At 43.3% G+C, this 71572-nt stretch overlaps 4 protein-coding genes across 5 annotated transcripts; 1 reads left to right on the top strand and 3 right to left on the bottom strand.

The window, feature by feature from the left end:
* The first annotated feature begins 44791 nt into the window (after positions 1-44791).
* Positions 44792-45298, top strand: LOC147964397 (uncharacterized). The gene has a single exon (XM_087529961.1). It carries the CDS (start codon positions 44792-44794, stop codon positions 45296-45298), a length of 507 nt encoding a protein of 168 aa, XP_087386087.1.
* A 4350-nt stretch (positions 45299-49648) lies between these two features.
* On the bottom strand, positions 49649-53719 carry LOC125527258 (thiosulfate/3-mercaptopyruvate sulfurtransferase 1, mitochondrial-like). Its single transcript, XM_048691794.2, has 12 exons — positions 53542-53719; positions 53348-53431; positions 52986-53045; positions 52833-52895; positions 52317-52441; positions 51593-51755; positions 51450-51509; positions 51108-51166; positions 50544-50625; positions 50391-50454; positions 50093-50160; positions 49649-50007 (listed from the first exon to the last, which is right to left on the bottom strand). The coding sequence occupies exons 2-12, from the start codon at positions 53414-53416 to the stop codon at positions 49897-49899; spliced, it is 924 nt and encodes a 307-aa protein (XP_048547751.1). The 5' UTR covers positions 53417-53431; positions 53542-53719; the 3' UTR covers positions 49649-49896.
* Positions 53720-56742: 3023 nt separating this feature from the next.
* On the bottom strand, positions 56743-60811 carry LOC125516144 (thiosulfate/3-mercaptopyruvate sulfurtransferase 1, mitochondrial). 2 transcript variants are annotated; one of them, XM_048681622.2, is made up of 11 exons: positions 60540-60795; positions 60026-60085; positions 59877-59939; positions 59577-59701; positions 58842-59004; positions 58699-58758; positions 58374-58432; positions 57784-57865; positions 57544-57607; positions 57234-57301; positions 56743-57149 (listed from the first exon to the last, which is right to left on the bottom strand). In XM_048681622.2, exons 1-11 carry the CDS (start codon positions 60606-60608, stop codon positions 57039-57041), a joined length of 924 nt encoding a protein of 307 aa, XP_048537579.1. In that variant the 5' UTR covers positions 60609-60795; the 3' UTR covers positions 56743-57038. The 2 variants fall into 2 exon arrangements, with proteins under 2 accessions (XP_048537579.1, XP_087383057.1); XM_087526931.1 differs by having other exon boundaries at positions 59877-60085; positions 60540-60811.
* A 1880-nt stretch (positions 60812-62691) lies between these two features.
* Positions 62692-65864, bottom strand: HCS1 (holocarboxylase synthase 1). The gene is made up of 10 exons (XM_048681620.2): positions 65374-65864; positions 65195-65256; positions 64505-64653; positions 64251-64371; positions 64014-64169; positions 63787-63832; positions 63552-63618; positions 63402-63478; positions 63151-63239; positions 62692-63015 (listed from the first exon to the last, which is right to left on the bottom strand). Exons 1-9 carry the CDS (start codon positions 65766-65768, stop codon positions 63194-63196), a joined length of 1119 nt encoding a protein of 372 aa, XP_048537577.1. The 5' UTR covers positions 65769-65864; the 3' UTR covers positions 62692-63015; positions 63151-63193.
* Positions 65865-71572: the final 5708 nt, after the last annotated feature.

Below are 71572 nucleotides of genomic sequence, written 5' to 3'. Positions count from 1 at the left end.
AAGCAACAAAGGAAATCAATGGAATATGAAACAATACTAGAGGCTAACGCACGCCTCACCACGCCGTTCTTCACTCATCTGATTAACTCATTTTTCTCAAGTAGGTCAATGAAGTCGGTTGTATCGTTTTGGCTTTTTCCGTGTTGCTTGGGTTTTAGTTATGCTCTGCCAGTGTTTTTTTTCTCATTTTGTTGGCCTGCTGTTCGAGAAGGTATTTGTATGGAAAGGAGATTCGAGTTGTTCGATGTGTGGTTCTAGTTTTATTATACATTTCGGTCTAAGTAACAACCATTGATGGTTGTGTGAGCCTCTTTGGAGCTCCTATTCTAAGCTAAAGTTGAGAAATTACTACTATAAAACTGACATGGACTGGCCCATAAAGCTCTCACTCACTTAGCTCAGCTCCTAGCTCCGCTTGCTCCACTGCTAGCTCAGAAAAAATGGAGTATCATTTTTATTTGGAAAACTTTGCTAAATTTAGAAGACGTTCATTTTCTTAATTTGGATTTGAAAAAAATTGAATTAAAAAATACATAAATTTTGGCAAATTTTAATAATATTCAGTGATTTCAAACTATGTTTGCAAATTTGAAAAGAGGTTCACAAATTAAAAACCGTTCACAGAATTTAAGAATAATCATGAATTATAAATGTTCATGATTTTTAAAAATAATTCATAAATATATTAAATGTTCATAACTAAAATGTGAAAAAAGAAAGAAGAGGCATGGAAAATGAAAAAAAGGACAAAAAAACCAAAAAAACAAAAGGGAAACAGTAATAGACCAAAAGAAAATATATTAAAACTGATAGATAAAACACATACTAGAAAGAAAAACTAAACAACAAGCAATACCTTCTAGGCTTCTAGAACCTTCCAAATATCAGAAAAAGGAGCCGATGCGTTAGCACTATATAGCTTTGCATCACTCTTAACATGGAACACAGACACCCTTACAAGTGTAACCCATAGCCCATGACCCACTAGGAGGCTCCAAATCGAGGGAGCTTAGTATCTTAAAAAATATATAAAATGTCCATGAATTTCCAAAAATATTCATGGATTGTAAAAATTGTTCAGTTTTCTTCAAATAGTTCACAAATCTTATGAAATGTTCATGAATTAAAATGCAAAAAGTGAGAAATAGAAATAGAAAAAAGAAAAAGAAACATGAAAAATAGGGAAACCCCAAAAGAGAAAGTATTAAACCGTTAGATAGAACACATAAAATGAGAAACCAAAGAAAAACTAGGGAATACCTTCTTGAACCTTCTCAAAACTAAAAAACCAATCCACATAGGTGCGTGTCACTCTCAACCAGGAACATACACCCTTATAGTTGGGGCCAATAGCAACTCCCACAGCTCCCGATACTCTAGGAGGCTCCAATCAACAGAACTTGGTATCTTAATAGATTGGACTAGATGAGAAATATTTTGGGCTTCCCTTTAACCTGCCCAACCAGCTTTAGTGGTCTTTCTAATAACTCAATATAGACACAGGCACTCACAAACACATGCGGGTAATGTACCCTTATGAGTACACGAGAGACTGAGCCAGAATCACCACATGCAACTCGCAGTTGATGTGCATGCCGTACAACTCAAAGAATAGGAAAAGTCTGAATATATTCAAAAGAAACGAACATTCATGCTAAGTCTAGTACTTGAACCATGGTAGGTAGGTTCTACAATAGGAAACCTAACCAATTAAACTTTTTTTACATTTTTTCAAGGGAATGGTACCATATCAAGCACACACAGTAATATGTACATGCATTAATCATGACCACTAAAACTAAAGTAACATATATTTTCTTAGTGCGCAATAGAAATATGTAAATGGAAGACGGACGAGCACGCGTGCAAATCCAGTTTGTAAGCCAACCACCCGTATGTCTAGCATTTTTGTATGAGAAATGATACTTATAAAACATTGCATGTGTGGCATTAAATAGAACAAATTTTTCAATCAATCATTGGTGAAAGGAAAGAACCATATAAAACCTTCCTTTATGTTAAAGACAATACAAACCTGCCGTAGGTGAAAATTCCGCAAGTTTGGATAGTCTTTAACTTGGAAAAGAGGTGTATGTGAGTGTCTTCAAAGAGCGCTTCTGTCTAATTCATGTTAAGCCGGCAAGACTTGAAGGTTGTGATGAACATGAATTAGACAAAAATACACGTGAAGGCAACAACAATATACGAAGTACACATGAAGGCAATGATGTCTACTACACAACCTTCTTCTTGTAGACGATGTTGGGCCTTCAAGTGCAGAGGTTTGTAGGACAGTAGCAAATTCCCCCCAAGTGGATGACCTAAGGTTTATCAATCCGTGGGAGGCGTAGGATGAAGATGGTCTCTCTCAAGCAACCCTGCAACCAAATAACAAAGAGTCTCTTGTGTCCCCAACACACCCAATACAATGGTAAATTGTATAGGTGCACTAATTCGACGAAGAGATGGTGATACAAGTGCAATATGGATAGTAGATAATGGTTTTTGTAATCTGAAAAATATAAAAAGAGCAAGGTAACAAGTGGTAGAAGTGAGCACAAACGGTATTGCAATGCTAGGAAACAAGGCCTAGGGTTCATACTTTCACTAGTGCAAGTTCTCTCAACAATAATAACATAATTGGATCATATAACTATCCCTCAACATGCAACAAAGAGTCACTCCAAAGTCACTAATAGCGGAGAACAAACGAAGAGATTATGGTAGGGTACGAAACCACCTCAAAGTTAATCCTTTCTGATCGATCTATCATAGAGTTCGTACTAGAATAACACCTTAAGACACAAATCAACCAAAACCCTAATGTCACCTAGATACTCCAATGTCACCTCAAGTATCTGTGGGTATGATTATACGATATGCATCACACAATCTCAGATTCATCTATTCAACCAACACAAAGAACTTCAAAGAGTGCCCCAAAGTTTCTACCGGAGAGTCAAGACGAAAACGTGTGGCAACCCTAATGCATAAGTTCACGAGGTCACGGAACTCGCAAGTTGATCACCAAAACATACATCAAGTGGATCACGTGATATCCCATTGTCACCACAGATAAGCACATGCAAGACATACATCAAGTGTTCTCAAATCCTTAAAGACTCAATCCGATAAGATAACTTCAAAGGGAAAACTCAATTCATCACAAGAGAGTAGAGGGGGAGAAACATCATAAGATCCACATATAATAGCAAAGCTCGTGATACATCAAGATCGTGCCAACTCAAGAACATGAGAGAGAGAGAGAGAGATCAAACACATAGCTACTGGTACATACCCTCAGCCCCGAGGGTGAACTACTCCCTCCTCATCATGGAGAGAGCCGGGATGATGAAGATGGCCACCAGAGAGGGATTCCCCCCTCCGGCAGGGTGCCGGAACGGGTCTAGATTGGTTTTCAGTGGCTACAGAGGCTTCTGGCGGCGGAACACCCGATCTATTCTGCTCCCCGATATTTTTAGGGTATATGGACATATATAGGCGAAAGAAGTCGGTCAGGGGAGCCACGAGGGTGGGGGCGTGCCCAGGAGGGTGGGCGCGCCCCCTGCCTCGTGGCCGCCTCGTTGATTGCTTGACGTCCACTCCAAGTCTCCTGGATCACGTTTGTTCCAAAAATCACGTTCCGGAAGGTTTCATTCCGTTTGGACTCCGTTTGATGTTCCTTTTCTACGAAACACTGAAATAGGCAAAAAAGTAGCAATTTGGGCTGGGCCTCCGGTTAATAGGTTAGTCCCAAAAATAATATAAAGGTGTAAAATAAAGCCCATTAACATCCAAAACAGATAATATAATAGCATGGAACAATAAAAAATTATAGATACGTTGGAGACGTATCAGCATCCCCAAGCTTAATTCCTGCTCGTCCTCGAGTAGGTAAATGATAAAAACAGAATTTTTAATGTGGAATGCTTCCTAGAATATTCTTCAATGTATTTTTCTCTATTGTGGCATGAATGTTCAGATCCGAAAGATTCAAGATAAAAGTTTATTGTTGGCATAAAAATAGTAATACTCCAAGTATGCTAATCAAGCAATTATGTCTTATCAAAATACCATAGCCAAAGAAAACTTATCCCTACAAAGTCATATAGTTTGGCCATGCTTCATTTTCGTCACACAAAATGCTCTCATCATGCACAACCCCAATGACAAGCCAAGCAATTGTTTCATACTTAGCCTTTTCAAACTCTTTCAACTTTCACGCAATATATGAGTGCGAGCCATGGACATAGCACTATGGGTGGAATAGAATATGATGATTGAGGTTGTGTGAGAAGACAAAAAGGGAGAAAGTCTCACATTGACGCGGATAAGCAATGGGCTATGGAGATACCCACCGATTGATGTCAATGCAAGGAGAGCGATTGCCATGCAACGGATGCATTGGAGCTATAAATATATGAAAGCTCATCAATGAAACTAAGTGGGTGTGCATCCAACTCGCTTGCTCACGAAGACCTAGGGCATTTGAGGAAGCCCGTCATTGGAATATACAAGCCAAGTTCTATAATGAAAAATTCCCACTAGTATATGAAAGTGACAAAATTAGAGACTCTCTATCATGAAGATCATGGTGCTACTTTGAAGCACAAGTGTGGAAAAAAAGGATAGTAACATTGTCCCTTCTCTCTTTTTCTCTCATTTATATATATATATATATATATATTTGGGCCTTCTTTCTTTTTTCTTTCTTTTGGCCTCTTTTCTTTATCTTTTTTTCGTCTGGAGTCTCATCCCGACTTGTGGGGGAATCATAGTCTCCATCGTCCTTTCCTCACATGGGACAATGCTCTAATGATGATCATCACACTTTTATTTTCTTACAACTCAAGAATTACAACTCGATACTTAGAACAAACTATGATTGTATGTGAATGCCTCCGGGGGTGTACCGGGATTGCGATGAATCAAGAGTGACATGTATGAAAAAAATATGAACGGTGGCTTTGCCACAAATACGATGTCAACTACATGATCATGCAAAACAATATGACAATGATCATGCGTGTCATAATAAATGGAACGGTGGAAAGTTGCATGGCAATATATCTCAGAATGGCTATGGAAATGTCATAATAGGTAGGTATGGTGGCTGTTTTCAGGAAGATATAAGGAGGCTTATGTGTGATAGAGTGTATCATATCACGGGGTTTGGATGCACCGGCGAAGTTTGCACCAACTCTCAAGGTGAGAAAGGGCAATGCACGGTACCGAAGAGGCTAGCAATGATGGAAGGGTGAGAGTGTGTATAATCCATGGACTCAACATTAGTCATAAAGAACTCACATACTTATTGCAAAAATCTACAAGTCATCAAAACCAAGCACTACGCGCATGCTTCTAGGGGGATAGATTGGTAGGAAAAGATCATCGCTCGTCCCCGACCGCCACTCATAAGGAAAGCAATCAAAGAACACCCCATGCTTCAAATTTGTCACATAACATTCACCATACGTGCATGCTACGGGACTTGCCAACTTCAACACAAGTATTCATCAATTTCACAATTACTCAACTAGCTCACTTCTAATATTACCACCTTTATATCTCAAAACCATCTATCAAGCATCCAACTTCTCTTAGCATTTAAAATTTATAGCCAAAGTGAATTACCATGCTGTTCTAAAGGACTATCGAAATGATATAAGTGAAGCATGAGAGATCAATTATTTCTATAAAATAAAACCACCGCCGTGCTCTAAAAGATATAAGCGAAGCACTAGAGCAAAAACTATATAGCTCAAAAGATATAAGTGAAGCACATAGAGTATTCTAATAAATTCCAATTCATGTGTGTCTCTCCCAAAAGATGTGTACAACAAGAATGATTGTGGTAAACTAAAAAGCAAAGACTCAAATCATACAAGATGCTCCAAGCAAAACACATATCATGTGGCGAATAAAAATATAGCTGCAAGTAAAGTTACCGATAGACGAAGACGAAAGAGGGGATGCCTTCCGGGGCATCCCCAAGCTTAGGCTTTTTGGTGTCCTTGTATTTTACCTTGGGGTGCCATGGGCATCCCCAAGCTTAGGCTCTTTCCACTCCTTGTTCCATAATCCATCAAATCCTTACCCAAAACTTGAAAACTTCACAACACAAAACTTAAAAGAAAATCTTCGTGAGTTCCGTTAGTAAAAGAAAACAAACCACCACTTCAAGGTACTGTAATGAACTCATTATTGATTTATATTGGTGTTAAACCTACTGTATTCCAACTTATCTATGGTTTATAAACTTTTTTTACTAGCATTGCAACAAATATATTCTCAAACATGGCATTCTCATCAAACATAGCATCCCCAAGCTTGGGCCTTTTCATATCATAAGCATAATCACTCTCATCATTAATAGTATGGATAGCACCAATAGTATAACAATTATCATCATCACAATGAGTAATAGGAGCAACATCATTTGGGAGGGATACATTTTTACCTTTGCTTCTCCATCTTTTCTTTTTTCTTCTTCACATTATGTGTGGGTTAAATCCTCGTTTTGGAGCTCCTTATTGATGAGATTGGTTGAATAGAAGGCTCCTCCTCGTTACCTGATTCATCATAAGAAATAATAGGAGAATATTGGGAAGTCTCTTCCATTTCATTAGTATTCTCTTCATCCTCTATTTGTTTTCTTTTCTTTATGTAATTGGCAATATAAGGATTTTCAATGCAATTCACCGCACAATACATACAAATTTATTCTAGATCAATATCGAGGAATTTCTCAAGGTTATATTCTGGAATATGCTTAGTTATACGTTTCATTTCTTCATAACCAAAAAGAAAACTAAGTTCATTATGATGTGCAAGGGAAATCAAATCATCACAATTTTTGGACACGATACGATCATGAAACAATTTGCATCAGATATTTAAATGACCATGTTCATTGCAAGGTTCACAAGTATGGTGAAGAAATTTTAAATTTTCAACACAAACATTAAGCCTCTCTTGCAACCATTTAGTTTCTAAATACTTATGCCTCTTGCAAAATCTATCTTCCCTATTTGGTGTGTACTTGCAAACTCTATGCACTCCACAAAAGTTGACATGCTTATAAGAGACATTTTCATCATGACTGGTGCAATCATCATAGTACTATGGATATTCAAGGAGTTCATACTAACAACATTCCAATCATGCTCATCATTCAAAGATTTAGTGCCAAACATTTTATAGACTTCTTCTAGCACTTGAGCACAATTTTCCTTTCCACCATTCTCACGAAAGATATTAAAAAGATGAAGCGTATGAGGCAAACTCAATTCCATTTTTTTGTAATTTTCTTTTATAAACTAAACTAGTGATAAAACAATAAACTAAAAGATTCGATTGCAAGATCTAAAGATATACCTTCAAGAACTAACCTCCCCGGCAACGGCGCTAGAAAAGAGCTTGATGTCTACTACACAACCTTCTTCTTGTAGACATTGTTGAGCCTCCAAGTGCAGAGGTTTGTAGGACAGTAGCAAATTTCCCCCAAGTGGATGACCTAAGGTTTATCAATCCGTGGGAGGCGTAGGATGAAGATGGTCTCTCTCAAGCAACCCTGCAACTAAATAACAAAGAGTCTCTTGTGTCCCCAACACACCCAATACAATGGTAAATTGCATAGGTGCACTAGTTCGACGAAGAGATGGTGATACAAGTACAATATGGATAGTAGATAATGGTTTTTGTAATCTGAAAAATATAAAAACAGCAAGGTAACAAGTGGTAAAAGTGAGCACAAACGGTATTGCAATGCTAGGAAACAAGGCCTAGGGTTCATACTTTCACTAGTGCAAGTTCTCTCAACAATAATAACATAATTGGATCATATAACTATCCCTCAACATGCAACAAAGAGTCACTCCAAAGTCACTAATAGCGGAGAACAAACGAAGAGATTATGGTAGGGTATGAAACCACCTCAAAGTTATCCTTTCTGGTCGATCTATCATAGAGTTCGTACTAGAATAACACATTAAGACACAAATCTACCAAAACCCTAATGTCACCTAGATACTCGAATGTCACATCAAGTATCCGTGGGTATGATTATACGATATGCATCACACAATCTCAGATTCATCTATTCAACCAACACAAAGAACTTCAAAGAGTGCCCCAAAGTTTCTACCGGAGAGTCAAGACGAAAACATGTGCCAACCCTAATGCATAAGTTCACGAGGTCACGGAACTCACAAGTTGATCACCAAAACATAAATCAAGTGGATCACGTGATATCCCATTGTCACCATAGATAAGCACATGCAAGACATACATCAAGTGTTCTCAAATCCTTAAAGACTCAATTCGATAAGATAACTTCAAAGGGAAAACTCAATTCATCACAAGAGAGTAGAGGGGGAGAAACATCATAAGATCCAAATATAATAGCAAAGCTCGCGATACATCAAGATCGTGCCAACTCAAGAACATGAGAGAAAGAGAGAGATCAAACACAGAGCTACTGGTACATACCCTCAGCCCCGAGGGTGAACTACTCCCTCCTCATCATGGAGAGCGCCGGGATGATGAAGATGGCCACCGGAGAGGGATTCCCCCCTCCGACAGGGTGCCGGAATGGGTCTAGATTGGTTTTCAGTGGCTACGGAGGCTTCTGGCGACGGAACACCCGATCTATTCTGCTCCCCGATGGTTTTAGGGTATATGGACATATATAGGCGAAAGAAGTCGGTCAGGGAGCCACAAGGGGTCCACGAGGGTGGGAGACGCGCCCAGGGGTGGGCATGCCCCCCTGCCTCGTGGCCGCCTCGTTGATTGCTTGACGTCCACTCCAAGTCTCATGGATCACGTTTGTTTCAAAAATCACGTTCCCGAAGGTTTCATTCCGTTTGGACTCCGTTTGATATTCCTTTTCTACAAAACACTGAAATAGGCAAAAAAAACAGCAATTTGGGCTGGGCCTCCGGTTAATAGGTTAGTCCCAAAAATAATATAAAAGTGTAAAGTAAAGCCCATTAACATCCAAAACAGATAATATAATAGCATGGAACAATCAAAAATTATAGATACGTTGGAGACGTATCAGGCAACAACATAAGAAAGAAAGTGAGATGAGTTGTATAGAAGATCTAAAAATCATCATTGTTGTAAATTATCAATGTACACAATGTTTTCATGTCAGTTTATTAGGTTAGTTCCATTTTATGTATATTGTTGTGTTTGTTGTGTATAGATGCCTATGGTATTTATTTATATTTATTTTATGCACAAAATATGTCTACAATTCAAGCATTTCTCATGCCCCTATAATAGTAATAAATGTCATTGCACGAGGGTCCTGCCATGGATATTACCTTTGGCGTCTCCCACAGAAAATTACATGTGTAAATGACAATCATTGATGGGATGGATCAAATAAGCTTGCCTTGGGTAGATAGGTTCATTTTTTACTCGAAAGTGAGGGAGTTCCTGCCTACAACACACACACACACACACACAGAGAGATATTCAAATATTGTATGTACATGAAAAGGGGGGAAATCGACCAACGTACAAATTAAGCACCAACTAAACTCTGATCGTCTAAGCTTTTGGCAATCACAATTGAAACCCGTCTCTAAGGATGGGACAAGGACAATGCAGATCGAACGCCCGTAGAATCGTGCCCCAAGCTTGTCAAAGCTCTGGCTTGGAGCCACCCCTCTTGAAGTGCGTGGACGATGACTCTGGACCAACCATCATGCATGCCAAGCAAAATGAATGTTCATCCCCATCATCATACATCATCATAGACCTGTGATGCAGCTGTCGGTCTTTCCCACTCTTGTAGAACGTCTACACAGACATACGAAATGCATTAACCCGACAAAGCCCTAGAAGAAGATTACTCAAACCCCCAGTATCACTGCCGGTAGAGGACAAAGCACCATACGAAACCAAACTTTTGACACGTTGCTCAATAGATATTACTACCCAGATCCATGGCACCATGCTCTCACTAGTCCGCCACCAATGTTGAAGTGAACACCATCACACAGGGAGGAGGCCGAAGGTACTTATTCGAATGTTACGATGGCACACCACCTCAACATCGCCACTAAGACACGAGAACGAAGACCTACAACGCTCCACGAAACAAGACTACACATCGGAAAAACAACTAGCCCCCTCTCCATCTCCCCTCTTAGATACAAACCATAGAGGGGGGGAGGGGGGCACAGTGGCTTTACCGGGCAGAGGAGAAAACCCTATTCACCTTAGTTTTTTGCAAGACAGAAAAACAAGGAGGGGTGTTCTGCCAGCCAGCTAGAGCTTTTTAGGACTCTGTTAATTGCGTCTCTATATCTATACCATGTTTCTTTGTTTTTATAGAGGTAGATCTTCGTGTTTCTTCAAAATATTTAGTTATAGGGTACCCCTTACAAAGGTCGCTCCCACCTCCTCTCGTGATGATAAGTGTGCTACTTGTAAACCACATTGGGATTTTCCCCGAAGAGGAGGGGTGAAGCAGTATAGTAGAAATAAGTATTTCCCTCAGTGAGAACCAAGGTTATCGAACCAATAAGAGAACCACGCAAATTCCCGTCTTCAGCACCTGCACACAAAAAGGAAATACTTGCACCCAACACGGGCAAGAGGGTTGTCAATTCCCTTGAACTCATTTGTAACGCCCCGGATACAACTTTCCATATTCGTACTCCGACTCTTGCCTTTTCCGGAGATGCGATATGAGTTTCCCTTCGTGGTTGGGTTTTGTTTTTCGTTTTTGCATTTTTGCATTTTGTTCGTGTCATGCATTTCATATCATGTCATCATGTGCATCGCATTTGCATACATGTTCGTCTCATGCATCCGAGCATTTTCCCCGTTGTCCGTTTCTCAATCCGACACTCCTACGTCCTCCGGCGCCCCCTTTTGCCTCTTTTCGTGGGCGGGTGTTAAACATCCTCGGAATGGACCGAGATTTGCCAAGCGGCCTTGGTACACCACCGGTAGACCGCCTATCAAGTTTCGTGCCATTTGGAGTTTGTTTGATACTCCAACGGTTAACCGGGGAACCGTAAAGGCCTCGTGTGTGTTGCAGCCGAACACCCCTCCAAAATGGCCCATAAACCCATCCAAACCCCCTCCATCCTCTCGACCGTCGGATCACGATCGTGTGGCTGCAAACCGCACCTCATTTGGAGACTCCAAACCCCCCTACCTATATATATATATATGTGTGTGATCTCCTCCGAAATTTCGGGTCTAACCCTAGTCTTCTTCCACCTCCCGCCGCCGGACATGTCTATCCCGAGCTGGATGTGTCCGCGCCGCCGCGCCCGGCGAATCTTGTCGCGCCACGTGGACTCTCCTCCGCCCCGCGCCCGCCAGCCCTCCGGGCCGTCGCCGGCCCCCGCGGCCCGCGCCCTCCACGCGCCTCGCCCCGCCGCCCGGTCTCCAGCGCCGCAAGCTCCGTTGCGCGCGCGCCGCTGCCGCCTCGCCGACATCGTCCGCGGCCGCCGCCCCGCGCGCCGCCCCTGCTCCTCCCGCCGGCGACTGGAGCCGGTGCCCGCCGGACTTCCTCCGCCCCTTCCCGCCCTCGAACCACGCTGCTGCTCGCCGGATTCGCCATCGCCGGCCGCCTCGTCGTCGGATCCCGTCGAGTTGGATGAGATCCACCAGGAACCCGAAGCAAACATGCCCGCGCCTGGACTGCTCCATCCCGATCCCCTTCGTCCAACTTTTCGGAGGGTATATTTCGCCTAAGTCCTCGTAATGTCTGCATTCTGGTGCCATGTTTGACATGCCATAACTCCTCATCCGTAGATCCGTTTTGCATGCATGATATATGAAAATGTTCATCATGATGTGCTCTTCATTTTGTTCCATTGTGCCATGCTTGTTTGAGTCCATCTTGATGCCCAAGTCGTGGGTGCAAGAGTGCTACAAAATGTTAGGTGCCGATTCTTAGCAGAGTATGAGCTTTTGTCATTTTTGCTACAATTGTTGTGTGCTGCATATGGGCATGAGCTCTACATGTGTTTTGGGTTATGCCATGCCATCTTTACAGGGGTGTATGCCATGTATTTTTGTGATCAATGTGGTGACTAGCACAAGCATGCAAAGTAGCTCTCGTGATATTGCTGATTTCAGAGACTTAGAATTTTACTAAGTCTTTGCTCTGCTGTTATTTTTATGCCATGTATTCATGTTGCTACAGAGAGATCCATGCTTATTTTGAGTTGCTTCAGTAAGGATGTTTTGGACATATGGTTATGCTCTATCCATCCATGCCCCTGTTTGCATTTATGGAGTACCCTAGCATGACTCAATCTTGCTCTACTTTTGCTATAAAATGTTCCTGGCAGATTGTTTACGGTTAATCAATTTTGCCAATGTTGTTGTAGTTGATCCATGCATGCTATGAGCTTGTTCTTGCTTTGGTTAGCTTCATGATCATGTCTTCTTGCTGGTAGTATGCTTATCTTGTCATGCAATGCCTTGTGATGAGTGAATCGAGCTCGCAAAGAGGCCTTCATATTTCTGTTTATGCCATGCTCAGTTTTTGCTAAGTCTGAATCTATTAATGAAACTTGCTATGTTTACATGGGTGCCATCATATCTTCTGATCCTTTTTGGCTTATGGTTAGTAAGGGAGTTTTGTGCTATGCATTGAGTAGATTCATGCCATGCCTTGTATTGCTATGATCTGATCCTGTAGCATGTTGTTTGCTTGCTCTAAACATTGCTTCCTGATGTTAATTCCTGACATGTTATTATTTTCACTAAGTCTGTGATGCTGATATCTTTTGCATTTTTTGCCATGCTTGTTTGAACCTGCTATTGTGTGAATTAGCCGTAGCTCAGTGTTCATCTTTTGTCAAGCATCTTGAGTAGATCACTGTCATGTCATTTGTTGCTATGTTGGGGTGCAGTAGCTTAGTTTCTTGTTGCACTCTAGATGGCATCATGCTGTTAATCATAGAATTGTGCCATTATTGTTTTGCTTGCCATTTGCAAACCGTGCATCTGATTCCGGTGATCTTTATACCGATTTTGACCGAAATCATCTCATCTTTCCAGCGGCACACTTGGTTTGCCAAGTTGATGCCTTGATCAATCCTTCCCTTTCGGAGCATGCATATGCATTGCATATCACATCCCGCATAGCATGCCATGTTTTGCATCATGTTGCTTGCGCATTGCACCGTGATTGATTGTTGGTCTTTTGGTTGTGTGCTTGCCTTGGGTAGAGCCGGGAGACGAGTTCGTGATCGAGGAACCCGTTGAGTACACTTACGAGGTTCAAGCTTTCGTCAACTCGGAGAACTTTGCAGGCAAGATGACCATACCCTCGAAATCACTTCTATCTTTGCTTGCTAGTTGCTCGCTCTTTTGCTATGCCATGATACCTACCACTTGCTATATCTTGCCTCCCATATTGCCATGAAAAGCCTCTAACCCACCTTTCCTAGCAAACCGTTGTTTGGCTATGTTACCGCTTTGCTCAGCCCCTCTTATAGCGTTGCTAGTTGTAGGTGAAGATGGAGTCTGTTCCATGTTGGAACATGGTTGTTGTTGGGATATCATTATTATATCTTGTTTACTTTAATGCACCTATATACTTGGTAAAGGGTGGAAGGCTCGGCCTTATGCCTGGTGTTTTGTTCCACTCTTGCCGCCCTAGTTTCCGTCATACTGGTGTTATGTTCCTTGATTTTGCGTTCCTTACGCGGTTGGGGGAATGGGACCCCCTTGATAGTTCGCTTTGAATAAAACTCCTCCAGCAAGGTCCAAACTTGGTTTTACCATTTGCCACCTAAGCCTTTTTCCCTTGGGTTCTGCAGACTCAAGGGTCATCTTTATTTTAAACCCCTGGGCCAGTGCTCCTCTGAGTGTTGATCCAAACTGGGCGATGTCCGGCGCCCCCCTGGGCAACCAGGGTTTATGCCAACCCGACGTCTTGCCCATCCGTTGTGCCCTGAGAACAAGATACGTGCGACTCCTATCAGGATTTGTCGGCACATCGGGTGGCTTTGCTGGTCTTGTTTTACCATTGTCGAAATGTCTTGTAACCGGGATTCCGAGTCTGATTGGGTCGTCCTGGGAGAAGGAATATCCTTCGTTGACCGTGAGAGCTTGTGATGGGCTAAGTTGGGACACCCCTGCAGGGTTTTGAACTTTCGAAAGTCATGCCCGTGGTTATGGGCAGATGGGAATTTGTTAATGTCTGGTTGTAGAAAACTTGACACTTAAGTTAATTAAAATGCATCAACCGCATGTGTAGCTGTGATGGTCTCTTTTTGGCGGAGTCCAGGAAGAGAACACGGTCTCGTGTTATGCTTGAAAGTAAGTAGTTTCAGGATCACTTCTTGATCATTATAGCTTCTCGACCGAGCTTTTCTTCTCTTCTCGCTCTCATTTGCATAAGTTAGCCACCATATATGCTAGTGCTTGCTGCAGCTCCACCTCACTACCTTTTTCCTTCCTATAAGCTTAAATAGTCTTGATCGCGAGGGTGTGAAAATGCTGAGTCCCCGTGGCTCACAGATACTTCCAAAACAGTTGCAGGTGCTGATGATTCAAGTGCAGGTAACACAACTGAGCTCAAGTGGGAGCTCGATGAAGATCGTGTTCGCTGTGTTGTTTCGTTTCCAGTTGATCAGTAGTGGAGCCCAGTTGGGGCGATCGGGGATCTATCATTTGGGGTGGTCTTTCTTTATTTGGTTCCATAGTCTGACCTTGATTGTATTCTGGATGATGTAATGCTATATTTATGTATTGTGTGAAGTGGCGATTGTAAGCCAACTCTTTATCCCTTTCTTATTCAGTACATGGGATGTGTAAAGATTACCCCTCCTGGGACATGCCTACTATGTGGTTATGCCTCTAAGTCATGCTCCGACACGTGGGAGATATAGCCGCATCGTGGGTGTTACATTGTTACTTGCAAAGGTCAAATCTTGTAGTGGTAGATAGATAAATTGCAAAACAAAAATGAAGGGAATAAATTGCAGCAAAGTATTTTTGGTTTTAGTAATATGATTAAAGTAGACCCGGGGGCCATAGTTTTCACTAGAGGCTTCTCTCTCGAACACATAGCATTCGGTTGGTAAAAAATTTATTGTTGGGTAATTGATAGAAAAGCGCATAGTTATGATGTATTCATGGCAATGATCACATATATAGGCATCATGTCCATGACAAGTAGACCGACTCCTACCTGCATCTACCATAAGCTTGGGGGAGTTGATACGTCTCCAACGTATCTATAATTTTTGATTGCTCCATGCTATATTATCTACTGTTTTGGACTATATTGGGCTTTATTTTCCACTTTTATATTATTTTTGGGACTAACCTATTAACCGGAGGCCCAGCCCAGAATTGCTGTTTTTTGCCTACTTCAGTGTTTCGGATGAACAAAATATCAAACGGAGTCCAAACGGAATAAAATCTTCGGAAACGTGATTTTCTCGCCGAATATGATCCAGGAGACTTGGACCCTACTGCAAGGGATCAAAGAGGTGGTCACGAGGGTGGGGGGCGCCCCCCCCCTACCTCGTGGGCCCCTCGGTGCTCCACCGACGTACTCCTTCCTCCTATATATACACACGTACCCCCAAACGATAAGAACAGGAGCCAAAACCCTAATTTCACCGCCGCAACTTTCTGTATCCACGAGATCCCATCTTAGGGTCTGTTCCGGAGCTCCGCTGGAAGAGGGCCGTCATCACGGAGGGCTTCTACATCATCCTAGCCCCTCCGATGAAGTGTGAGTAGTTTACCTCAGACCTTCGGGTCCATAGTTAGTAGCTAGATGGCTTTTTCTCTCTCTTTGAATCTCAATACAAAGTTCTCCCCTCTCTCGTGGAGATCTATTCGATGTAATCTTCTTTTTGCGGTGTGTTTGTTGAGACTGATGAATTGTGGGTTTATGATCCAGTCTATCTATGAATAATATTCGAATCTTCTCTGAATTCTTTTATGCATGATTGGTTATCTTTGCAAGTCTCTTCGAATTATCCATTTGGTTTGGCCAACTAGATTGGTAGTTCTTGCCATGGGAGAAGTGCTTAGCTTTGGGTTCGATCTTGCGGTGTCCCTACCCAGTGACAGAAGGGGCAGCAAGGCACGTATTGTATCGTTGCCATCGAGGATAACAAGATGGGGTTTATTTCATATTACATTAATTTATCTCTCTACATCATGTCATCTTGCTTAAGGCGTTACTCTGTTTTTAACTTAATACTCTAGATGCATGCTGGATAGCGGTCGATGAGTGGAGTAATAGTAGTAGATGCAGAATCGTTTCGATCTACTTGTCACAGACGTGATGCCTATATACATGATCATGCCTAGATATTCTCATAATTATGCACAATTCTATCAATTGCTCAACAGTAATTTGTTCACCCACCATAGAATACTTATGCTCTTGAGAGAAGCCACTAGTGAAACCTATGGCCCCCGGGTCTATTCTCATCATATCAATCTCCATCACTTTTATATTGCTTTGCTATTTACTTTTCTTTTACTTTTTACTTTGCATCTTTACATCAAAAATACCAAAAATACCTTGGTTCTACTGGATTGAGCGTGGGACGAGGGACTTGAGCGTGGGCTCCTACTGGATTGATACCTTGGTTCTCAAAAACTGAGGGAAATACTTATGTGACTCTGTTGCATCATCCCTTCCTCTTCGGGGAAAACCAACGCAAGCTCAAGACGTAGCAAGAAGGATTTCTGGCGCCATTGCCGGGGAGTCTACGCAAAAAGTCAATATACCAAGTACCCATCACAATCCCTATCTCTCGCATCACATTATTTGCCATTTGCCTCTCGTTTTCCTCTCCCCCCAATTCACCCTTGCCGTTTTATTCGCCCTCTCTCTCTCTATCCTCCCTCTCTGTTTGCCTCTTTGTTTGCTTGTCGTCATGGCTAGTCCTCTTTCTGCTCCTATGTCCCCTGAGTTTGAAGTCCTTCACTTCAAACAGAAGCAAGGAGAAAATTTAAAGGATGCTTGGTTTAGAATGATGGAATCTTATCGTAAATGCACCCTAGAAGTAAATTTCAGAATTTTGCTTCGCAACTTTTATGTTGGGCTTAATTTGTCTCATAGACAACTTTTAGATTGTGTTGCCAAGGGCAATTTTATTGAAATTGATCCCAGTATCGCGCATGAAATTATAGAAGGTATAGTAGGAACTTTACCTCAACAAAAGGGGCTCCATCATACCCAAGAGAAAACGCAAGTTTTTGAAAAAAATTGCGAGGTAACTAAAATTTTACAGAAATCTCTTGAACCTCTTAAGAGTGTTAGCTTAAATCTTCACCGCATGAATATGTTGATTACTCTTTGCAATAAGCGGTTGGATTCTTTAGATCTCAAGATCTCTGAATATGAAGGGAAACGTAAGGAACCTCCCGGATTCGAGCATAACATCGCTAAAAGAATTAAGAATCAAGATGGCAATACCTAGATCTATTCTTGCTCGTTATGCCTAGCTAGGGGCGTTAAACGATAGCGCTTGTTGGGAGGCAACCCAATTTTATTTTTATTCCTTGCTTTTTGCTCCTGCTTAGTAATAAATAAATTATTTATCCTCTGTTTTGGTTGTGTTTTTTGTGTTTAATTAGTGTTTGTGCCAAGTAGAACCGTTGGGAAGACTTGGGGAAAGTCTTGTTGAACTTGCTGTAAAAAACAGAAACTTTAGCGCTCACGAGAACTGCTGTAATTTTTATTTTAAGAGCGCTATTTAGTTAATTCTTTTTGCAGATGATTAATAGATAAATTCCTCACGTCCAGAAATTTATTTTAGAATTTTTGGGGTTCCAGATCTTGTGCTAGCTACAGATTACTACAGACTGTTCTGTTTTTGACAGATTCTGTTTTTCGTGTGTTGTTTGCTTATTTTGATGAATCTATGGCTAGTAAAATAGTTTATAATCCATATAGAAGTTGGAATAAAGTAGGTTTAACACCAATATAAATAAATAATGAGTTCATTACAGTACCTTGAAGTGGTCTTTTGTTTTCTTTCGCTAACGGAGCTCACGAGTTTTCTATCTTGAGTTTTGTGTTGTGAAGTTTTCAAGTTTTGGGTGAATTCTTTTGATGGATCATGGAACAAGGAGTGGAAAGAGCCTAAGCTTGGGGATGCCCATGGCACCCCCAAGATAATCCAAGGACACCAAAAAGTCAAAGCTTGGGGATGCCCCCGGAAGGCATCCCCTCTTTCGTCCACTTCCATCGGTAATTTACTTGGAGCTATATTTTTATTCACCAACATGATATGTGTTTTGCTTGGAGTGTCTTGTATTATTTGCGTCTTTGTTTGTTAGTATTCCACAATCATCCTTTATGTACACACCTTTTGAGAGAGCCATACATGAATTAAAATTTAATAAGATGCTCTATGTGCTTCACTTATATCTTTTGAGCTAGATAATTTTGCTCTATGTGCTTCACTTATATCTTTTGAGCTAGATAAGTTTGCTCTATGTGCTTCACTTATATCTTTTGAGCTAGATAATTTTGCTCTATGTGCTTCACTTATATCTTTTGAGCTAGATAATTTTGCTCTATGTGCTTCACTTATATCTTTTGAGCTATATAATTTTGCTCTATGTGCTTCACTTAGATCTTTTAGAGCACAGTGGTGGATATGTTTTAAAGAAACTATTGATCTCTCATGCTTCACTTAAATTAATTTGAGAGTCTCTTAATAGCATGGTAATTTTCCTAATAGTAATATGCTTGGTATTCAAGATTTGTTAAACTTTCTTTTGAGTGTGTTGAATACTAAGAAAAGATTGAAGCATGATAATTGTTTTGAGATATGGAGGTGATAATATTAAAGTCATGCTAGTTGAGTAGTTGTGAATTTAAAGAATACTTGTGTTGAAGTTTGTAATTCCCGTAGCATGCACGTATGGTGAACCGTTATGTGATGAAGTCGGAGCATGATTTATTTATTGATTGTCTTTCTTATGAGTGGTGGTCGGGGACGAGCGATGGTCTTTTCCTACCAATCTATCCCCCTAGGAGCATGCGCGTAATACTTTGCTTTGATAACTTCTAAATTTTTGCAATTAGTATATGAGTTCTTTATGACTAATGTTGAGTCCATGGATTATACGCACTCCCACCCTTCCACCCTTACTAGCCTCTCTAAATACCGCGCAACTTTCACCGGTATCATACACCTACCATATACCTTCCTCAAAACAGCCACCATACCTACCTATTATGGCACTTCCATAGCCATTCCGAGATATATTGCCATGCAACTTTCCACCATCTAGTTCATCATGACACATCCATCATTGTCATATTTCTTAGCATGATCATGTAGTTGACATAGTATTTGTGGCAAAGCCACCGTTCATAATTCTTTCATACTTGTCACTCGTGATTCATTGCATATCCCGGTACACCGCCGGAGGCATTCATATAGAGTCATACTTTGTTTTAGTATCAAGTTGTAATCATTGAGTTGTAAATAAATAGAAGTGTGATGATCATCATTCAATAGAGCATTGTCCCAAAAAAAGCAAGGCCAAAGAAAAAAAAGAAGGCCCAAAAAAAAGGGGGCAATGCTACTATCCTTTTTTCCACACTTGTGCTTCAAAGTAGCACCATGATATAGCAAGTCTCATATATTGTGCTTCAAAGTAGCACCATGTTCTTCATATAGAGAGTCTCATATGTTGTCACTTTCATATACTAGTGGGAATTTTACGTTATAGAACTTGGCTTGTATATTCCAATGATGGGCTTCCTCAAATTGCCTTAGGTATTCGTGAGCAAGCAAGTTGGATGCACACCCACTAGTTTCTTTTGTTGAGATTTCATACATTTATAGCTCTAGTGCATCTGTTGCATGGCAATCCCTACTCACTCACATTGATATCTATTGATGGGCATCTCCATAGCCCGTTGATACGCCTAGTTTATGTGAGACTATCTTCTCCTTTTTTTGTCTTCTCCACAACCACCATTCTATTCCACCTATAGTGCTATATCCATGGCTCACGCTCATGTATTGCGTGAAAATTGAAAAAGTTAGTATGAAACAATTGCTTGGCTTGTCATTGGGGTTGTGCATGATTTAAATACTTTGTGTGGGGAAGATGGAGCATAGCCAGACTATATGATTTTGTAGGGATAACTTTCTTTGGCCATGTTATTTTGAGAAGACATAATTGCTTTGTTAGTATGCTTGAAGTATTATTATTTTCTATGTCAATATAAACTTTTGTCTTGAATCTTTCTAATCTGAGTATTCATACCACAATTAAGAAGATTTACATTGAAATTATGCCAAGTAGCACTTCGCATCAAAAATTCTCTTTTTATCATTTACCTACTCGAGGACGAGCAGGAATTAAGCTTGGGGATGCCTGATACATCTCCAACGTATCTATAATTTTTGATTGCTCCATGCTATATTATCTACTGTTTTGGACTATATTGGGCTTTATTTTCCACTTTTATATTATTTTTGGGACTAACCTATTAACCGGAGGCCCAGCCCAGAATTGTTGTTTTTTGCCCTATTTCAGTGTTTCGGATGAACAGAATATCAAACAGAGTCCAAACGGAATAAAATCTTCGGAAACGTGATTTTCTCGCCGAACGTGATCCAGGAGACTTGGACCCTACTGCAAGGGATCAAAGAGGTAGTCACGAGGGTGGGGGCGCCCCCCCTAGGGCGCGCCCCCTGCCTCGTGGGCCCCTCGGTGCTCCACCGACGTACTCCTTCCTCCTATATATACACACGTACCCCCAAACGATCAGAACAGGAGCCAAAACCCTAATTCCACCGCCGCAACTTTCTGTATCCACGAGATCCCATCTTGGGGCCTGTTCCGGAGCTCCACCGGAAGAGGGCCATCATCACGGAGGGCTTCTACATCATCCTAGCCCCTCCGATGAAGTGTGAGTAGTTTACCTCAGACCTTCGGGTCCATAGTTAGTAGCTAGATGGCTTTTTCTCTCTCTTTGAATCTCAATACAAAGTTCTCCCCCTCTCTCGTGGAGATCTATTCGATGTAATCTTCTTTTTGCAGTGTGTTTGTTGAGATCGATGAATTGTGGGTTTATGATCAAGTCTATCTATGAATAACATTTGAATCTTCTCTGAATTCTTTTATGCATGATTGGTTATCTTTTCAAGTCTCTTCGAATTATCCGTTTGGTTTGGCCAACTAGATTGGTAGTTCTTGCCATGGGAGAAGTGCTTAGCTTTGGGTTCGATCTTGCGATGTCCTTACCTAGTGACAGAAGGGGCAGCAAGGCACGTATTGTATCGTTGCCATCGAGGATAACAAGATGGGGTTTATTTCATATTGCATGAATTTATCTCTCTATATCATATCATCTTGCTTAAGGCGTTACTCTGTTTTTAACTTAATACTCTAGATGCATGTTGGATAGCGGTCGATGAGTGGAGTAATAGTAGTAGATGCAGAATCGTTTCGATCTACTTGTCACGGACGTGATGCCTATATACATGATCATGCCTAGATATTCTCATAATTATGCACAATTCTATCAATTGCTCAACAGTAATTTGTTCACCCACCGTAGAATACTTATGCTCTTGAGAGAAGCCACTAGTGAAACCTATGGCCCCCGGGTCTATTCTCATCATATCAATATCCATCACTTTTATATTGCTTTTCTATTTACTTTGCTTTTACTTTTTACTTTCCACCTTCATATCAAAAATACCAAAAATATTCTATCTATCAGATCTCACTCTCGTAAGTGACCGTGAAGGGCTTGACAACCCCTAATCGCGTTGGTTGCGAGTAGCTATCGCTTTGTGCAGGTACGAGGGACTTGAGTGTGGGCTCCTACTGGATTGATACCTTGGTTCTCAAGAACTGAGGGAAATACTTATGCTACTCTGCTGCATCATCCCTTCCTCTTCGGGGAAAACCAACGCAAGCTCAAGACATAGCAGGAGTCGATATGTCCATTTTGCATCATGATTTCTTACTATTATTTATAGTGTTTTAATCAATATAACACTTTGTGGAGAAATTCTAATGCCTTTTCTCTCTTAATATGCAATATTCACATGAAGAGCAAGATTGCCGACAACTGGAATTCAGGACCTGAAAGAGCTATGTCAGAGATACCTATTCTACACATCTTTAAATGACCTGAAATTTCACGTAGATTTATTTTGGAATAAATAAAAAATATTGGAGCAAAGAAGTACCGGAGGGGGCCACCCAGGTACCCACGAGGCACCAGGGCGCGCCCACCCCCAGGGTGTGCCCTGGTGTGGGAGCCCTTGCCAGCCTCCGATGCCCATCTTCTGGTATATAAGCCCATTTGACCTAGAAAAAATTAAGTAGAGGACTTTCGGGATAGAGCGTGCCATCTCGAGGTGGAACTTGGGTAGGAGCGTTTTTGCTCTCCGGCGAAGCGATTCCGCCGGGGATACTTCCCTCCGGGAGGGGGAAATAGAAGCCATCATCATCACCAAAAACCCTCTCATCATGGGAGGACCAATATTCATCACCGTATTCACCAGCACCATCTCATCTCAAACCCTAGTTCATCTCTTGTATTCAATCTTTATATCAAAACCTCAGATTGGTACCTGTGGGTTGCTAGTAGTGTTGATTACATCTTGTAGTTGATGCTAGTTGGTTTATTTGGTGGAAGATCGTATGTTAATATCCATTATGCTATTCAATACCCCTCTGATCTTGGACATGAATATGATGTGTGAGTAGTTACTTTTGTTCTTGAGGACATGGGGGAAGTCTTGTCATAAGTAATCATTTGAATTTGGTATTCGTTCGATATTTTGATGGTATGTATGTTGTTGTTTCCCTTAGTAGTGTTATGTGAACATTGAATACATGACACTTCACCATCTTTGGGCCTAAGGGACTACATTGTGGAGTAGTAATTAGATGATGGGTTGCTAGAGTGATAGAAGCTTAAACCTTAGTTTATGCGTTATTCTGTAAGGGGCTGATTTGGATCCATATGTTTAATGTTGTGGTTAGATTTATCTTAATTCTTCTTTCATAGTTGCGGATGCTTGTGATAGGGGTTAATCATAAGTGGGAGGCTTGTTCAAGTAAGAACAACACCCAAGCACGTCCACCCACATATTAAATTATCAAAATAGCAAACGCGAATCAAACGAACATGATGAAAGTGACTAGATGAAATTCACGTGTGTCCTCAAGAATGCTTAGCTTAATATAAGAGATCATTTTGGCATGTCCTTTGCAACAAAAAGGATTGGCTACCTTGCTGCACCTTAGTTACTATTGCTACTTGTCACTTGTTACAAATTATCTTACTATCAAACTACTCGTTACTGATAATTTTAGTGCTTGTAGAAAATACCTTGCTGAAAACCGCTTGTCATTTCCTTGTGCTCCTCGTTGGTTTCGACACTCTTACTTATAAAAGGACTACGATTGATCCCCTATACTTGTGGATCATCACGGAGGTAGCCGTCAAGAGGATCGTGGGGCGGCGGCGTGAACCGTGTGTCGCAGCGCCATGGCCCGAAGGGGCGTCGGCAGGAGCGGCGCGCTGGTCGGAGCAGCTAACAGGATGACCTCGAAGCGGCGATCCAGCGATCCAAAGGGATGAGGTGACAACAACCTGTGGCTCGATCGACGGTAGGCACGTGCTCGGGGATGGCTTGACGAAGATAGACGCGTGATTGGTTGATTAGGCCGACGACGACGCTGTATGCACCATGGCGAGGAAGACGCGCAGATCAGAGTCGAGGCAACGTTTTCGGTGATGTCCGGAGTGATGAAAACAAATACATACCGACAACGGAGACCACACGGACGAGCGGCTGGCAGTGACGCACGGAGGCGTCCCTTGGGCGGCGCGTCCAGCCTTGCCGCGCGGTTGATGACAAAGTGGCTAGTGTAGTCGACATCGATGTCAGAGAAGAGGTGCGGGGGTCGGCAGCGGCGACGGGCGACACAAACCGTTCTTAGATCAGAAAACCAAAAATTAAAACGCAGATCAAGATAACTGACGGGAGAGAGAAAATCCCGGAGCAACTGCTCGGGAAAAGGACTCTCTAGGGCAGCCGGTCAACATGGCCGGAGAACGAACCCTAGGTACGGGCGGCGCGTCCCGGGGCGGCGGTCATGGAGGCCGACCGCCTCGGGGTGGCGCGCAGGGCGGAAGCGGCGGGCAGCGACTAGGGTTGGATCGGTTAGGCTGATACCATGTTGAAATGGAAGAGAGAGATTGATGGAATCGATGATATTTATTGCTTGAGCCTCGTGGGTATATATATAGGATTACATGTCCATCTTGAGTACAAGGTAAGGTAGAATAAATCCTACGCTATCCTACGTTTCCTAAATAACCGTCATACCCAATAATAACCGTTACATCATTTATGAGGGTTGATACAATTTCAATATTTGGCTCCTCAAACCAATCTGGCAAGTTTGTGAGCAACTTTATGTGTTTACAATGCTTGAATATAGAAATAGTAAAATCACAAAAATGAAAACAATCATCAAAAATTGTCGCTGCTGCCCCCGACAATCGTCCTCCTTCCTTCATGGTATCAATCACCTTCATGGTATCCGAGTTAATAATAATGCGACTACATGCCGACCTTTGCGCCAGTGACATGCCGAATTTTAGGGCCAGACCTTCACTCATCAGTACATCCACTAGTCAATATTACCGTTACCCCCAACAATAAATCTATCTTTGCCGTCTCTTAAGACCGCTCCCATTGTACCCCTAAGTAAGTCATGGTCCAAAAAAGCATCAACGTTAAGTTTAACAAACCATGTTGGAGGGCAAGACCATCTCCCTTTTTTCATGGAGACCTTTGGCAAGGAAGCAGTAACAAAATTGGTCGTAAGATCCTGGATTCCCATGGAAATCTGGTGTGCATTTTGAGTAGTCTACATGTGAACCAATTTATGTTCGTCCCACCACAAGTACGAGGCTGATATGGCAATCGTTTCACGTACATTCTGGTTAATACACAATTCATGATCTGGCATTGAAAGTAAATACTACAAAACCGCTTCACCCGCACGATCTACTTCACAAGATCTATCGATAATATCATCCATCCCCAACCTTCTCCATACTTCCTTTGCTCTATTGAATAAAAATAGCAAATGCTTTGTGTCTTCTGGTATAGGCAAGCAGACATGGCAATTGGGCGATACTTTCACATGTCTATTGGCTAGCGCAACACAACATGGAAGAGTGTCATGTAGCATATGCCAAATAAACATTTTAACCTTTATCGGGCAAGAAAGTTTCCATACCCTATGCCAAATAAGATTAACTATGGTACGTCCCTTCCCATTGGTATGTCGCAACTTATTTTCATGTTGATGGTCCTATTCCACAAAAAGCAGACCAAACCGAAAACATACCATTTTTTTTTGAAATTCCAAGCGATGAAATCTAGCATATCATGTTGTGAGATAGGGATCGTGAGTATTCGTTGAACATCTACATGCCACAATGTTTGCCTGAGTAGATCTTCATCCCAAGTATTAAGAATAGGGTCAATCAAGTCTGCTACCTTAGATAACAACTGACCTCTCCTAGGAGTATTAATTTTTCGGTTTGCACAATTTGAAATCCAGGCATCCTCCCAAATTTTAATATTCTCACTCGCTGAATGTGGCCACGTTTCAGAGAACTCACATTCGCTATAATACTTTGCCAGGTGAAACACGAACCCTTCTTTACATTGAGATCTTCCAGACCAACATTTTATTCGCCATCCCGGCTTCCTCCTCCATTTGAGCTTGTGCAACAAATCTACTTTATGCTTAGGCATGGTCTAGCAAGTAAAGAGTTCAACAAATCACCATGAGGTTGGTATTTGACTCTCAGAATAGTACCACACGGATAATCAGGATTATCGATGAGGCTTCAAGCCTATTTAGCGAGCATACCCAGATTGAAACACTGGATATGTAAGTGCATCTAGTGCCACCCCTAGTTGGTTTTGGAGTATTGACGACAAACCTAGTTGAGGGACTAATGTGTTTGTGAGAATTGCAGGATAACACAGGTAGAAGTCCCTCATTGATTTGGTTTTCCTACCAGAGATGACCCCTAAAAATGTATGAAGACATTGATGTCAAAGGTGGTTTATGAAGATATTCTCATTGAAGACTGTGACAAGAGAAGACATCACATGAAGCCTATGGAGCTCGAAGACTTAGATCTTTCGTAGTCCTGTTTCTTCTTTGTTGAGTCATAGGAACCACCGTACTGTTAAGTGGGGTCCAAGTGAACCAGTCAAAATGACTGAAGTGATGCTTAACCAAAACCTATGTATTCGAGTGAATACTATGAGAGCGAATCTTGTCTAGAGTCGGACAAGTCAGCTTTGCTTGTAGCCCAAGTAAAGTTGCCGTGTGAGTTTGAAATCTGACCGTTGGAACACGTGTCAGTTCCTTAGTGACCCAGGGTCATTTCGGACAAATCAGGTCGGGTTGCCTAGTGGCTATAAATAGCCCACCCCCTACAACCATAAACGGTTGGCTGCTCAGAGTTAGTGTACGGCTTTTGTCGTTTGAGAGCAACCCACCTCAAAGCCTTTGAGAGAGAATTCCTTGCGAGGATAAAGCCCTAACCACCCAGAGCCAAAGAGAGTTAGACATCACTTAAGTCTTCTTGTCTATGTGATCTGAAGACTTATTACACTTGAGGACTGTGAATCCTCCAGCCGGTTAGGCGTCGCGTTCTGAGCATCCAAGAGACATTGTGCATCGCCGGTGAACGAAGTCTGTGAAGGTTTGGGAGTCTACCTTGAAGACTTACCAGAGTGATTGGGCGAGGTCTGTGTGACCTTAGCTCAAGGGGAATACGGTGAGGACTGGGTGTCCTGAGCTGCGTGTTCAGGACTGGGTGTCCGGGACTGTGTGTCCTCAGGTTTAAATACCTAGCCGCCCTAACCAGACGTACAGTTGTCACAGCAACTGGAACTGGTCCAACAAATCATTGTCTTCAACGAGTCACTGGTTTCATCCTTCCCTTCCCTTTACTTGCTGTAGGTCCTTGTGAAGTCAGTGTATGATTGCACTATCTTTTGTCTTCACTGAGTGACTGCGTGTTCTGTTTGGCTTCATAATATCTTCCTACCTGATCTGCACTTCATTGCTGCTATTAGTCATTGTGCTTTCACTTCGTTGAATACTTGACTATGGTTTGCCTAGTGTAGTCTACCTTCCGCTGCATGGTAATAGGTTTATTTCTATCGTTTGTCTTTGAAACTTCCATGTTTTGAAGACTTTCATAAAAATCGCCTATTCACCCCCCTCTAGTCGATATAACGCACTTTAAATTGGTATCAGAGCAAGGTACTCCCTTGTTCTGTGTGATTCGGTTTAACCACCTGGAGTTTTAGCTATGTCGACTGCAGGGATAATCAAAGTCTCCGCTGCGTGCCCTGTCTTTGATGGAACTAAATATCCCTACTGGAAGAATAAGATGCGCATGCATCTTGAAGCCATTGACGTCGACCTATGGTATGTCGTCAAGAACGGCCTTCCCAAGACTGGAGAAGGTGTCACTGCTACTGACGTCAAGAAGTTCGTTCAACTGGACTCTACTGCCAAGAATATCATCTGTGGTCATCTGACCAAAGGACAGTATGGCCGCGTGAGTGCTTTGGAAACATCTAAGCTAGTCTGGGACTGGCTCTCCAAGGTCAACGAAGGCGTCTCAACTCAGAGAGATCAGAGAATCAGTGTCCTTCGCAACCTCTTCAACTGCTTCAAGAGAAATGACAATGAGAATGTCCAGCTCACGTTTGATCGACTCACGGACATCACAAATGAGCTTCAAGCCCTCGGCGCTACTGAGATCACCAAGCATGAAGTCGTCAAGACACTACTGAGATCACTTCACAGTTTGTTTGACACCCTAGCCCTGATGATTCAAGAACGTCCTGATTTCAAGACACTCGATCCATCTGACATACTTGAGAGGCTCAACACACATGAGTTTCAGCTTTCTGAGAAAGAGATATCTATGGTTCAAACTATGGGCGAACTCGTGCCTTGAAGGCAAAAGCTGTCTCCTCATCTGAAGGAGAATCTGACAGCAGTTCTGATGATCCTGAAGACATTGGAAGGGAACTTGCTATGCTTGTGAAGAATTTCCAAAAATTCACCAAGAAGAAAGGTTTCAGAAAGTCTTCACGATCAAGCTCAAGGAATGATGAAGCTTCTGCTCATGACTATAAGAAGAAAACATGTCACAAGTGCAAGAAACCTGGCCACTTCATCTCTGAGTGTCCGCAGTGGGACAATGAGAACAAAAAGAAGAAGAAGAGCAAGGAATATGACTCTAACGACAAGAAGAAGAAGAAATACTCAAAGTCTTCTTCCAAATCTTCCTCAAAGTCTTCATCACACAAGAAGAGCTCATCTGGCAAGGCACGTGCGTTTGTTGGCAAGGAAATGGATTCAGAGGAGGAGTCCGCTTCTGAGGAGGCGGAGGTGGAGTCTGAGGAGGAGTCCGATTCTGGCGTTGCAAGTCTGGCTACAGCATACGTTGCCAAGTCCATCTTCAACACTGAAGACAATAACTTCATCACCGACACCGATGCAAATGACAAGGACTACTCCGCTCCTACCTACTGCTTCATGGCACGCGCTGCCAAGGTAAACACACACACTACTCACTATCAAACATCTAGTGAAGATGACTCTGATTGTGGTTCAAGACCCAGCTACAAAACACTTGCTAAAATTGCAACTGAACAACAGAAAGCTATGGAACATATTCAAAAACTGTTAGACAAAAGTGATGATCTGTTAGGAGCTGAAATGACTCGATCTGAGTCCTTAATTGCAGACATAAAAAATCTTCACGTTAAGTATGAGGAACTTGAAAGTCGTCATGAAACGCTCTAAACAACTCATGAAAAGCTTTCCTATGATTATCTTCAAAGGAAGCAAGATCTTGAGAAATTGAGAGCGGCTCATGAAGATCTTCAAAAGGAAAATGAGTCACTTCGCGCCGAACAGATCAGTTCCGCTCAGGAAGGATTTGAACCACCATGTCTTAAATGCATTGAGCATGATAATGCCACTTCTGTTGCTGAATGTTCTACTACTGCTACTGTTGCAATATCTTCAACTATTGATGTGGGAACTAACCCCTCTGCTGAGGATACCACTGCTATTGCCGATGAGAATGCTAGGTTGAAGACATTGCTTAAAACAGGGATGTACAAAAGTCTTAAAGGGAATCAGACACTATGTGATGTCCTCAAAAGGCAGATCCTGAACCGAAACCCGAGGAAAGAGGGTGTTGGGTTCGTAAGGAAAATGAATGCTGATGGCTCTTACTGGAAACCTGAGCAGTATCCCAAAACCAGATGGGTTGCTGCAAAGGAATCTTCAGCAGATCCATCCACTCTATCTGGCTTCACTTGTGCTAACCCCATTGTCATTGATGAATCCTTTGATGCAAACTATAAACTGTTTAAGAATCAGAATGGTGAAGTGTTTGCCAGGTACATTGGTACTAACTGCAGGAATGGACCGCCTATGAAGAAGATCTGGGTACCGAAAAAGTGTCTGGAGAGTCTTCCTGTGAATGTCATCATGACACCACGGGTGAAGAAGACAAACCCCAGACCACAGGCTTCATACGGTCCAAAGGCTTCATACAGACAGAGGACTCACCTGAGTCGCACTAACACAAATGTTTTGCAGGGAAACCATACTCAGGCCTATGAATATGAGTGTGGTTCATCAAACCGCCATGTTCATAAGACCAAGAACTATTCTGCTTATTCTTATGAGTACTATTGTCCACCTGCAAGACTGTTTGCTAGGGCTCCAAAGCCAAAGTTCTCAGATGCTGCACTTAGACTTATTGCTTCTAAGCCACCCTTGAAGATGTGGGTGGCTAAGAAAGCTTAACTCTCTGTTGCAGGGAAGGGTCTCTAGCAGAAAACCAAAATCGTCTGATGCTATTGCTGGGGACCTTAAACATCTTGTAGGGCGCAAGATTAAATGCCCGAATGGTCTTATTATGTACTTCATTCCTGAATCGCTTGCTACTCTCCCTATCAGTCCTAATCTGGATCTAAGCTTTCATAACCCACTGGTTCGTCAAATGTTTTTGCTTCACAATTCTCTTCGTGAAGCCTATCCCCCTAACTGCACTGTAGGGTACGACACCAGTGTCTTCAGAATGGATTATTGATAGTGGGTGTACCAATCACATGACTGGCAAAAGAAGCCTTCTTATGGACTCAACCTTACGTCCATCCGATAAGAGTCACATCACATTTGCTGACACTGGTAAAAGTAAGGTATTGGGTCTAGGTAGAGTTGCAATCTCAAAGGATCAACACATGGATAAAGTCATGCTTGTTGAATCCCTTGGCTTCAACTTAATGTCTGTCTCAATGCTTTGCGATTTGAACATGATCGTAATGTTTGGAAAATATCGTTGCCTTGTTCTAATGGAATCTGACAAGTCTCTAGTGTTTGAAGGGTATCGGAAAGATGATTTGTACGTGATAGATTTCTCAGCAGAACCACAGCTTGCCGTATGTCTTCTAGCAAAAGCTTCAGAATGCTGGCTCTGGCATCGGAGGCTAGGGCATGCTGGCATGAGGAACCTCCACACCCTTGCAAAGAAGAAGCATGTCATAGGCATCGAGGGCGTAAAGTTCAAGAAAGATCACTTATGCAGCGCCTGTGAAGCAGGAAAGATGACGAGGGCCAAACATCCCTCGAAGACAATCATGACAACCACTCGACCCTTCGAACTGCTCCACATGGATCTTTTCGGTCCCACTAATTACTCAACTCTTACTACTACTGCTTGTCTCTATGGCTTCGTCATTGTTGATGATTATTCTAGATATACTTGGGTGCACATAATCCTCTACAAGACTGAAGTGCAGGATGTCTTCAGACGCTTCGCCAATCGAGCAATGAACAACTATGGCGCCAAGATAAAGCACATCAGAAGTGACAATGGCACTGAATTCAAGAACACTGGCCTTGATACATATCTTGATACTTTGGGCATCACACATGAATTCTCGGCTCCGTACACGCCACAGCAGAATGGCATCGTCGAACGCAAGAACAGAACACTCATTGAGATGGCCCGAACGATGCTAGATGAATACAAGACTCCAAGAAAATTCTGGCCTGAAGCTATTGATACTGCATGTCATACAATCAATCGTGTCTATCTTCACAAGCTTCTGAACAAGACATCTTATGAGCTCCTTACTGGCAAGAAGCCAAATGTCAGTTACTTCAGAGTATTTGGAGCCAGGTGCTGGATCAAGGATCCACATCACACTTCAAAATTTGCACCAAAAGCACATGAGGGTTTTATGCTTGGATATGGAAAGGATTCGCACTCCTACAGAGTCTTCAATCTCTTTCATTATAAAGTGGTTGAAACAGTGGATGTGCGGTTCGATGAGACTAATGGTTCACAAAGAGAGCACCTGCCAAATGTGCTATATGAAGTTCCATCCAGTGAATCAATCAAACTAATGGGAACTGGAGAAATCATACCCTCTGAATCTCAACCTGAAGAGGAACTTATCATATCCGCACCTGATCAACCTGAAGACAATGCTCAGCCTGAAGACAATCCTTCTAACAATGACAATGATCAGCAAGAGCAAAATCTTCGCCCTGTACATCCTCGTGTTGCCAATGAAGTGCAGATTGAGAGAATAATTGATAGCATCAATGCACCCGGTCCGCTCACTCGTTCAAGGGAAACTCAGCTAGCAAATTTCTGTGGGCACTTCGCATTCGTTTCAATAACGGAACCCAAGAAAGTTGAAGAAGCCTTCATGGAACCTGAATGGATTCAAGCTATGCAAGAAGAGCTTCAACAGTTTGAGCTGAATAATGTATGGGAACTGGTTAAGCGTCCTGATCCTCGGAAGCACAATATAATAGGCTCCAAATGGATATACCGCAACAAGCAAGATGAGCATGGTCAAGTTGTCAGAAACAAAGCTCGTCTCGTTGCTCAAGGATATACTCAAGTGGAAGGCATTGACTTCGATGAAACATTTGCTCCTATGGCTCGACTTGAAGCCATACGCATACTGCTGGCCTATGCAAATCATCATAACATACTTCTATATCAAATGGATGTGAAGAGCGCTTTTCTCAATGGCAAGATTGAAGAAGAAGTGTATGTTGCACAACCACCTGGCTTTGAAGATCCAAAACATCCTGACATGGTATACAAGCTCAACAAGGCACTGTATGGCCTCAAACAAGCCCCTCGGGCTTGGTATGACACACTCAAATACTTCCTAAAGAGCAAAGGCTTCATACCTGGTTCCCTCGATCCCACTCTCTTCACGAAGACATATGATGGTGAACTGTTTGTGTGCCAAATATATGTGGATGACATTATCTTCGGCTGCACCAATCAGAAGTACAGTGAAGAGTTTGGATATATGATGCAAGAGCAATATCAAATGTCCATGATGGGAGAGCTGAAGTTCTTCCTCGGTCTTCAAATACGACAACAACGCAACGGCATCTTCATATCTCAAGAGAAGTATCTCAAAGATTGCCTGAAGAAGTTCGGTATGCAAGACTGCAAAGGCTTCACGACGCCAATGCCAGCCAAACATCATCTGGGTCCCGACGACAATGGTAAAGAGTTCGATCAAAAGGTATACCGCTCCATGATTGGTTCTTTACTTTATCTATGTGCATCTAGGCAAGATATTATGCTTAGTGTTTGCATGTGTGCTCGATTCCAAGCGGCACCAAAGGAGTCGCATCACTTAGCTATGAAGCGAATTCTTCGATATTTGGCTCACACCCCAACTTTAGGATTACGGTATCCAAAGGGCTCAGAGTTTGATCTGGTTGGATTCTCGGATGCTGATTATGCTGGTGACAAGGTGGATCGCAAGTCTACATCAGGCACATGTCATTTTCTGGGACGATCACTTGTATGTTGGTCTTCAAAGAAGCAGAACTGTGTATCTCTCTCCACTACTGAATCTGAATACATCGCTGCTGGATCTTGCTGCGCTCAGCTTCTGTGGATGAAGCAAACACTCAAGGACTATGGGATTCATCTGAAGCAAGTGCCACTCTACTGCGACAACGAAAGCGCTATCAAGATTGCCAACAACCCAGTTCAGCACTCAAAGACAAAAGCACATTGAAATTCGTCATCACTTTCTCAGAGATCATGTTGTGAAGGAAGACATTGATATTATACACGTCAACACTGAAGAGCAATTGGCAGATATCTTCACCAAGCCCTTGGATGAGAAGAGATTTTGCAAGTTACGGTGTGAGCTAAATATCTTGGAATCCTCAAATGTCCTGTGATCAGGCACACATCCTAACACTTATGCATATTGATGACTTAGATGTGCAACACACGAAGTAAAGTATATCTTCAATCAATGAAGACATACATTCTAAGTGTGAATACATGAATGTGGAATTTGACTTCGGAGCGCCATGATAATTGTGCGCCGTGTCTGGGTCTAATACTTCCTATACGGTGGGTAACGCCACCACCAAAGGTTCTGTTTGAAGTGTTTCACTCATGGCGTTACATTTGCTATGTCTTCACATTTGGTTTGGCTTCAATCTCAACATGTCTTCATGATTATCTTCACTATATTGATTATATATATACTAGTGTTCTATCCTCTACAGCATTCACTTATAGCTAAGTCTTCTTGTTGAATTTTTTGAACTACGTGAATGTGATCGGACCCTAACCTCTCTATGCTTTCTATCTCAAACTCTATCTCTCCAAATCATATGCATTCTATTGAAACTGTCGAATGTCTTCTCTGCGTCCTTGTCAGCAGAAGATACAGAGACAAACATTAAGTCTGTTTTCAATGCTCATTCCTTCACCTGAAACCCGGAGAAGTGGGAACGACCACCCGACAATCTAGGCGTGCGTGGGACGTGGAACAACCTCCGACATGCTGCATGATGGCCACGTGTTCCTCAGATGTGAATCGCCAGGGGCACCTGTGTAATAACACTGAGCCGCCCCTGTCCCTATAAATACACGCCTCACCGCAGTCATTATCTCTTCTTCCACTCTCGCACGAACCCTAACGCCACCGCTAGCCCTCGACGATGCCGGCGACGAAGCGCTTCGCTGCCGCAACCTCTCCGACGCCGTCTTCACGCCGACCGCGGACATCGTCTTCTCCGCCGTCGCTGTAGGTGTCCTCCGTCGCCAAGTTAGGGCACGGACGATCGAACTGCTCGGCCTCCTCTTCCACTCCGTCTAGCAGTTCTTCATGTGGTAAATAAAACTTCCTTTTTACGGCCCCTTTGATCCTATAGCTTCGTCATTTTCTACCACAAGCAGTTTCTATTCACACAAGTTGGATCTCTTTCATACTGCATCTCATAATATGCCTAGTATATTCACTTATGCTTCACAAAGTAGTTAGATTCCTCACTTGTACTGATCCATGGATTCGTACAAATCTGGAACCAACTCCTTATCTATGAGTGAATGTCTTCGCACAATGAGGTCAATGTCTTCTAAACTGATTTATCTTCAAAATCTTCTGAGAATGCATATGACCTCTTCCCCTTCCCTCGCACCTTAATGCTGTCACAGGTACATGTCCGTGGGAGAATCCCTTGGTTCTCATAGTCTGCATTCATTTGTAGAATTCTTACAGCATCATATAAATTCTCCCGAAGCCAGTTCATGTTTGTCCAGCAAGCGAAAGCCTTTGAAGCCTTTGAACGTATTGAAGCCTTTTAGTTTAAAGTTCATGGCTTCAGAGAAATCTGCCAGGAAGGGAGGCAGACAGCGTCGTGGCGGAACATCAAGAGATCTGCCTGATGACCTCTCAGAACTTTACAAGACAGATCCTAAAGAGGATTACAATCAGCGCAAGACCCAAATCCAATGGATTCGAAGATATTGGGCAGAACAATGGTTCAAATACCGGTTTGTGACACAAGAATATGCTGAGAAAAATGCCATCAAGTGACCGTGGGGAGACATCCTATACAAGAATCTTCAACCCAGGTCCAGAGAAGAAGCCATTGAACAAGGCTTCTATCCTTGCATGGTCCGTGGGCCACAGCCTGCAGATGCACACCCATCGTCACTACTATGGTGCCATAACGACAATCTGTTCAAGCGGAACTTCCAGTTTGCCAAGAACTCAGCGAAGCAGAAAAAGAAGTCTTTGGGATTAGACTTCAACCCTGGTCCCTCTGCTCCCCGTGCCGATGGAACTCGCGAAGCTGAACCCAATCTTCTTGGGCCCTTCTATAACTTGGAAGGTCTCATCACTCATATCGTGGTTCAAGGGACAACCGTGAATGAGCCTACAGATGACGCTGAATCAGATGAAGCGCCTGCAGCGCCGAAGCCAAAGAAACTGAAGCAGCCAAAAGCTTCAAAGCCTGCCTCTGCACCAAAAATCTCATGGGCGAAGCCACTGGCCACTGCACCTCCTGAAGACAGTGTGCAGTCTGAAGATTTGTCACGCATCTCCAAGCCCCAGAAGGTCAAGATGCCTCTGCCACACACCTGCCAAGAACTGACTGCTGCTGCTATTCTGCGCAACGATGCCATTGATCTATCCAGTGATGAAGATCTTGCAGATGACGCTCTTGAGCAACTGATCAAGAGCAAATAAGAAGCAGAAATCTTCAACAATTTGCCTCTCTTTGACGTGGCAATCATCCATGACTTCATCGATGAGTGGTTTGAAACGCCCAACCTCAGCTTTGAAGACCTGCAACTTCCCATTGGTCTCAGTGTCGCCTTCCATGGCGCCATTGCTTCAGAATTAGCTATCGCCTAGCGCATTGTTGAACTGAAGCAAAAGATTGACTATGAGAAAGCTCAGTTCAAGAAGCATATGGCCAAGCTAAGCGTGCAAGAGGTCAAGAACTTCAAGCTCATGCTGCACGAGCTTAAAGAAGCCTTTCTCAAGAAGCGTGAAGAAGCTCAAGGTTCTCGTGAGCGCATGAAGAGCCTGGCTGACAAGTGTGTGCAAGCCTACAATGAGGCTGAGAAGCGCAAGGCCCTTGGGCGTCCTGGCATCGACCTCAGGATGGCTGCAAAGAAGAAGAAGAAGCCCGCTATGGCCGAACCAGACGCACCAAGGCAGGAAGCAGATCACATTGTCTTCCCAACTAGCATGACTAGATCGAAGCCAAAGGCCAGGTCAACCGCTTCAGAATTGAAGAAGACAAGGACTGCTGAGGCTGAAGCCAGAAAGAGGAAACATCCTGAAGCCTCTGCTACTGCTCCCTCCAAGAAGAAGCGGAAGACCAAGAAGGAACGGGCTGCTCCCACAGAGCCCTTGATTGTTGAACCCATCTCCATGGTTCGCCCTGACGCTGAACATCAAGAGCGCCAACTGACTGTCCATGAGCCTGCTTTCACAAAGGCTCATGAAGCTGAAGACTTTCCAGCAGCTGATCCCATCGCCGCTGAAGACATTGGTCACCATGACCATGTTGAAGATGATGCAGTTCTTCCTCAGCTCGAGCACCAACAGGTATCATCGCCTGTGCTAACGCACAGCGAACTCATCAGCATTGGTCTTCCTCTGACGCCAATTGCTCAGGATGCATCATGGGCTGATCGCCCACAAGCACAAGAGGAAGAAGACTTTGAGGCCCAGCCAACTCCAACTCCACAGGCGTCGCCAGCGTTACGCAGGCTTCGCAAAGGACCAAGGCCTCCAGTCTCTGCGTCTGAAGCTAATACTGCTGAAGACATTCCGGCTGCATCAGCCGATGAAGAAGAAACCCCAAAAGCTGCTACTCCCCCGTCCCACCAAGAAGCTGTTCTCGAAGAGAACGTGACTGTGACCGACCCTCCAGCTCATCAAGTGGAGGTTGAGAATCTTGAGGCTGCCACCGACGCCACTGACGCTGTCATGGCTGAAGCTAATGTGGAGCCTTCACCAACCCAAGCACCAGAAGTCAGCGAAGCCACTGATGCTACTGCTTCTACTCCTGCGCCTGCTGCTGGTCCTCAGTTTGACTATCATGTTGAGCACAGGCCTCAGGTACAGAAGCCAATCCCAAGATTGCCCAGGTTTCCAGGTCCTGCATCAGCACCTGGATCTTTCAATGTCAATGGCTTCAAAGCAGACAACACCTTCTTCAATAGCTCCAGGAACCCCTACTCAAGGGAAAGAATATCATCTGATCGGTTCTGGAGCTATCCGCAGCGAAGCTATTACTCCTGCATTCTATACAATCAAGGTCGCATCTTCCCACATAAGCGTCTTGACATTGAAGCAATAGCTGGTCTGCCCTATCTGGAAGAAGCTCTGGATTTCTTCAAAGAGGTTGGATTGCTGCCGTTGGTCACCGACCAAGAGCACTGGAATGAAGAGTTGCTGCTCCAATTCTATGCCACACTTCACATTCGTGGATACAACAGAGATCCGAAGACTTGGGTCCTGCAGTGGATGACAGGAAATGTTCATCATGAAGCCAAAGCCTTTGATATCATTGAGCTCACTGGTCTGCCCACTCCTGGCGATCTCTACGAACCTGGCTGTCAGCTTCACAGTGAAGCTATGGAGAGTATCTTTCAGAAGCCTGAACCAAACATGAGTCAGATGCTCAGCATGATGAAGCCATTGCCACAAGATGCTGCCTATCCTAAGGAGTTCCTCGTTGAAGACCTTGAGTATCTGCCAAGGACTATTTATCACATCATAAGGCGAACTCTCTGGCCTATCAAAGGACATTCTCCACATGCCAAGCTGGAAGGTGCAATGAAGACTTTGGTCTTCTATATTCTTCATGGCAAATGCTTCAATGCACATGACTTCTTCATCCGCCAACTTGCTGCATCAGGCTCTGATCTTTTTGGCTTGAAGTTCTACGCTCCATGGATAATGCGGCTGATCAAACTCCACTCCGCTATCTCATATCAGCCATCTGCTCGCAATCATCGGATCTTTCTGCCTGATGTGGATATGAAGCCATTTATCCTGAGCCTGCCAAGGAACCTCTAAGTCTTCAGAATGCGGAGCATCAAAGTTTTTCTTTGAACATTGAAGGAGTTGAAGCAGTCACTCGTGTGTATCCTTTGGCCGGAACTACACGTGCACCACATCCTGCTCTTACTGAAGCCACCGATAGCACAATTGCCCAACGACCCAAGAAGCGCACTCATGTTCTCAACGACCGAGAGCTTCTGGTGGCTCTTCATCAGAAACAGGATAGGCATCATGACTGGCTGAAGCGCCAAATGCAAAGCCTCTTGGTGGACGTTAACCGCATTTGCAATCTTGCCACCAAGAATGCCTTTGTTGCACATGAAACCTCTCGACGCACATGGAAAGGACTAACGCTTATGTGCTCTGAAGATGATCTTCAAGAGGATGGTTTCTCTAAACGCTTCAAGTTTGACTCCACACCTCCTCGAAGGGCAGTGCTGCGACGAACTCCATCTCTTGAAGACTCTGAGTTCTCTTCCTCTGCTGCAACTGTGAATGCCAGAGTGATCGAGGATGACGACGATGCTACTTCACCGCCACCTTCTTCAGCACGCTTCGACACTGCTCCAAGTTCTTCTGCACCGCCGAACACCACCGACGACCCTGTGGCTTCACCTACTCTTCATGGGAACGAGTAGATGCTCTATATCTTCAAACCTTTTTGGTCCTTACTAACAAAAGGGGGAGAAGCATAAGAGTTTGATAGTCTTCAAGCGGGTCCATATGGGCGGTTGCTTTATATTTTGCTTCGTGTTTACAACTCTCGTTCTGATACATTTGGTTCTTTGAGTTGTAACACTTAAACTCGATGGTCGTCTGCTACTTATTTGCCACTTTGTGATGCGATGATAAATTCCGCATGTGCGACGATAAATTCCGCACCTAGATCATTTTGCAGACGTCCATTTTCCATTATGCATGTCATTATCTTCACATACCTTCACATGCATAGTGGATTGTCATCATAAGTTGAAGAGGATCTCCACAAGCACAACCTGCCATGTGCATTTGCATTCCAAAAGCAAATTACTTATATGCACATCTTCAGGGGGAGCCCTCACGGCTTATGATGACAATTCTCTATCCTCTTACAATTTCACATATTATATTCCCCGTTGAAAACTTCAACTAGTTTGTCATCAATCACCAAAAAGGGGGAGATTGTAAGTGCATCTAGTGCCACCCCTAGTTGGTTTTGGAGTATTGACGACAAACTTAGTTGAGGGACTAATGTGTTTGTGAGAATTGCAGGATAACACAGGTAGGAGTCCCTCATTGATTCGGTTTTCCTACCAGAGATGACCCCTAAAAATGTATGAAGACATTGATGTCAAAGGTAGTTTATGAAAATATTCTCATTGAAGACTATGACAAGAGAAGACATCGCATGAAGCCTATGGAGCTCGAAGACTTAGATCTTCTGTAGTCCTATTTCTTCTTTGTTGAGTCATAGGAACCACCGTACTGTTAAGTGGGGTCCAAGTGAACCAGTCAGAATGATTGAAGTGATGCTTAACCAAAACCTATGTCTTCGAGTGAAGACTATGAGAGCGAATCTTGTCCAGAGTCGGACAAGTCAGCTTTGCTTGTAGCCCAAGTAAAGTTGCCGTGTGAGTTTGAAATCTGACCGTTGGAACACGTGTCAGTTCCTTAGTGACCCAGGGTCATTTCGGACAAATCAGGTCAGGTTGCCTAGTGGCTATAAATAGCCCACCCCCTACAACCATAAACGGTTGGCTGCTCAGAGTTAGTGTACGGCTTTTGTCGTTTGAGAGCAACCCACCTCGAAGCCTTTGAGAGAGAATTCCTTGCGAGGATAAAGCCCTAACCACCCAGAGCCAAAGAGAGTTAGGCATCACTTAAGTCTTCTTGTCTATGTGATCTGAAGACTTATTACACTTGAGGACTGTGAATCCTCCAGCCGGTTAGGCGTCGTATTCTGAGCATCCAAGAGACATTGTGGATCGCAGGTGAACGAAGTCTGTGAAGGTTTGGGAGTCTACCTTGAAGACTTACCAGAGTGATTGGGCGAGGTCTGTGTGACCTTAGCTCAAGGGGAATACGGTGAGGACTGGGTGTCCTGAGCTACGTGTTCAGGACTGGGTGTCCGGGACTGTGTGTCCTCAGGTTTAAATACCTAGCCGCCCTAACCAGACGTACAGTTGTCACAGCAACTGGAACTGGTCCAACAAATCATTGTCTTCAACGAGTCACTGGTTTCATCCTTCCCTTCCCTTTACTTACTGTAGGTCCTTGTGAAGTCAGTGTATGATTGCACTATCTTTTGTCTTCACTGAGTGACTGCGTGTTCTGTTTGGCTTCATAATATCTTCCTACCTGATCCGCACTACATTGCTGCTATTAGTCATTGTGCTTTCACTTCTTGAATACTTGACTATGGTTTGCCTAGTGTAGTCTACCTTCCGCTGCATGGTAATAGGTTTATTTCTATCGTTTGTCTTCGAAACTTCCACGTTTTGAAGACTTTCATAAAAATCGCCTATTCACCCCCCCCTCTAGTCGATATAACGCACTTTCAGGATACCACGAAAACCATTTCCGCCTTGATTCTTAGGTACACACATTTTCCACCAAGCCATCCAATGTATCCTCCTCTGGTTGTCTTTGTCTCTCCATTAGAAATGTGACATCACGTCAATAATTCCTTTGCAATTTTTTTAGGAATTTTAAAGGCCGACATTGCATATGTGGATATGGCTTGAACAACTGCTTTGAAAGAATATCCTTTCCTCCCGCTGAAAGAAGTTTTTCCTTCCAACTAGATTTTCTTAACAATATGATCAATTAAGTATTGGAAGCAGTCGGTTTTATCTAGTCCCACATTGGCTGGTTGTCCTAAATATCTGTCATTTAGGGCCTTTATCATGATATTCAAAGTTGTACACATTCATTCTCTAATCTTCACACTCGTATTTGGACTAACAAAGATACTGGATTTATCAACACTGATCATCTGCCCCGAGGCCACGCAATACGAATCTAGAATTGATTTCAGCGCTTCCACACTTTGCAAATTTGCTTTCATGAGGATTAAAGAGTCATCTACAAAGAGAAAGTTTATAACAGGAGGTGCGTCTCTACCCACCTTCACTCCTGAAGTATTTTCATTTTTCTCGCATGTGTTAGCAGAAAAGTCGGACCCTCCGTGCATGACAAGAAAAGGTAAGGAGACAACGGGTCTCCCTGCCTCATACCCCTGGTAGGTTTAAAACTCTCACTTTCCTTCGTATTAAAACAAATTTGATATTCAACAGTGGAGACACATTGCATAATAAAATTAACCCAATTCTCATGGAATCCAAGCTTGAGCATAATCTCGTTGAGAAAAGGCCACTCAACCCAATCATAAGCTTTGTGCATATCCAATTTATTGAACACAAACCTCATTTGCCTTCTCTCTCTTTTTCTTAACAGTGTGGAAGCATTCATATGCCATCAAGACATTATTTGTAATTAGTGGCACGAAAACACTTTGAGTCGGACTAATAATATAAGGTAAGAACACCTTTAGGCGAGAAGTTACCATTTTTGCTATTATTTTGTGCACCACATTGCAGGAAAAGAATTCTATGAGACCAGGTCTCACGCGAGACCCGGGGGTGGGGTAGATGCTTTGTGATTTGTGAATGACACATGTCATCCATCAGGGCGGGTCTCACCTGTTAACCATGAGACCTGGTCTCATATAATTTTTTTCCCACATTGCATAAACTAATCAACCTAAATTGGGTTACCTTCTCTGGAGAATTGATTTTCGGGATCATCGCAATCACAATGTCATTCCAGCCAGATGGAATAGTACATGTATTCTCCACTTGCAAAATCTCCTCGATTAGATCGTCTCCTAACACCGGCCAAAACCTTTTATAGAAAATAGTGTGCAGCCCATCCGGCCCCGGGGGCTTTAAGGTCCCCAACATCAAACAAGGCTTTGCATACGTCATCAGCCGTATACGGGCGCGAGGAGGAGCGTTGTTCATCTCAGTATACACTCTTCTCCAAACTAGGGATAAAACATCCTGATTAGGTTGCTCAATTTGTGTAGACATACTGTAGAGACCGTTACGACGTCTCTAAGGGCATGTACAGTGGTTCTATCCTATGAATGTCATGTAGGATAAATGATGAGATGGAGGGGAGAGAAATTATAAGAAAAGACTTATTTTCTCTTATTTAAGAGAAAACAAGAGATGATCTTTTAGCACAATATGTCTCACTATATTTTTAGGAATAGCTAGTTATCGAAGATAAGACTAAGAGATGACTCATTATAAACATATTTTTTTGTCATCTTTAAATTACATGCAAGACTACCTTATCAACCGTTGTGCATTGCCCTTATCAGTCGTTGTATACTGCCCTAACCAGTACTACGAAAACAAACCCAAGTAGGATTATACTACATCAAGCGCATTAAGCGCGTGACCTTGCACTTATATAGATCAGATTGATTGACGCTGAACGGCAGGGACGTGATTGCTTCCGTAAAGCATTCTCGGTTGCTGTACTCCGTGATGGTCCCTGGCATGGCAGCCGCATGGCAATGCCCATTGGCCCTTGATGTTGCTGCCACACGCGACGATCAAACGGGCCACCCTCCACAAGATACGTACGCGTGCTGGAATCCGACTGCGCTCTTAATGCGAGATGCTTGCGTCTTGCGATAGCTCGACGTACCGCCAAATTTAGGCCTTTTTGGTTTATAGGATAGGAATTTTACAGAAATAGAAAAATCATAAAAAATCAGATGACATGCATCTCAATTCTTATAGAGAAAGAGATGTCATTTGATGCATAAGATAGAAATTTTTTCATTAAATCTTAGCTAATGTTTTTTTTTCTTCAAAATGTAAAGGATTGATTCTTATCCTACGTAGAAATAGGAATTCATTCCTACAAATCAAAGGGCTTCAAAGAAAATTTTCCTTTATAAATCCTATCATATAGAAATCCTGTGATATTCCGAGGCCTTAGCCGGATTATGCGACTTGGACTACTCCAACACTGTGCTCGACTCCTGAACAACCCGTGGCATGGTTTGATCCGCTCAACACGCGATCCATATACATAAATAATGTGTCCCACACCGCCACACGGTGACAACATTGTTGCGTGGAGCATCAGCTAGCCAGCACGGTGCAAGTTCGGAGGTCGCATGTGGCATTAACGCCGGAGCATTCTTCCGGCAACAAAATATTACTATCGTCAACAGTGCCGAATGTTTGCATCCAACAGTGTCGAAAATGCGTGTCCGATCCCAGGTCAGTTTGCTTTCACCGTCGTGGCTATTGATTCCACGGAAGGTGAGACATGCACATATGAAATTAAACGTCCGGGTCCTATCGAATATCAGGAAGTCAATATTGACAGCACGACTAGCTAAAATAGACTGATGGCATCGGAAAGACAGCGATCTCCACTGCCACTACTGCAGAAACCGTTGTGACAGACTTGTCATCACAGTCGGGTGGATCACAGTATGTGTACGTGTTAAACATCGGCAAAGACGACTTTACAGAAAAATGTATGCATCATAACGGTTAGAAACGCCTGTCATGCGTAAGTTGTGACATTAGGGTAGGCGAATCCCTCAAACCACCCGCATTCATCAGGACCGGGCTGTCTGGACCGCGGGAGCCATTTAACGCGGGTTTGTATTGATCCGCAGGATGGTCCGGATGTGATTTCTCTCGCAAAATAAAGACAAAAGTGAAGGAGCTTTACAGGAGTCCCAACACGCGAAACATAGGAATCTGACATCCCGGGCCCACCCAAAACTCTTCCCGGACCCCACGACTCCATCCTCCTCATATTCTCTCCTTCCTTCTTTCTCTATTGCCGTCACCGCCCTCCACCATCCCGGGCACCACGCCACACCTCTGTCGAAAATCTCTGTCTCCGTCACCTCCGGCGCTCCTGCAAGGCTTCCCGCCGCTTCTCCATCCATTCAACCCCCTGCTCTCCGACCGCCCTGCCGGGTACCATCCTCTACCGTGCCCGGCAACTGTTCAATGAATCGCCGGAGCTGAAAGCAGTTGTCCCTTCTTCTTTTTAGCAATGGATTCAGATTTGAAGTACATATAGGAGCAGTATGTTGAGTCGTCCGACGGCTCGTCGGACGAGGAGGAGTACACCGATGAGACGGCGATGATGTAGGTGGTCCTTAAAGACGCGGAGCGTGCAGATGAGCATATTCTCAATTTCAAGGGCTCGATCAAGGGTCATCGAGTGCTCAACCGCAACAGGGCGCGCAGGCATTTGACACTGATGGCTGACTACTTTGCCCCCAATGCACTATTCATTGACCATTTTCGCAGGCGTTTTCGGATGCGCAAGACTGTCTTCGATCGTTTGTACCATGGCGTCCAGTCCTACGATGACTACTTCATCCTAAAGAAGGACGCCGTGGAACGATTGGCTTCTCTGGTTACCAGAAGTGCACGGCCGCACTCCGGATGCTTGCATATGGCACGGCCACTGATTCATAGGACGAGTACCTACGGATGTCTGAGAGCACATGCGGAAATGCCATGGTCAGGTTTGCAGATGTCGTGGTCGAGGTGTTCGAACCTCAGCACCTGAGAGAACCAACTGTGGCAGACACCGAGAGGCTCCTGTCAATCTCAGAAGCAAGAGAGTGGTCGGGCTTGCTTGGATCTCTTGACTGCATGCATTGGAAATGAAAGAACTGCCCGAAGGCTTTACAAGGGCAATATCGGGGTCATGTTAAGAAGCCCACCATCATTCTTGAAGTAATTGCATCACATAATCTTTGGATTTGACACGCTTTCTTTGGCATGCCCGGGTCTCACAATGACATCAATGTGCTGCGAGGATCGCCGCTGTTTGCGAGACTGACTGGAGGAAAAGCTCCTCCTTGCCACTATACTGTCAATGGACATGAGTACAACATGGGCTACTATCTGGTTGACGGTATCTATCCTCCATGGGCTACCTTTGTCAGCACCATCTCAAACCCAGTTGGCCAGAAAAAGATTCACTTTGCCCAAAGACAAGAAGCAGCTAGAAAGGATGTCGAGATGACATTTGGAGTTCTGCAGGCCCGTTTTGCAATTGTTCGTGGACCTGCTAAACAATGGGATCTGGAAACCTTGTGGGAGGTGATGACATATTGTGTGATCATGCACAATATGATCGTCGAGGATGAGGGTGATGATGCTACTGCAGCTATGGAATTAGAGAACATGGGTGATCATATCCAACTTTCGGACCAGAATCTGGCTACAGTTGAGGAGTTTATTCAAATGCATCAACAAATTCGGCATCGACCAACTCACGAGTAGCTAAAGGAAGATCTGATTGAGTATCAGTGGGCGGTGGAAAGGGACAACAATGTTGGGATGTAATATTTGAACCTTTTTAAATTTGAACTAGTGCTACATGTGGCTATTTGAACGTCTGTACCCTTTACATGCGGCTACTTGATCGTGCGGACTAGAAAAAAACCGAAAGGCCTGATGTATGCGGGTACAGTTGAATGGCGTCCTCCCGTATCCGTATCCACGGATTGGCCCCCCTACCCGTGGTTGAATGCGAGAGAAAATTTGAGGGTTGCCATTGCAGATGCATTTATATCCTCCCAAAAATTGTGTTCGTTGCATACATAACTTCCCGACATATAGTCACTCTACACGGCATGCTTTGTCCAGATAAAAACCAATTCTTTCAGTGTACTAGATAAGAGCATCTTCAATAGATAATGCAAATTTAGAAATGTAAAATAGAAGATGTAAAAATTTACATCTCTAAAATATGCATTTTACATCTTGGAAAAAAAACAACTCCAACAGATGATGCATATTGGAGATGTAAAAGTACAACTCCAGTAGATGATGCAAATGAAGATGTATAAAACTGCCGATAGCTGCGCGGCTGCTGTACTGTCGCATTTGGACATTCAAACAGCATCAAAAGTGCATCATATCAATCAAAGTTTGAAATCCTACAACCAAAAATGCATTGTCTCAAACAAAGCTCTTGGTCCAACAAATTAAAATCCACATAAAACATCAACCATATCACTCAATTTTCGTCCTCTCCCTTGTCACTAGCGACATTGTTGACGGTGGTATGATGATCAACATCAATGGCTTTGTCGACGTTTTCATGAGTTGAAGTCTCGTTGTCGCGAACTCCACCAAAAGCACCTTCATTGACACCTCACATGCCCATGTTGCCGCCAAAGCCACATCACATGCCACTCATGTTGCCTCTAAATCCAACTCCCATCCGCTCATGTTGACACCGAAGCCACATATCATCGAACATGTTGGATGCAGTTGTCACCGACGTGGCCACATCCTCCTTCATGGCTGGCGGTGGCGGCGGCAGAGGTGGGGGAGCGGCTCCTTGGCCGGAGGAGGACGGCAAGGCCGCCGACGGCTACAAATCGGCCGACACAGCCGCGTTCGGCCTCACATTCTTGGTTGCCCGGCTTTGGTTCGATGCCGGGTTGCGCCCCAGCGCCGCCGGCCGCTTCACGCCTCCACCGCAGGGCTTGGCGGCCCTTTGTTTCTTCGTTGGCGGCTCAGCCGTGACGACGATCGGTCGGGGTTGGGCACAAGCGAGGCGCCGGCATGGAGGCGGAGGCCGGATTGGGGAAAGTGGTCGTGGAGACGGCAACTGCGGTGATGTGGGTCAGACCACCGGTGGTGGAGGACGCGACGGGGTCATCGACGTCAGCCATGGCAGCGGCAGGCGGCGGGCGAGACACGGACGGGCGGGAGGCGGTCAGGTGGAAAGGAAATGAAAGCAGTTGGGCAGTTGGTGCGCGATCGCCAATTTTATATCTCAGGTAGGTGGAGATGCAAATTTACATCTCGAGGTGTTGCATTTTACAACTCCGGGAGGCGAAAATGTAATTTCTTTTCATCTATACCATCTGTTCAAGAAGGGGTTTTGGGCCTTGAAAATGCAAAAGTTGGTTATTTTTTCATCTATATCATCTATTGAAGAATCTCTAATAAGTACGAAATCACTAATTAAGGAGCACTTCTTGCAAAAGTCACTCCCATCAATGCGTCACTCGTGGCAACCTGTGAGTTTTCTTTTTTTTCATAAATCCGTTTATTTAAAAAGTTTTTGTCTCTTAAACCGAGCGTCCAAATCTCGAACTGTTTTCACTGTTGGATTCCTCACGTAGAGATCTTCAAAACTAAATCCCATGTTGATAGGTTTTGATGATTTTATCACAAAAAAACCGGACGAAAAAAACCGAACCAGGAGCACATTTTTTTTCCTTTCCAAAAAGGCACCACTGCGCCTCTCGTAAAATCAAATCTGTGCCTCCACGAGAAGTAACATGTGCCTCCACGAGAAGTAACATGTGCCTCTCGCGTAAGAAAAAAACGCATTTTTTTCGTTTCCGAGAGGCACGGTCGGACCTCTCACGGAAGCAAATTCGTGCCTCTCATGGAAGCAACCCGTGCCTCTCACGGAACAAACGAAAGAAAACATGTTTTGTTTTTCCTTTCCGAGATGCACGGCCGTGCCTCTCACCGAAGCAAATCCGCGCTTCTCGGGAAAGCAAACTCGTGTCTTTCGCGGAAGGACAAAAAATAAAATGATATTTTTTTCGTTTTCGAGAGGCATGGTTGTGCCTCTCGCAGGAGCAAATCCCTGCCTCTCGCGAAAGCAAAAAAAATACGTGTTTTTCACGCATTTTTCCTTTTGTTCAAAAGCTAAGAAAGGCCGATGAAAACCCAAAAAGCTGGAAAAACAAAAAAGAACCATCTAAAAAGCCGAAAACGCGTGTAAAATTTTAAAAAAATCCAGAGGGGACACCCAAAGCGCGACACATGACGGTGGCTAAGAGCGCGCCAAGTGACACGCTCTCGGCCCACCTCAAGTGACCCTTGGGGGGCTCCCGAAGGAGCGCTCCTTAGTTAGTTCCTCCCTGTCACAAAAGAACGTGTGTAGCCCAATCTCAACTCTCAACAGCTGTTCTCACATATAGCAAGTTTGAAATGTCAACATATCATTATTATTTTCTGTAAAGAACAATACATGGCAACAGATATTTGTATTGAAACTTGATGTAGTTATATTTGGTTGACGAACAATTACAAAAACTACCTTTGTTTTAATTTCTCTTCACAAAATATGCATAGTGCTCAATTTCCAAGTTATCAACTTCAAGGGATTTTTTTCCCAAACACGCAGCCAAATGTCTATCATTTTGACTTTGGCATTAGAAGAGAAAGTCCGTGACAATACAAGATCCAAACAACATAACCAGCCAGGAAAACTCAAAACAAGAAAGCAAAATATGTGCTATCCGAGGAAAAATAGAAATAAGCCAACAAAGAACAAATGTGAAGAGAAGCAAACTGTCCAGAACGAAGTTCAGGGACGTCAGGTGTCACTCCTTCGAACATACTCCCTCCGCCCCATAATGTCAGGCGTTTTTTGACACTATATTAGTGTTAAAAAAACATCCTATATTATGGGACGGGGGGGACCCGGGGGGGGGGGGGGGGGGGGTATATGAAAGTTGACAGCACGACTTGCTAAAATAGACTGATGACATTGGATAGATAGGGATCTCCACTAGTACAGCACGACTTGCTAAAATAACTGATGACATTGGATAGATAGGGATCTCCACTAGTACTAGTACTTGTTATCACAGGCGGGTGGATCGCAGTATGTGTACGTGTTAAGCATCAGCAACAACGATTTTTACAGAAAAATGTATGTGTCATAACGGTTAGAAACTCTGTCATGTGTAACTCGTGACATTATCCGTCCAAGCTGTGTGCACTGCATACATAATTAACTTCCCCGACAGATAGAGGTTTCACAAAAGCGCTGCATACATAATCTCAACTCATTCATCGGATGTTCTCACATAGAGCAAGTTTGGAATGGCAGTGTCATTTTTCAAAGTAAAGAACAATACATAGCAACAAATATTTGTATTGCGGGAATTTGTATTGGAGTTTGATGTGGTTATATTTGGACGAGGAACAATTATGAGCAATGTTTTAATTTCTCTTTACAAAGTATGCATAGTGCTCAGTTTCCAAACTGTCAACTTCAAGGTGTTTTTTTTTCCTGAACATGCAGCCAAATGCCTATCATTTTTGCATTTGAAGAAAAACGTCAAGATGAGGCAAGATCCAAACAACACCACCCCGAAATATCAAAACAAGAAAGCAAAATGTTGGCTATCCAAGAAAAAACAGAAAAAGAAAAGGCTGACAAAGAACAAATGTGAAGAGAAGCAAGCTGTGCAGGCTGAAGGTTCTGCCCGCGGCCTGAAACCAGGATCTGAATTCCTATGTTCGCTGTGGACAGAGTGCCTGAAGGCTGCAGAACTATAGGACTCGATGCCATACCTGCCTCGAGAAAATGCAGCCGGTGAGCAGATGTGAGATGGTCTCATCCTCATGGTCACACAGCAGGCATGCCTCTGGATCCTGCAGGAAATTTTGCATCCTCCATTCCAAGCAGTCGACCTTTTTTAATGCTTGATTTGTTTCCTTGGGCCAAAAAAGAAATCCACACAGGTTGAAATTTTGATCAGTTGCTCCGCACCTGCTGTTAGGGTGCATAACTCATTTGGCTGCACTACTGCAGAACATGGGGAGGCTGTGCAAAAGAAACGACAATCAACTCCGAAACATAATCAATTCAGACAAATAATCTTGTTTTCAAGTCAAGATTTTGTTAAGTACAACATCATTATAAATTAAGTCGACACAGGATTTCCTCTTTATCGGCCTATAGCCATTGGCCATAGTACAAAAGATATTTCTCCCTATAACCTTTTGGGCGACTTCGGTGCAAAGCTTGCCACAGAGAAGTATCATTGTGCTGACGATCTGGGCTGAATGCCGCAGAATGCAACAGCTGCATTCATCACTACAGAATGGTTGATTTAAGGGGCAGTTGAAGCAACTTTTGGGTAATCATTATCGGGCTGCGCTTCCCATTCTGTCCAAGATCCGTCGTAAACTGGAACGTCATGCTTACCGATTCTATAGAGGCCCTGTAAAGAGATATTGTTAGAGACTGCTGGGCAGGGTCAGTGTCTCAAAAGATATATCCAAGAAGAGCATGCAAGATTTCCAGACCAGGGCAAGTATGCAGGCAGTTACACCAGATCCACATGTGACGACAATCGGGTGATCAAGCAAAATGCCTGAAGAAACATCAGACAAGATGCTATTATTGCTATTGCTTGGTGAACTTGATGTACACATATGGCATCCCTAAGAAGATTCTGCTCCTTAGGTCAGAGAATCAAATGTTGTTCTGCTTTCAGTATTGTATAGATTGCGGAAGTTTTTTTTTCTTGCATAGTAAAGGGCTAAAGGCCATGGGTAAACCACGAGTTTTGGACTAGAACTGTTAATCAAACAGAATGCAGACCTTCTTGCTCAAACTTTTTTGATAGCTCATCTGCAGGGAGGAGCGTTTGTGCACCATCAAACATCTGGGAGAAGATCAAACAGTGTCAATTTCTTTGGTATTTGTGATTATCCAAATATTATGTGACATATGGCATAGTTGCACTATACCCACCTCAGGGAATGGAACACATTTAGTTCCAGGTATATGCCCACTTCTTACTCCTTCCCTTGGTTCTGGCATTACACCATCAAATCTGCGAATGAAAATTGAAGTCATTTCATGACAACAATAAGAAACTAGGGATAACTTTTGGGGGAGATTGACAAGAAATCAAGAATAATAAATGTCATCATGTTTAGTCACATTAAGTTTTGAAGATAAAGAGACATAAGAAAAAAAACCTTTAATACAACAGCGAGATGAAACATAATATCTGTGTGAACCACAAATACCATCGTCATCAACTTTTTCATATTATAAAGGAAATCTTTTAACTTCGTTATTGCAAGAAAGTTCTATGCAACATTAATTATGATCAGAGCTTCAATAATTAGCTCTTCCAATCAGAATAATCACATATTGAAAGTTAAGAGATTTTACCTGCCCTTTGATCGGGCAGCTACTTTTTTCTCGAACACGCGTTGTTTTTGTCTTAGATAAAGAAAGCAAGATGGCGCAAAATTTTACAGCTGAGAAAAAGCCTAGGCTAGCAAATAATTAAAAGAAAGATGTTACCTGCCCTTTGCTCGGGCATCAACTACTTGATGAGCCTTAGCAGCTACATTTTGTTTGACCTGTTACACAGACAGAATGGCTCAACATACACGTGGATAATCAAGATACTGGTATGTCCCTGAGTCATATCATCTTCATTTTTTGTTGGTTTTACAGAAGGTAAAATCCTTTCGGAATAGTTAAAAGAAATATCATGAGATACAAACAATCCCCGACTAAGACTGATGTGAACCAATTCATGATCCGATTTATCATATATCTGTATCTATATGTATATGGATGCAAGAAAGTTTTCAGGTAAAACGGAGTGACTTAGGTTTTCAGTTAAGATGGAGAGGTAACCTTTTCTAGTGTCCAGAATAGCTGAGGTCGAAACTCTGTTTGAAATGTGACAGCATTTGCCTGCAAAAATTGAAACCATAATTACTTGATAAGAAAAAGGAATTGACAGTAAGATAGCCATGCCATCTTAAGAGATATCTTACCAATTTACCATTATAAGCTGTTTCAACAGCATTATTTGCCGCTTTGGATTTCAGAACTGCATCATCAGGGCAGCTGCTTGCAATGTTGAATCCAGAAGCTTGCCACTGAGGGAAACCTCCATCTAAGACCCAAACTTTATCGTGTCCAAGAACTCTGAACATCCTTTTAGTTAATGCAGGATGCATAAAACTCATCAGTTTTTGCATATAGAGGTTGAACAGTAAGGCAGAGAATGACGTTAGGCATTTGCCAGGTAATCTTCGAGTCTGTCTGTGTTTATTCATTCATGCAGTTAACCTTTTATTGAATGGAGACAGATTCAATTTACCTTGTGCAACACACCAAAATAGATACACCCATGACATTGTAGCCTTTAAATTTGAGGCATTGTATTCGCCATAAACAAAAACTATGTATCATGTCTTCCTATTGCATGCAAACTTCACTTTTTTTTATCTCATGATCAAAGCTTTAGTGCTTGAAGTAAGTTAATTAGACTCTCGGGTTGATAAAGTAATTAACTCTATCAACTTGCATATATGTGAGGTTATGCAAAAGAGCAAGAATGTACCTTTGCATGTATAGTAAATAAAAACAAGAAAATTAATATATCAACTTGATTTTGAACATCTTTTATATCAACAGCTTAACTCTCTGTGCACTAGCAACTTTTGGTCGATTTTTTCATTTAGTTAAAGTCAACCAAAGCAGCGTTTTGCTTACCACCAAACACGAGGCGCACTGAAGAAGCCCTTTCCATCATAAACAATAACTTTATCATGGTTATTGATACCAAATGCAGAAACAGCCGCAGCAAAAGCCTCTTCTGATGGCAGCATGTGTGGCAACTGAAATAATTGCATCCAGTAAAAATAAGTCAAATGTCTATATCCATATGCTGATATGCATACAGTGAAAGACAGGAGACAGAAAATCATTGTGTTAGGTCAACTGCCAAATTTGCCATAGCTCCAAGAAACTGCTGGTTCTTATTTACTCTAGTCAAACGATTGCGCAAACGAGAAATGAATTAAAATTTGGAAGCATTTCTCACATCAGTTGTCAAATGTCTATATCCATATGCTGATATGCATACAGTGAAAGACAGGAGACAGAAAATCATTGTGTTAGGTCAACTGCCAAATTTGCCATAGCTCCAAGAAACTGCTGGTTCTTATTTACTCTAGTCAAATGATCGCGCAAACGAGAAATGAATTAAAATTTGGAAGCATTTCTCACATCAGTTGCCCGATTGACGATTCCATCGATGTCGAAGAACAGCGCACCAGGAATATGGGCCACCTGAGCATATGCAAAAATATCTTAGCTGGGAGAAATATTGCCACAAAAGGGGGAGGAACAATGAACATTACAGCTGTTCCAGAAAGAAACCTGGTATTCTTGCCATGGGTCCCTGCTCTCTTGTGGCATGTACCAGGAAGCATCCAATACCTAAAACAGAGTACTCCAATGTTAAAAGCAACACATGTTCACCCTAATCCTTTATTGGGCACAACAAGAGCAACAGAAAAACAGCATGACAGGGAGTGAAATAACACTGGTAATAGATAATTAAGTCACAGTTGCTTCTGATGGTAATCAGACAGAGTGTCCTCCACACAATGGGGATAAGCTGGAATGTAAGAAATCAAGAACAGACTGCTGAACTGTTGAACTGTTAACAAAGAAAGGAGATTGCTATTTCTGCCAGAACGGAAGGAGGGAAACGAGGAGCAGACGAGAGATTATTCCACCTTGATATCGGGCTGCCCTAGGTGCTGCTGCAGCCATTGCGCAGAGACAACCGGATCGTCCTGCGCCATTGGCCGCCGTGCTGCCTGCCGCAAGAGCAGAGAGATTGGAGAGCGGAGCTTGCAGGTCAACGAACGTGGGGCGAAGAAGTAAATTTTCTTTAACGGCAGGGGGCCAAGAAGATTGGGGCTCTCGCCTTGGTTGTCTCGAGGGGTCGTGTTTCCAGGAAGGGTGGAGATGGAGATGCGGCCGCCGCCCGCCGGAGCCGATTTTGGACTCGAAACTACTCTGCTTACGATTATCCTCGTACAGTACCATTTCAGTACGACCCACCAATGGATGGCTCCAGCCTACAGAAGAGGTGTTATCCATGGCCACTATTTTGTGTCGTATTGAAATCGTACAAATACCATCGTATTTGTAGCAGCACAGGCTCGCAGCCGCAGCCAACAAGGTAAACCTCAGCAAGAGATAATTGTTCTGCTATCTTTTTAATTTTGTCACGTTGGTCTTTACGTGATTTGTATGTTGTTCTTTACGATATGAATGAGACACGTATTACCATGCAAAAAGAAAAAAGAAATACATATATTATTTTAAATTAATAAATGATTATTTTGAGGGAATCCAAATTTGTTTGAGCATAGTACAGACGCAGACGATCATGATTTGACCGGTTGTGATTTTTTGTTTTTGTTTTGGTAAGTTCAATGAACTTTGACAAAAAACTAAAACGAGAATACGATTCAGCACCTCCACTTTAGACAACACGCTCCGATCTCCGAACATACAAGTTTCAGAACTGCAGTTGAAACGGGTGTTCTTACTTAGAGATCAAATGCTCGCTCATGAGCAGTAAAATCAAAAGAATTTTTTTTAAAAAATCTGCATTTTTCAACAACACACATGACAAATTGACTACATAAGTACACATTTTTGCTAAAAAAAACATTCCTGATGTTTTGGGAAAAAGAAAACAAAATCAATGCTTAGAAAAACCAGATGACCGCCAGAATGGATAGCCCCACCCTTGGCAGCGCCAGAAACCCACCGTCGGCCACAAATTATGTGTGGCAAGGACCTAAATGGCGGCACCAAGGTAAGAACACCATTGAGAGCTCTCCGTTGCCGGTGGTGGTCCTCGCTCGCTTAGCCGCCACCACGCAATCGCCTTTGGCCCAGTCGACCGGCGAATGGGACCGCCGGCCAGGGCGGCGGACAACACGGATGTGTCCGAGAAGACGAAGGTTCCGGTCGCCCTGACACCTTCCCCTCGGTCTCCTGCGGCGATGCATATCCCTTGGCCTCGTGCAACTGCGCCGCCACCTCGTCCACCTCTTGTGACCAAAGAGAAGCCAGATTCTGACGAGAGAAGGAGCGAGGTCGTGTGCTTGAGGAAATGCCCACAAGTTTCTTTTCCTTTTTTCTTTCTTTTTGTTTTGCAATTGATCAATTGAATGATGCATAATATGATATTGATTGCTAGGTTTTTTCTTTGCTTTTGCGCGAGCAATTGAGTGGTGATACATATGGTCGCATGGAACAACTGAATGCAAGACACACACTAAGCCTCGACGACACTGCAATGTCCATGCCATATACCCAAGAGATGACGAGAAATGTCGAGATAGTGGAGGAGGTTGAGGAGGTGGACCGGCCGGACACCCGAACATTGAAAAGGAGGAGTAGGTGGTGCAGCTATAACAATGAGGAAGATAAAGCTTTTGTGTGAAGTTTGGATTAACGTCTCTCTTGATGCCATGGTTAGGGCTAATAAAACGGCTTTGCTAATAAAACAAAGGAGTACTAGAATAGCAAATGTGTTCGTTCCCTCCAACCGCACAATCGGGTCTCTCACTCATCGTTGGAGTGTGATCCAAGACCAATGCAACCGGTGGTCCGGATGTGTTGAGCAAGTCAACCTTGCGCTCCCTAGTGGAATCCCCAAGCACGGGTATGAGCCCATCATTCACGCTCATTACAAGAAAATAAATAAGAGAAACAATGGCGAAGCCTTCACTTTTGCATCATTGCTACAAGGAGATTGTTGGAAATGAGAAGTGGGCAAAAAGGAACTATGAAACAACACCAAAGAGGCAAAGACTGAACATCAAAGTTGATGATGGTGATCACTTGGTGGAGAACCCATCAACTCCTCAAGTCCGACAATGAAAACAAAAATGCAAAACTAGCCGGGAAGCATGGTGTTCAAGCATACAAGGAAGAGTTGATTGTGATGGTGGGGGTGAAGAGGGCATTGGCAGCCAACCAGAAGGAGGAGAAGATGACTTGTTTCTATAAGATGAGGACGGTGGAGGAGGAGAAGTGAAAGGCAAAGGTGGTGACCGAGGAGAGAAAGGTGTTAACGGAAGGAAAAATATTAACTTGAGGAGCAAAGGCTTGCGTTGGAGGCTGAGGAGCAAAGAGACAAGTGGGTTATCGAGGAACGTGCTATTATGTGCATGGATCCTAGGAAGATGGACGAGAAGGCAAGACAATATTGGGAGTTAACTCATAGGGGCATCTTGGCTAAGTTTGGTGGTGGCGGCAGCGGCAATGGTGGTGTCGACGATGCCGGTGCGAGTGCGTGCAACCCTTTGTGAACTATGATGGTTTTTGGTCCACCATGTGTTTGGTGTGTGTTTTGGTATGAACTTGTTTATTCGGCCTTTTGGCACAAATTACGGTTATATTTAGTCGTTTGATGGATTGGATGAACTTTATTTACGCTCGTAGTTCAACTATGACGTGGTGCATGAATTGTTTATGTTTATTTAATAGATGAAGCATAAGGAGCATCCCACAACTAAAGGTTAGTTCAGCAGTTTGGAACGAAGTTTAGCTTGCTCTCATTTCAACCCCCACAAAAACTGCGCTTGAAGTTATTGCAACTAGGTGATTTCCCTGCGCGTTGCTGTGGGATTTGAAAGATTAATTGTAGATAAATTTTGCATGAACAAAATGACCAAAATCAAAAGCTGTTATTTTCAGCAGTATTCATGTGTGAACAAAGAGTATGCATGTAGATGTGGCACATTGGTGATGTGGAGGGTTGCATGTTGAGAAAATTAGAGTTAGTGGGAATCAACTATTTAGGTATTATAGATAACTTCATAGACTAAGTACTTGTTACAGACACACAAGCAAAGTAGTTGCAAATAACTTAGGATTGTCCTCAGAGACCCTTTAAATGCAGACAGTGAGCAAATGTGAGATGGTTTCATGCTCATGGTCACAGAGGGGGCCTTTTTAAATGTTTGATTTGATTTCCTTGGGCTAAAAAAGAAATTTGCACAGGTTGAAATTTTGACCAGTTGCTCCGCAGTTGTTGTGCATAGCTCATTTGGCTGCACTACAACATAGCATGGGAAGGCAGTGCAAAAGAACGACATCAATATAAATGTAATGTTGTTTTCAAGGCATGATTTCTTCAGTTCAGACGAATGATCTTGTTTTCAAGTCAATATTTCTTCAACAGTAACGTTATAAGTACAACACCAATATGAACTTAATTGACGCTTTCGACATAGGATTTCCTCATTATTGGCCTATAGACATTGGCCATAGTACAATAGGTTTTTTTTTCCTATAACCTTTGTATTGACTTTGATGCACAGCTTGCCAAAGGAAAATATCATCGCGCTGAATGCCGCAGGATGTAACAGCTGCATTCATCACCTCAGAATGACCGATTTAAGAGCCAGCGGAAGTAACTATCGGGTAATCATTATCCGGCAGTGCTTCCCATTCTGTCCAAGATCCGTCGTAAACCGGAACGTCATGCTTCCCAATTCTATAGAGCCCCTGTAAAGAGATATTGTTAGAGACTGCTTGGCAGAGTCAATGCCTCAAAGATATATCCAAGAAGAGCATGCGAGATTTCCAGACCAGGGCAAGTATGCAGGCAGTTACACCAGATGCACATGTGAGGACAATCGGGTCAGCAAGGGAAATGCCTGAAGAAACATCAAACCAGGTGCTATTATTGATGTTGCTTGGTGAACTTGATACACATTTGATATCCCTAAGAAAACTCTGCTTCTTAGGTCAGAGGATCTGCGTAGTTGCATTGTTCATCAATGTTGTTCTGCTTTCAGTAGTGTATACATCGCGGAACATTTTCTTTTCTTGCACAGTAAAGGCCGTGGGTAAAATATGAGTTCCAGACTAGAACTGTTAGATGAAACAGAATGCAGACCTGCTTGCTCGAACTTTTTAGATATCTCATCTGCAGGGAGGAGCGTTTGTGCACCATCAGACATCTGGGAGAATACCAAACAGTGTCAATTTCTTTGGTATCTGTGGTTATGAGTTTATCCAAGTATTATGTGATACTCCTTCGTTCCATTATTCTTGTCGTGGTTTTAGTTCAAATTTGAACTAAAACTACGACAAGAATTATGGAAATGAGGAAGTATATTGCGTAGTTGCACTATACCTCAGGGAACGGAACACATTTAGTTCCAGGTATATGCCCACTTCTTACTCCTTCCCTTGGTTCTGGCATTACACCATCAAATCTGCGAATGAAAATTTGAATTTGTTTCATGACAACAATAAGAAACTAGAGATAACTTTTGGGGGAGCAAGAACAACAAATGTCATCATGTTTAGTCACATTAGGTTTGAAGAAAAAGAGGCATAAGACAAAAACCTTTCATACAACAGTGACATGAACCACACTATCTGTATGAAACACAAATATCAACCTTTTCATATTAAAGGAAATCTTTTAACTTCGTTATTACAAGAAAGTTCTATGCTACATTAACTATGATCAGAGCTTCAATAATCAGATCTTCCAATCGGAATAATCACATATTGAAAGTTAAGAGATTTTACCTGCCCTTTGACCGGGCATCAACTAGTTGGTGAGCCTGAGCAGCTACATTTTTTTTCTCGAAACACGCGCGAAAAAGCGTGTGGTTTTGTCTTAGATGGAGAAAGCCAAGATGGCGCAAAATTCTACAGCTGAAAAAAAGCCTAAGCTAGCAAATAGTTAAAACTTAAAAGAAAGAAAGATGTTACCTGCCCTTTACTCGGGCATCAACTACTTGGTGAGCCTTAGCAGCTACATTGTGTTTGACCTGTTACACAGACAGAACGGCTCAACATACATGTGGGTAATCAAGAATCTGGTGTGTCACTGAGTTACATCATCTTCCTTTAAATTTTACACAAGGTAAAATATTTTCAGGGTAGTTAAAAGAAAGATCATGAGATACGAACAATCCCAACTAACACTGATGTGAGTCGATTCATGATCTTAGATTTTCAGGTATCTACATGGGTGCAAGAAAGTTTTCAGGTAAAACGAAGTGACTTAGGTTTTCAGTTAGGATAGAGAAATGACCTTTTCTAGTGTCCACAATAGCTGATGTCGAAACTCTGTCTGAAATGTGGCAGCATTTGCCTGCAAAAAATGACACCGTGATTACTGGGTAAGAAAAAGGGTTGGCAGTAAAGATAGCAATACCATCTTAAGAGATATCTTACCAATTCACCATTATAAGCTGTTTCAACAGCACTATTAGCAGCTCTGGATTTCAGAACTGCATCATCAAGGCAGCTGCTTCCAATATTGAATCCAGAAGCTTGCCACTGAGGGAAACCTCCATCTAAGACCCAAACTTTATCATGTCCAAGAATTCTGAACATCCTTTTAGTTGACACAGTATGCATAAAATTCATCAAATTTTGCATATAGAGGTAGAAAATATTACTTAAATAAGGCAGAGAATGTCGTCCGGCATGTTTTCCAGGTAATCTTTGAAAGTGTGTGTCTGGATTTATTCGTCCATGCAGTTAATCTTTTGTTGAATATGCAAACTGATTCATTTTCCTTTCCGAACACACCAAAATGGATAAAATCATGAAATTGTAGCATTTAAATTTGAGGCACAATACCCTTTCCCCATAATCTGAAACCATGATACTGTATCTTCCCATTGCATGCAAAATTCATCCTTTTTATCTCATGACCAGAGCTTTAATAGTACTTGAAGTGAGCCATCATTACTCAGTAGTATATCGGGTTGATGAAAGTAATCAACGTGTATAGATGTGAGATACTGTAAAAGAGTAAGAAAGTACCTTTACATGCAATAAATAAAAATAAGAAAATATTATATCAACACGAATTTGAACATCTTATATATCGCTCTTTGTGCACTAGCAAGAAAGTTGATTTTGACATTCTGTTGAACTCAACCCAAGTAGCGCGCCACTTACCACCAAACACGAGGCGCGCTGTAGAACCCCTTCCCATCATAAACAATAACCTTATCATGGTTGCTGATGCCAAGCGCAGAAACTGCTGCTGCAAAAGCCTCTTCTGATGGCAGCATGTGTGGCAACTGAAAACAATTGCATCCAGTAAAAGGAAGTCACATATCTATTTTCATAGGCATACAGTGAAGGACTGAATACAGAAACTCATTGCAGCAGGCCAACTGCCAAAGCTCCAAGAAACCGCCGATTCAAACAATAGCGCAAACCACAAGGGGATTAATATTTGGAGGCATTTCTCACATGAGTCGTCCGATCGGAAATTCCATCGATGTCGAAGTAGAGCGCGCCAGGAATATGGGCCACCTGAGCATATCTGAACATCTTAGCCGGGAGAAACATTGGCACAAAAGGGGTGAAGAGTTTACAGCGAAGCTGGTCCAGAAAGAAACCTGGTATTCTTGCCATGCGTCCCTGCTCTCGTGTGGCATGTACCAGGAAGCATCCAGTATCTGAACCAAGCAGTCAAATGTAAAAAAAAAGGACAGCACAGATTCCTGTGGCCCCTTGATATTTTCTTGGGCACAAAAACAATAATAGGAAAACAACATGACAGGGAGTGGAATAACATTGGTAAATATACTCCCTCCATTCACAAATATAAGATGTTCTAATTTTTTTTAACCGAACGTACAGACACGTTTTACTGTGTTTGTTCACTCATTTCGATCCGTATGTAGTCCATATCGAAATATCCAAAACATCTCATATTTGTGAATGGAGGGAGTACTAATTAAGACTCAGTTGCTTCTGATAGCAATCACTAAAGTGTCCTCCACATGATGGGGATAATAAACCAGATAATGAGAAATCAAGAACATGCTTCTGAAACGCTGGCAAAACTGGAGGTAATATATCCTCCGGAATCGAAAGGGAAAGCGTGAGGCAGATGAGCGGTTATTTCACCTTGATGTCGGGCTGCCCTAGGTGCTGCTGCAGCCACTGCGCAGAGACAACCGGGTCGTCCTGCGCCATTGGCCGCCTCTGCTGCAAGAGCTGAGGTGAAGAGACGGAGGGCAAGAGCAGAGACTGGAAAGCGGAGCTTGCGGGTCAACGAACGCAAAGCAGAGGGTTTTATTAAAGCAGGGGGCGAGAAGATTGGGGACTCGGAGTATGTGTTTCCAGGAAGCTGGGGTGGAGGGATATGACCGCCGGAGCCGCCCATTTGGACTCGTGAGGCTCGCAGCCGCAGCCGAGAAGGTGAACCTCAGCGAGAACAAAAGTTATATTATTATTCTAATATAATAAAGCTCTTATCTGATCCGTTCCTTGTCGATCCGATGGCCCACGCGGCGAGTTTCCAGATTTTCACCAGATACTTCACCTTGTTAGAGTAGAGTAAGAGCAACTCCAACGGGGCGACCCAAACGGACGCGCGCTTTGTCCTTTTTTATCCGTTTAGGTCGGCCAGGCGGATGCCGGCGTCCGCATTTTAAAATGGGTCGGCTTGACCGCCCAATAGAGAGGCCGACCCAAATGTGCCGGGATGAAAAAAAACAAGTTACACGAAATAAACATAATTAAACATAATAGTGGCCGGTCAAATGCCGGCCAAAGTCCACCTAGATCTAATAAACATTAAATAAAATATTAAAAAAAGTCTGCGCCCACCTGCTGCCGCCCCGCACGCTGCCCTAGACGTCGTCGGGCTTGCCCTTGCCCTTGCCCTCGACGCCGCTGTCGTCGGTGAGGTCGATGAAGACCGGAGCAGGGCCAGCCCCCCCGAACGCCGCCTGGTACGCGGCCAGGGCAGCCTCCTCCGGCGTCTGCTGGGGCGGCGGCATTGCAAGCCGCGCGCGCTCCTCCTCCTCCTCCCCGAGCCGGAGCGCCTCCGCGTCGCGTTGAAGCATGGCCTCGTAGCGCATTTGCTCCTCGCCGTCGGCCTGCTCCTGGCGGAGTCAGTGCTCCTTCCATCACTCGAGGTGGGCCGCCTCTTCCTCCGGCGTCGCGGCGAAGTGGACGGCGCGCTCACCCACTCGCGGTACTGACCCGTCCACGAGTAGGCCTCCTCCGGCCAAGTGGGTGGAGGCGGGAAGCGCTTACTCCCAGTGCCACCGCGCTTGGTGCACCGGGATGTGCAGGCGCCGGCGTCCAGGGAGAAAACGCGCCGGCGATGAAGGGGGAGGGGGAGCACGGGATGACGAGGCGTCGGGAGTGCCCTTCCCCTTGCCATTGCTTTTGCCGAAGAGGCCCATGGCGCGCGCTAGGGTTTGCGGTCGCCGACGAGGAAGCAAAGGAAGTGGTGGGGGGCCAGATGTGGACGTGAGAAGCGGATGAGGCCGACCCCGCCACACGCATGGTTAAAAAAGGACGCGCGCACTGGCTGACGCATGGGCCCGCTGTCGGTGGTCGTCATAAATAAAACGACCGGTGGCGGTTGGGTGGCCGCCGGATGGGGACGCGGCGGACGGCGAAGAGACGCGCGGCGCGTCCGCGCCGACGCATTCCAGGCGTAATTTTGGGCCGAAATGGGTCGGCACGGACGCCGGGCGGACACGATTTGAGTTTGGGTCGGCGCATTGGGCCGCCACTTTTGTCCACGCCGACCCAAACGGACGCGGGCGGACGAAATGGGTCGCCCCATTGAAGTTGCTCTAATACCCCTAATGAATTAAATTTTCCGTCTTTAGTCTTTCACTCAGCTCATCAGCATCTGACCAGTTGTGGTTTTTCTTTTGTATAAACAATGGATTTGATTGACTATAATAAAAGGGTTTTTGCAGCAAACAGAGAACAGAAAGCCGAGTGCAATCAGGCGCCTCCAACTTAGACAACACGTTCCAAACACGACAAGTTTTTCAGAACTGTGGTTGAAGCTTACTTATGAGAGACAAAACTGAATCAGTGAGGGGATCTCATACACACACAGAGAGACAAAAAAGACTTCGAAACATGAATCAGTGAGGGGACCTTTCACAAAACTGAATTCCCTTTTCTTTTTTTGATTTCTGAAGCTCGATACGAAACAGGGGAAGCAGAAAGAGCTTCGCACAAACCAAATGTTAGTTCAGCAGTTTGGAACATAGTTCAAACTTTTTTCTCAGAAAAAGAAAAGCCATAGTTCAGCTCTTAACTTCATTTCAACCTCCACAAAAACTGCGCTCGATGTTTTTTTCTTACATTAACTCACACACTCGGCACTTGTTACAGAAACACAAGTATATAGAGCACACCGTTTTCAAACTATTTACAAAATAGCTTAGCACTGTATTCAGAGACCCCGCCCTTTTCCTACAATTCTTTCGCTCGGTTCGCTCCTGATTTGTTGGTCCATGCTAATTCAGGTTCAGCCAAGCCCTGTGCTTCAGCCTCCAGGCCAGGGCTCATGTTTTCTTCATGCCCCGCGGGATCCCGTCGATGGCATTGTATTTGAACAGGCAGTCTGTACAGTAGCTCGGAGTTTGTAACAGTTATAGTATGAGACCAGCTTCCCATAAGTTTTTTTTTTTGGAGAAACCAGCTTCTCATAAGTAAGCTGCCATGAGAAGATAACTCTGATTTCTCTGGAGAATAATACCTGTGTTCGTAGAATACACTGGAGCCCATATACTGACAGCGTACTATGCATCTATCTTTCTCCTCACCAATCCTGTGAAGAAATCAAAGCTGCAACACAGGAAACTGTGTCAGATTTTTTTCGATCAAAACGGTAATTGTGGCAGACCATTACGTTCTTGACAGACACACATCATATATACAGTAGTACATTACGGATATAGAGTAATTATAACGAGGAAAACGTAGGTGATGGATAACAAATCGCATTACCTGTTACCATCAGGGTGCAGCTCATAGCTCTTGCCGTCCTCACCAACAGCATATAAGTAGCCGCTTGGTGTTAGCCCCTGAAACAATTTAGTTGGTGGTCAGAGAAGAGAAAATACCTGCTCATCAATCCTGTCCAAGTTCTCTCTTTACCTTAATCGTGACCACACTGTTCACAGACTGGCCTTCATGCGCATCCTGTACGACGACTCTTTGGCCACTACATAACAGTGAATATTCAGTTAGTATGAAAGGATAAATAATGAGACCATATGAAACCATATTGGTAAAAAGATTGAAGTCAAATGGTAGCAGATACATACTGCACTTAAGTAGGAAGTTTGCTAATAGAAGACCAACAAACCAATATCGAGATAATACTCCGTACCTGTGAAGCCATGAGTTGTAGTATTGCTCCTCGAGGGCCTGAAATCCTGCAGTAGAGATAGAGAATATTATAGTGCCAAATTTACCACAAAATGTTAGAAAATTCAGATTAATTCGCAAAAATCACTCACTAAGGCAAAGTAAACTTATCTACAAAAGTTCACTACACCCATAGCATGAGCATAATGCTTTTCAACTCAAGAAGAGAAACTATTGACATGAATTTACCTTGATTTGAGAAAATATCAAAAAGAATTTCAAATTTGTTGAAGAATGATGCTAGTACGTCTTCTCGTTTAAGTCTTGGTGAATTAGCCTTTAGTTCTTGGAGTGCAGCATTCAAACATGTAGTAGGCTTTTCATTGTCGACATTTAAACCAATACCTGAAAAGGGTAAAGGATTCCAAGTTTTTATAATGAATGACCTTCCGGTATTAGTATCAGCACCATTTGGAACATACTTACCAGTGCAAATATTGTAGACTTTCGGCTCATATGATGAGGTACAAAGAATGCCACCAACTTTTAACCCCTTCAGATATAGATCATTAGGCCACTTTATCCCTACATCTAGCTCTGGAAGTCCCTGGGTGTTATCACACAAATAGTACAGGATGTCATGACAAGGAAATTAGCCTTATGAAATATCATACTGCAATCAGTGAACATCACATATGCGTAAGAAACACCAAATATAATATTACTTCATAAACCCTCACCTTCGCACAACACAAATCTTTGATGGCTTCGGTCATGGCAAGGCAAACGACATATTGCATAAGGGGAAGCTTGCGGGCATCATTCATCTGTGATGTAAACGAGAACATGAGACAACCTGGAGGTGATTCCCACACATTCTTTGATCTTCCTGCAAAGTCATTGGCAGAAGATCAATATTAACGAGCTCTGCTCAATTAAGCATACAAAAACAATGAATTTCTAGAACCATAGAAGGTGGAATCAACTAGTAAAATAAAAGTTCGGTTGAAGTTGTCAAACTACAATCAGAAGATCTACAAATGGTAGAAATCATCTATTTGTGGAACTACACTTTTCACCAAGACAAAATTTGAAAACCTGTTCATCGCGTACATGCCATGGGTCATTATTTTCTCAACAATTGACTACTTTTTTAACCGTCGTTCATCGGATTCGGATACTCAGATGGACCATTTACAGATCCAAATTCATTCAAAAAATTTGCTATTTCTCAAACTATTTATCCCATACAGCATGCAGCAACTTCAGATCTTCAGTAACATCAACTGAACATACAACAAACAGAACAGCATAATTCATCTACCCACCAAAGTGACAGACATTGATCACCGAGATTGAAAAATCATCAGAGATACACACTAAAAGGGCCAACAAAAACAGGCACCAATTGGCATACATATTTGACGCACCTCTGCCTTTGAACTGCACGTCTGTGACGCACACGACGCCCACCGGAAGTTTGGCGAAGTTCCTGCAAGCAGAGGGGAAGCAAAGAGTAAGCCCAATTTGAGCGATTCAGGAGGAAATCCATCGTCTCTTTTCTTTTTCTGATGAAGCGAGACTCAAAAGAACAAAATCTTGCACTCACTGCGTCACGAGGTCGTGCGTGGATGCCATCCTCGGCGACCAGAGCATCCACCTCCCGAAGCGCCGCGCCTGGAGCGCGCCCATGTAGACGGCCGCGTCGAAGCCCGCGTCCCCGCTGGCGTCGAGCGCGAGGGAGACGGCGAGCTCGCCCCCGCCCTCCTCCGCCAGAGAGAGCTCGCCGGCGGCGGAGGCGAGGAGCTGCTGGTCCTGGGGGGACTTGCCGGAGAGCACGAGGAACGTGGTGGCGGCTGGGGCTCCGCCGCTGGTGCTATGCGCGGCCGCGGCCGCGCGGGAGCGGGAGGAGAGGTACCGGCGCAGTGCGACAGCCGCGAGCACGGCCGCGGCGGTAGCGGCCGCGGCGGTGGCCGGCGGCGGGAGGCGCGTGGGGAACGGCATGTCGGGCCCTCTGGTGTCGTCGTTCTTTGTTTCCTCCGCCGCCACTTTATTCAGAGAACAGACAGTTGAGGCTGTTGTACCTGCTGCCTACGGGTGACGAACGGGTCGAGTACCAACTATATCAAAATACAATTTTATACTGTACTCCCTCTGTAAACTAATATAAAAACATTTAGATAATTACTTTACTGATCTAAACATTTTTATACTCCTTTCATAAACTAATATAAAAGCATTTAGAATACTAAAGTAGTGATCTAAACGCTCTTATATTAGTTTACAGAGGGAGTATTAGTTTACGGAGAGAGTATGTAACAAAAACAGTACCATTGTAATTTTTTTCCAAATATAAATCTACCAATAAATTTTTTATGACATATAACTTATATTTTTCAATTAAATCCAATAGTTGAGCACAAAATACGAAGTATTTTTCTTTACTTCCAATCCCGGTTCACGGAAAGTCCAGTCCTATCATTCTCTCCATTTGCAATTGTAGTTTGTTTTCGATGTTATCCATCGAGTAACACTGTCGTTACAAATGGTCTCAAGATTCTACCAAAAGCTAAAGAAGAAGAAAAAATCACAATCCAATAGGAAAACGCATGCGCTAATGTGCAACTGCATTCGCGCTAGTCGCTCAATCCTATCAAAGTCACAAACACAATGAAAGAAAAAAGAAGCAGCAATGCACAACAGCGGCGGCGACACCCTTTACCAGATCGATTCCCCTCGCCGATGTTTCTCTCCCTAGTCCCCCTCGGCGGCGACGTGTGGGGCAAAGAAATGAAGAAAAATATGTAATTGTGGATAAAATTTGGGATAGCCATCAACACAAAATTAATTTTATGAAATGTTTCAACCAGTATCTGTTAAATCAGTTGTTTGTTCTAGTTCATATTGCTAACTCTATTCACGTGGGGAGAAGGATGCATTGATCTCAGAAGTTTGAATCTAAAGGAATGTATTCTCTTAGCTCCTTTTATGCTCTTGCTAATTTTAATTGGTGTGTTAGTGATAATAACGGAATTGATGCGCACACGACGTTTTTTGTGTCCAATATGCATCTGATAAATGCTTCGCACTGCCAGATGATGTAGGGACAGAATTACAAATGGCTGGATGGAAAACGTCGAATGTGTGTTGTACAAAAAGAGTTGAATGTATAGTAATGCTCTAATAGCAACCATTGTGTTGCGAATGTTGATTATGCAGTTGCTTTGTGGGCTTTATGATTTATTTTTCTGAATAAAAGGGAACTCCCCTCTGCCTCATTTTATTACAAAAACAAGGCAACATCCTACAAAACATGTTTACAACACTCGGGAGCAACTAGAGTATTTGCACTAGGAAAGCGACCCTCTCAAAGGAGTATCTAACAACAAGGGAACAAAACCCAAAGACAGAACAATAAATCACTAAAGGAACAACACCGTAGGGGATTTATGAAAACTTCGCATTGACATTTGCTTCAATCGTGCCCATTGGTAAAGAATGCAGGTGATTTGGAGACAGCGTGGCAAGTATGTCCCAATGGGAGGTGTTGCGCTCAACAGTTGCAAGGGATCATCTGGCCAATGTGGAAAGGAAACTGGAGCAAATAGCTCGAGAGCCTCCATTTGATGTGCCCTCACTCTGATTAATTTAGTTTGGGTGACCGATATCTTTACTCTCCTTGGTTATGAGCCCGACACAAGGATCCAAGATGAACGTGTTGGGGAACACAATATTTCAAAAAATTTCCTATGATCACGCAAGATCTATCTAGGAGATGCATAGCAACGAGAGGGGAGAGTGTGTCCACGTACCCTCGTAGACAGAAAGTGAAAGCGTTTAGTAACGCGGTTGATGTAGTCGAATGTCTTCGCGATCCAACCGATCCAAGCACCGAATGTACGGAACCTCCGCGTTCAGCACACGTTCGACTCTATGACGTCACTCGATCTCTTGATCCAGTTGAGGACAAAGGAGAGTTTCGTCAGCACGATGGCGTGGCAACGGTGATGATGAAGTTACCGGCGCAGGGCTTCGCCTAAGCACTATGACGATATGACCGAGGTGTGTAACTGTGGAGGGGGGCACCACACACGGCTAAGAGAAGACTTAGTGTGCCCCCGTCCCACGTATATAAAAGGGGGAGGAGAGGTGGCTGACCCAAGGGGGGCGCGCCATGGGGGGGATTCCTACTTGGACTCCCGGTCCAAGTAGGATTCGCCCCCCCTTTCCTATTCCCACTAGGAGAAGGAGGGAAGGAGGAGGAGAAGAGAAGAAAAGGGGCCCCAACCCTAGTCCAATTCAGATTGGGCTTGGGGGGGGGGCACCACCTGGCCGCCACCTCCTCTCTCCACTAGGGCCCATGAAGGCCCATTAACTCCCCGGGGGGTTTCCGGTAACCCCCGGTACTCCGGAAAATGCCCGAACCTTTCCGAAACCATTCTGGTGTCCAAACACAACCTTCCAATATATCAACCTTTATGTCTCGACCATTTCAAGACTCCTCGTCATGTCTGTGATCTCACCCGGGACTCCGAACAAACTTCGGTTCATCAAATCACATAACTCATAATACAAATCGTCATCGAATGTTAAGCGTGCGGACCCTACGGGTTCGAGAACTATGTAGACATGACCGAGACACATCTCCGATCAATAACCAATAGTGGAACCTGGATGCTCATATTGGCTCCTACATATTCTACGAAGATCTTTCTCGGTCAAACCGCATAACAACATACGTCGTTCCCTTTGTCATCGATATGTTACTTGCCCGAGATTCGGTCGTCGGTATCATCATACCTAGTTCAATCTCGTTACGGGCAAGTCTATTTACTCGTTCTGTAATGCATCATCCCGTGGCTAACTCATTAGACACATTGCTTGCAAGGCTCATAGTGATGTGCATTACCGAGACGGTCCAGAGATACCTCTCTAATACACGGAGTGACAAATCCTAATCTCGATCTATGCCAATTCGGCAAACACCATCGGAGACACCTGTAGAGTATCTTTATAATCACCCAGTTACGTTGTGACGTTTGATAGCACACAATGTGTTCCTCCGGTATTCAGGAGTTGCATAATCTCATAGTCAGAGGAACATGTATAAGTCATGAAGAAAGCAATAGCAATAAAACTAAACGATCATTATGCTAAGCTAATGGATGGGTCTTGTCCATCACATCATTCTATAGTGATGTGATCCCGTTTATCAAATGACAAAACATGTCTATGGCTAGGAAACATAACCATCTTTGATTAACGAGCTAGTCTAGTAGAGGCATACTAGGGACACTCTGTTTGTCTATGTATTCACACATGTACTAAGTTTCCTGTTAATACAATTCTAGCATGAATAATAAACATTTATCATGATATAAGGAAATATAAATAACAACTTTATTATTTCCTCTAGGGCATATTTCCTTCAGTCTCCCACTTGCACTAGAGTCAATAATCTAGATTACATAGTAATGATTCTAACACCCATGGAGTCTTGGTGTTGATCATGTTTTTCTCGTGAGAGAGGCTTAGTCAACGGGTTTGTAACATTCAGATCCGTGTGTATCTTGCAAATCTCTATGTCTCCCTCCTTGACTTGATCACGGATGGAATTGAAGCGTCTCTTGATGTGTTTGGTTCTCTTGTGAAATCTGGATTCCTTCGCCAAGGCAATTGCTCCAGTATTGCCACAAAAGATTTTCATTGGACCCGATGCACTTGGTATGACACCTAGATCGGATATGAACTCCTTCATTTCCTACTTCCGAAGCAGCTATGTACTCCACTTCACACGTAAATCCCACCACGACGCTCTACTTGGAACTACACCAACTGACAGCTCCACCATTCAATATAAATACGTATCCGATTTGTGACTTAGAGTCATCCGGATCAGTGTCAAAGCTTGCATCGACGCAACCGTTTATGACAAGCTCTTTGTCACCTCCATAAACGAGAAATATATCCTTAGTCCTTTTCAGGTATTTCAGGATGTTCTTGACCGATGTACAGTGATCCACTCCTGGGTTACTTTGGTACCTCCCTGCTAAACTAATGGCAAGGCACACATCATGTCTGGTACACAACATTGCATACATGATAGAACCTATGGCTGAGGCATAGGGAATGACTTTCATTTTCTCTCTATCTTCTGCTGTGGTCGGGCATTGAGTCTGACTCAACTTCACACCTTGTAACACAGGCAAGAACCCTTTCTTTGACTGATCCATTTTGAACTTCTTCAAAACTTTATCAAGGTATGTGCTTTGTGAAAGTCCAATTAAGCGTCTTGATCTATCTCTATAGATCTTGATGCCCAATATATAAGCAGTTCACCGAGGTCTTTCATTGAAAAATTCTTATTCAAGTTTCCTTTTATGCTATTCAGAAATTCAGTATCATTTCCAATCAACAATATGTCGTCCACATATAATATCAGAAATGCTAAGCTCCCACTCACTTTCTTGTAAATACAGGCTTCTCCAAAAGTCTGTATAAAACCATATGCTTTGATCACACTATCAAAGCGTATATTCCAACTCCGAGAGGCTTGCACCAGTCCATAAATGGATCGCTGGAGCTTGCACACTTTGTTAGCACCTTTTGGATTGACAAAACCTTCTGGTTGCATCATATACAACTCTTCTTTGAGATATCCATTAAGGAATGCAGTTTTGACATCCATTTGCCAAATTTCATAATCATAAAATACGGCAATTGCTAACATGATTCGGACAGACTTAAGCATCGCTACGGGTGAGAAGGTCTCATCATAGTCAACTCCTTGAACTTGTCGAAAACCTTTTGCAACAAGTCGAGCTTTGTAGACAGTAACATTACCGTCAGCATCAGTCTTCTTCTTGAAGGTCCATTCATTCTCTATGGCTTGCTGATCATCGGCAAGTCAACCAAAGTCCACACTTTGTTCTCTTACATGGATCCCATCTCAGATTTCATGGCCTAAAGCCATTTCGCGGAATCTAGGCTCATCATCGCTTCCTCATAGTTCGTAGGTTCGTCATGGTCTAGTAACATGACTTCCAGAAAGGATTACCGTACTACTCTGGTGTGGACCATACTTTGGTTGACCTACGAGGTTCGGTAGTAACTTGATCAGAAGTTTCATGATCATCATCATTAGCTTCATCACTAATTGGTGTAGGAATCACTAGAACTGATTTCTGTGATGAAGTACTTTCCAATTCGGGAGAAGGTACAATTACCTCATCAAGTTCTACTTTCCTCCCACTCACTTCTTTCGAGAGAAACTCGTTCTCTAGAAAGGATCCATTCTTAGCAACAAATATCTTGCCTTTGGATCTATGATAGAAGGTGTACCCAACAGTTTCCTTTGGGTATCCTATGAAGATGCGTTTCTCCGATTTTCGGTTCGAGCTTATCAGGTTGAAGCTTTTTCATATAAGCATCGCAGCCCCAAACTTTAAGAAACGACAGCTTAGGTTTCTTTTGCTAAACCATAGTTCATATGGTGTCGTCTCAACGGATTTAGATGGTGCCCTATTTAACGTGAATGCAGCTGTCTCTAATGCATAACTCCAAAACGATAGTGGTAAATCGGTAAGAGACATCATAGATCGCACCATATCTAATAAAGTACGGTTATGATGTTCAGACACACCATTACGCTGTGGTGTTCCAGGTGGCGTGAGTTGAGAAACTATTCCACATTGTTTCAAATGAAGACCAAACTCATAACTCAAATATTCACCTCCACGATCAGATTGTAGAAACTCTATTTTCTTATTACGATGATTTTCAACTTCACCTTGAAATTCTTTGAACTT

This window comes from Triticum urartu, chromosome 6A (assembly GCF_056163025.1).
Source record: "Triticum urartu cultivar PI428250 chromosome 6A, HENAU_Tu73, whole genome shotgun sequence".
NCBI lineage: Eukaryota > Viridiplantae > Streptophyta > Magnoliopsida > Poales > Poaceae > Triticum > Triticum urartu.
The sequence above is the reverse complement of the archived record's forward strand: the minus strand, read 5'-3'. Positions and strand labels throughout refer to the sequence as shown.

What these genes read in the sequence shown, in the direction of transcription:
- LOC147964397 (XM_087529961.1), top strand. Translation starts at nt 44,792, where the DNA reads ATGCCCGGGTCTCACAATGACATCAATGTGCTGCGAGGATCGCCGCTG.
- LOC125527258 (XM_048691794.2), bottom strand. Translation starts at nt 53,416, where the DNA reads ATGGCGCAGGACGATCCGGTTGTCTCTGCGCAATGGCTGCAGCAGCAC. An exon ending in ACCCATGGCAAGAATACCAG is followed by an intron (nt 52,896 to 52,985) that starts GTTTCTTTCTGG and finishes GCATATGCTCAG; the next exon opens with GTGGCCCATATTCCTGGTGC. An exon ending in AGTGCGCCTCGTGTTTGGTG is followed by an intron (nt 51,756 to 52,316) that starts GTAAGCAAAACG and finishes ATTAACTAAAAG; the next exon opens with GATGTTCAGAGTTCTTGGAC.
- LOC125516144 (XM_087526931.1), bottom strand. Translation starts at nt 60,798, where the DNA reads ATGGGCGGCTCCGGCGGTCATATCCCTCCACCCCAGCTTCCTGGAAAC. An exon ending in AATGTGTTCCGTTCCCTGAG is followed by an intron (nt 57,608 to 57,783) that starts GTATAGTGCAAC and finishes GTATTCTCCCAG; the next exon opens with ATGTCTGATGGTGCACAAAC. An exon ending in CTGCCTGCATACTTGCCCTG is followed by an intron (nt 57,150 to 57,233) that starts GTCTGGAAATCT and finishes ATCTCTTTACAG; the next exon opens with GGGCTCTATAGAATTGGGAA.
- HCS1 (XM_048681620.2), bottom strand. Translation starts at nt 65,768, where the DNA reads ATGCCGTTCCCCACGCGCCTCCCGCCGCCGGCCACCGCCGCGGCCGCT. An exon ending in AAGATTTGTGTTGTGCGAAG is followed by an intron (nt 64,372 to 64,504) that starts GTGAGGGTTTAT and finishes GATAACACCCAG; the next exon opens with GGACTTCCAGAGCTAGATGT. An exon ending in CTGCACCCTGATGGTAACAG is followed by an intron (nt 63,240 to 63,401) that starts GTAATGCGATTT and finishes CCTGTGTTGCAG; the next exon opens with CTTTGATTTCTTCACAGGAT.